Consider the following 72,089-nt stretch of genomic DNA (forward strand, 5'->3'; position numbering starts at 1 on the left):
TGGTATTATGAGCATGTTGGTTATTGGTATATTGTTGTTGTATATTTACTTATATGCAACTTACTAAGATCTTATGCTTACTCTCTTTCCTTTCCATTTTCGTACAGTGCCGTCTAATTAGCTCAAGGATTCCAGAAGTCAGAGATATCGATCGTACTATCAACCGAAGCATTCGGTATAGTTGGATTTATATTTTTGAATATGGCATGTATAGGACTTAGACAGCCTTGTTTGATGGCTAATATTCATTTTGAGTTTTATTAAAGAGGCATTTTTATAATTGGATGAATGTCTATTGTGACTGATTTGGTTGTACAGATTGTACATGTTTTGGTATTGGTTGGTATTTGCAAGGAACTAGGTATGTAAGGGTGGCAATGAGGCTTGGTAAATAGCCTTATATTGTCTACATGGGTAGACACACGGGCGTGTGTCTAGGCCGTGTATGACACACGGTCTACCCCATGGGCGTGTTGTCCGGTCGTGTGTCCCCAGTACGTAAAAATTTCAAGTCAGTATGCATGGTAATAAACACACGGGCAGAGACACGGCCTTGTGTCTCAGCCATGTGGAGGAAACGGGCAGAGACACGTCCGTGTGTCTCAGCCGTGTGGAGGACACGGCCCAGTACATAGACGTGTGCCTTGGCCGTGTGACATCTTGAGTATGCTGACGTCAGAAACAGAATGTCTATGTTTTTGCACATGGGCTAAGATATGGGCATGTCGCAGCAGTGTGAGGGACACGGGCCATTGACACGGGCGTGTGTCTGGCCGTGTGAAAACCCCTGTAGGTATGAATTAGAATTTAATTCTATACGGGTGTGGGTCACGGACGTATCCCAGGGTGCTTAGGCCATGTAAGCCACATGGGTCATTGGCACAACCATGTCAAAATGGTCACACGGGCGTGTTACTCTTCCACACGGGCGTGTGCCCTATTCTAAAGGCAAATTTCCTAGGGTTGGTTTGAGGACTCGAAATGGCTCCGAATGGTTTTCAACAATCGATTTGAGAATCGTAGGCCCATAATAAGAAGATTAAAGTAGAAATTGAAAAAAGTTTTAGTTTGGACCGAGTCTTGATAATTTGAGTTGGGTTATATGCATGAGATCAAGTTGGGTAATGCCTTGTACCCAGCCCCGACGTGGGTTACGGGTATAGGGTGTTACATGCAAAGCCTGCAGGCAACATATAATCAAATAATACGTCCCTCCACCACACTAGGGTCTCTGTAAATAAATATAACTCGGTAATCCGCCACAAATGCTAGATTCTGGTATAATTAATAATAACTCCATACCATCACATATATCCCATACCAGCGCGCTCTAATGACATGACAATTGTATCCTATCCTTTAATACGTTCACTTGGACATATTTAACATATATAATTGTTTCTTTACAATTTAGTCAATATCTCATCTATTTATACCAAATCGTAAACAATTCAAGTTACACGTAAACAATTCAAGTTACACTTACACAAAAAAAAAATCATAATTCAAACATATATACATTACAATTACATATGATTACACCATATAAACTTATCTAATTAAATCAAGAAACAAGTTAAATCGCCAGAACTAATCGACAATTTTGTCTTATCCCCGATTATTCTCAGTTCAGTTCAATTCTCGGTTTATACAATAATTCATTTCAATTTATTAATTCCAAATATCTTATATTATCTTATTATATGTATTTGTCAATTCAATTTCATCTTTCGAATGCCCCTAAAGTTTTGAATTCCATTCAATTTATTCCCTAAAATCAAAATTGTCATAACTTTCAAATTTGAGCTTTGATTTCGAAACCAATCTCAATTTCATCCTTTTACAACCCTCTATTATCTATATTTATGTAAATTTAACATCAATTTCTAAATTTACACACTTTAGTCCCTATATTCAAAAACCAACAATTATACTACAAACTAGTCATTTTTCACTTCTAAGCTTAAAATATAACAATTTAGTACCAATTTCATCAAGTATTCATCAATAGAAACTTTTGAAAACTTTAACAGTTTTACAAATTGGTGTACGAGTTAGCTAAATCAAGTTCCCAGGACCTCAAAAACATAAAAATTATAAGCAAGGGACTTAAAATTACCATAGAAATTTAAGGATCGAATGTTCAAACCCTTGAAAGCTTATCATCCATGGTGGTTCTGGTGGAGAAAGATGAAAAGAAGAAAAGAAAATGACTTTTGTTTCATTTAATTTATCTTTTATGCTTGGTTATTAATTAATTAATCAAAATTTAATTAAATTTTAATTAATAAAAATAAGCATGATTAACCAAAATTTAGTGGATTCTAGCTTATCCACCACCGTTTGTCATATTTGGAAAGGTCCAATTTCTCAATTGGTCATTCGATTAATTAAAAATCCATAGTGATTAACTTTTTTCACTTTTATAATTTAATCCATGTATCTTAATTAACTATCTAATTCAAAAAATTAATGGATCAAAATTTAATTAAACTTTACAATACCTCGTAAATATTAAATAATAATATTTACGAGTTTGATCATCTAAAATAGGGTTATGAAATCATAGTTTTGACAGCATTAAAAAATGGGTTGTTACATACATATTTTACCCTGGTAACTCTAGTTATTCTAGGCCACTAAGGCTTCAAATAGATGGGCTTCTCCATCGGTTCCATGAGTCGAGCCAGTTCAAATGGGTCAAATAAGTGTCATCTAATAAGTTGACCTCCGTGGGATGTTCTGTGCATAATGTTCACTGGTTTTGATCAGCGATCCATGCCATTATCCCCCACCCATTCTCAAGATGCATTCATCACGTCCTTGGAATGGCATTGGTTTGACTCGTCTCAAAACGATTTCAATGCCTCGACTAATTCCCAACTAGTCTATCTTATTGGGTAGTTTTGTTCCTCAGAACATTTGCCTTGGTTTATGTCTCTGTTGTCGTTTAACATGAATTACATTTCTCTCTTTTACATCTCGATTGTTAAAGGTTGTCGCTTTTATTTGCCCCATTGTAACTTGCCTCGATCAAAATCCATTTGATCCTCATAAATAGGTGTCACATACTCACATTGAACATTTGGTTTAACCTTGAATACTTTGAAAGGGCCCCTATGTCTTTGCCAAACCAATGGTAAGTTAAAATGCAAAACACTAGGAAAGTGTTTGAGATGTTTCTCATCCGTAGCATTTACTCGATCTAACTATCCATTTGCATTACTACTTCTTCCATAAAGTTTGATGCACAACCCACCTCTCTTATAGGTGGTAGTCCCTCTTATAACTCAACAGACTTCATATAAGTTTTCTGCACCTCTAGCATTTTGAAGGGGTTCTTTGTATCACTTTGATATACCAAGTCCATATTTCTATCACATGGAGCATCCTTGGCTAGTTGTATTACCGACAATACCTTAGTCCCACCTTTCGTGTCTCGACTCACCAATACAACGCCTTATTATTGTTAAGCATTTAATATACAAATACAGTCGGGAAAATGAATCAACAATTAATCTTATTAAGGAAATTCAAGCCAAGCACGGAGTCATAATCATCTAAGTGAATTACCTCAAAATCTTCATTGTCTTTCCATTGTCTGATTTACAGCTTAACTCCTTGTGCTACTCCTACAATCAAGACCTCTTTGGAATTTACAGTCTTGATTTTCCTGGTCAATTTGCTAACTTAAAGACTAAGTTTACCCATGGCTTTCCTTAATATCAATAGATCAGATGCTGCTGTATCAACAACAAAAGCACTTCTCCTTCGACTTGAAATGTTGATGTTCATATACATTAACCCTTTCTGCTTACGATTCTTTTTCGCTTTTGCAGAATTTAGTATCATCAACCTAAGCTTCAATACCTCATTCTTTGGCTCCAATACATCTGTCATGACTATGGACAACTTAGATCGCTCTAGAAAATCTATCATCCTATGCGAATCACAACATAAGAAGCACTTTACCGGCTTCTTCTCGTTCTCTTTGACCTTCTTGGCTTTGAAAAAATGTACAATCGAACCTAATCTCATTGTTGCTTTGTCTAGCTCATCACCCCATTCGATGGCATAAAACACAAACTTTTTCAGATAATCCCTCACCATATACAAACCATCACAAATGAAGCATTTCACCAGCCCTTCCAGTTTGTTATTGGGTTTCCATTTCTCATCAGGTGGTTTCCCATTACCCCCATTGCCATTTTTGTTCCATTTTCCCTTGCAGCCTCCCCCACCATTACCCATCTCTTTGGGCTTGGAAGGCTCAAACTTGTCTTTCCTCAGACTAAGCTCGACAAAGGATTTCACTTTGACCATGGCTACAATAAGGTCAGTATACCTTGTCGACGTAACTTTTGCTTTGCCCAAGGCTTTAATCCATTCTTAAATCAATAGCATGTTTTTTTTCTCACTCAGATCAGAGATTTGAAGCATCAACTCACTAAAATATTTACCATACTCTAGCATACTACCTTGTTGCATAAATCACTGCAACTTAGCTTGAGCCTCCTTCTCGACATACTGCAGGTAAAATTACTTTTTGAACTCCTTTCAGAACTCCTCCCAAGTTCCAATTGTGATCCTACCTCGTTTCTCATTAGTGAACCTATGACACCAACAATAAAAAAGTGACATCAGTAAAATAGACAGAAATAATATTTACCTTAGTGACATCATCTTGATGCCCTTTGCACGGAAGTATTGTTCCATCTCCCAGAAAAAATTATCTATATCTCCCATGGACCTCGTCCCCTTAAACTCCTTTGGTTTGGGAACATCTATTTTGTGTTGCTTAGAGATTGAGCTAGTATCCCTTTACCCGCAATAGCTTTGCACACATGAGTTGCCCCTCAAGTTCCTCAAATTTTGCCATCATGACCTTAGCTTCCTCCTTCAAAGTCATAATTGAAGCTTTGAAAAAGTCATTCCTCTTTGCCATCCTCTCAGTTTGGTCATCCATGGCGACATTGAAGGCCTCTCTCATCACATCTTGATTGGAACTAAGAGCCTCTGCCATATAGTCATTGAGTTGCACTCTCCTTTAGCCTAACTTGTAACATCAACAGTGGTTTTGAGACCATAAATTCGAGATAGAAATAATTATTATATGATTCTTATGAGTTCTATGATATGAATGCATGCTTATGTGAAAGTTTCGAGAAGAAATTACATGCATAAAATGTCTAATTGAACTTTAGGGATCAAACTGAATAATATGCAAATTTTGCATTTAGTCGGAACAGTAGTTTCGAGACAACAAATTTGAGATATAAATAATTATTATATGATTCTTATGAGGTCTATGATATGAATGCATGCTTATGTGAAAGTTTCGTGAAGAAATTATATGCATAAAATGTCTAATTGAACTTTAGGGACCAAACTGAATAAGATGAAAATTTTGCATTCTAGAAGCTTTAAGCATGAAATTACTTTAGATTATGAATTATAGGGTCCTAATTATCAATTTGCCCAATTTCTATACTTTTGGACAAAAATGGGTATGCATAGAAAAAAATTGAAAGAAAAACACTAAAAGAATTTTGGTCATTTGGTAATTAAAAGAATAAAAAGGGAAAATCAAAGAAAAAATGTGTCCATCTTCTCCATGTGCTAGCCGAATTTCTCAATAGCCATAGCTAGGGTTTCGTTCAACATTTCCAAGCTTGATTGTAAGTGCTCCTTAGCCCCGTTTTTAATGTTCTTTGTATTTTTGAAGTCTTTAAAGCATGATCTACCATTTCTAGCTATATTTTTAGCTAGGGTTCATGTATGAAATTTGACCCCTGTGTAACATGCATGTATTTTTTTGATTAATAGAGGAATATAAATGTTTGATGCATGATGAACATATTTTACTAGGTGATTTTTAGTGAAAACACCTAAAAATGGGACTTGTTTGTAAAAGTGTAAAAGTGAGTAGTAATAATGTGAAATAAAGGAAAATATGGGCTGATATGAGCATAGTAAAGGTTTGGCTAGGCTTGGGTAACCAAGAAAATACATGCATTTCATTTTACGAGCCTAGGAACTAAATCGTAAATAAGTGGAAAGATAGAGGTAAAAAGGTAATTTTACCAAAGCATGAATTATGGATCGATTTGAGTAATGTGATTAATAAACAAGCTAAATTTGGCATTATAGATCAAGAAAAATGTGAACCGAGTCTTGATCAAGGGAAGAATAAAGTATACGACGATTAGGCTCGATTATCATCATTTTTGTACCGAGGTAAGTACATGTGTAAATAATGTGACAATGTGGTACGTTATGTTGTGTTAACATTATGTGATAATTATTTTATTGCTTATTATGCATGCTATGCCTAATGGTAACTTTGTAAGTATGAATGATATTAGTCGTTATCCACAACATCACGAGCAAGTATGACAATGTATGCCTTGTGCAAGTGAGGAAAATCCCATTTGAACCTTAGGAATAGTCTAGAATACAAGTGATATGTCACTAAGAATTTAAAAATCCGAACTCGTTGAGTTGGTTCGGGTTCGTGATATGTATGAGGCATCCAAGCTCGTTGAGTTGGTCCGAGTTCATTATGGATGCGATACATGTAATTGGGTTCCAGGCAATGGTCTTGTGTGTCTTACCGGTGGCTAGGTAATCCTTGAGTGGGTCGGATACCTGACAGCTTGTGTGAGCAGCTCGTGTAGCTACACCTTGACCGATAACTTACATGAGCAAGCTCGTGAGTAGCTCCATTGCGAGCGTTACATGTTATGAGGTAGCTCTGGCTACGTATGTATATGTGACACTTCTGTGCAAGTTTTTACATATCCAATAGTATTCCAAGTGTTCAACGGGTAATGAAATGGATGTGATGAAAGTCCTGAGGAGGGCATGTTAAAGAAGGTATGGTTATGTGATATACTACAAGTGAGTACAGGTATGTACGCTAAACTCATGAGCAATGCCTTGATGAAGAATGACTTATGGTGAGAAAGTTTATGTATATGTATACATATGAACATATGATAAGTATGCAAAAGGCTTGAATGATGAATAATCTTTATGTATATGTTATTATGTCTTTACATGTTAATTGCTTACTATCATTGCATATTATTTGCATGTGGACTTACTAAGCTTTAATGCTTACCCCCTTTACTTTCCATCTTTTGCAATTCCGCCAAGCTAGCTCGGGGATCAGAAGTGGTCGGAGTATTCGATCTCACTATCAAAGCAATATTAGGTATAGTGAAATTGTTATTTTGAGTATGGCGTGTATAGGGGACTTGGTCATTTTGTGAAATGTGTCATGCTATTTGGCCAAATTGTGAAGGCCTATGATGTTGATGATTCATTTTGTAATAGCTATGTGATATGGCTCATGATTGATTTATGGGCTGTAATATCTAATTGTTCATGCATGCATGTGTTGAAGTCTTGATGATGTTCTATGTGGTTGTGTGATGGTTATATGATGAGATATTGTCTTTATGATGTGGATTATGATTGCTTGGGATGTATGAAGATGTATAGATTAAATACTAGGACATAAATAATGGTTTAATAACCTAAGATGACAATAGTTATAAGTGTGCAACTTGAAATTTTGATAATCAAGTTGATCTGCATGAAGTTTGTATAAAATGCTTCCAAATAGTGTTATTAAAGAAATGTGTAATAGGGTGAGATTATAAAGATGTGAAAGTGTTATGGTGTTGAATATTGGGTGTCTAAGTATGTTATGTTTCATGCTATGAAATATGCTTAAGTGCATGAGTGATTAAGGGTGGCAATTGGCTTGGAAAATAACCTTTAAATTGTCCACACGGGTAGACACACAGGTATATGTCTAGGCCGTGTGTGACACACGGTCTGCCCCACAGGAGTGTTGAATGGCCATGTGTCCCCTGCTGTGACAGCCCTAAATTGACCCTAGTCGGAAAGTGGTTTCGGGACCACGAAACCAAGTCATAAAAATAATTTACAGTCATGTTTGATGCTCATTATATATGAATATGCATGTGTGAAAAATTCATGCTTAAATTATGTGTATATGGTGCGAAATTTATTAAATAGGACTTATGTGAGAAAATTTAGAAATGTGCTAGGCAAATGTTAAAGTGGCCTGTTAATGCATGTTAGAAAATGCTTGTACTTGCATGTCAAATTAGCCAAATTCTAGATGGTGGCCGGCCATGTTATGGACTAAAACATATTATAATTATTTTATGTTAATATTTTATGTTAAAAATAAAAATATGGATAATAAAAAATGTTGAATTGTGGGAGGAGAAACCAAAGTTTCTCCATCTTTGCTCCTCACCGCCAGTAACTAGAAGAGAAAAAAAGCTTTGAGAAATTCGGCTATGGTGGTTAGCTAAATGAAGGTAAGTTCAATGATGATTCTTGGATTTTTAACATTTTTGAGTTAGTCATTAAGTTCTTTGCTCATCCCATGACCAATTTGGAATGGTGTGGTGTCTTGAGCATTCGGCCATGGTAGAGAATGGAAGAGATATATGGTTGTTTTCATGTTTAATGAATAAGTTACAAATGGTTGTTAATTGTGATAGTTTAAGGTAATTTTAAGTAGTTTGAATAAATGAACAATAATAATAATAAATCATCTAGTGAATTGGTGTAATTGCCGAATTTGAACTAGGAAGTTATTGATTAATGTTTGTACTTTAAGTGATAGAATAGAATGAATGCTTGGAATGTGATATGTATGAATTATAAGTTGGATTAAAGGTCGTTATATTGCCTTATCATTTTCGAAATGTGCTTTGTCAAAGAAATTGAGGGTTGATGTTTAAGTGATGTAAGTATAGGTATATTCGACTTGTAGTTTTATAGATGTAATATGAGTGTTAGGTCGGAATGATGTTTAAGTACGAATGTATTTGGATGGATGTGCTTATAAGTATAACTTGAGAAAAATGGTGTTTAGTTATTATAAATAACCATATTTGTAGAATGTGTTAAATTATATATATTCGCCTTAACATAGATATGCATATATCTATAAAGTTGTTAATGCCTAAGTAAGATGTTGGGTTGTGCACGACTAGAGAATATATATATATATACATATATATGCGTATGGTGTTTGATTGTTAACCATTAAGTCATATGTACCTCAACCTTATAATATACGTGTATTATATTAAATCGCCTATTTGATTTGAAATTAAATGAATTCAATTGTTTTAAATTAAGCTCAAGAGCAAAGAGGATCTAGATCTGATAAGGGAAAGAAAAAAGTAATCGAATAGCCGTTGAAGTCGTTCGACAACATCCGAGGTAAGTCTTTGAGTAATAGAACTTAGTTTATGATTTGATTAAGTCATGACATATAAGCATAACAAATAAACGGTGATATAATGATTCTACTTGAATTACATATCGAGGTAATTAGTTATACTTATGACTGGTAGCCGAATGTGTATAGAGATCATGTTACAAAGCCAATCAAAATCATGCTCTTTGTATGTGGCTATTGAGCCGAAAATGGTAAAGGTTGATAAGTGTCTTGTGTTTGAGTTCTAGTAATGAAAATGAAATATAAATGTGTTATGATTTATTGATATATGTGCATGATTATTTGGATGATAACCGGACTAAGATCCGAAGGCATTGGTGCTAGTGACTATATCCGGGCTAAGTCCCGAAGGCATTTGTGCTAGTTACTATATCCGGGCTAAGTCCCGAAGGCATTTGTGCTAGTGACTATATCCGGGCTAAGTCCCGAAGGCATTTGTGCTAGTGACTATATCCAGGCTAAGTCCCAAAGGCATTTGTGCTAGTGATTATATCCGGGCTAAGTCCCGAAGGCATTTGTGCTAGTGATTATATCCGGGCTAAGTCCCGAAGGCATTTGTGCGAGTTGCTATATCCGACTAAATCCCGAAAGTACTTGGGTTTGGAAATGAGCGATCTTGCTGTAATAACTTCAATTAATACGCTCATAAATCCAAACGATAAGGTATGTTTCATATATGCATTGGAAAGGTTGATTCCTTTTAAATAGTATTCGCTCAATTGATTAACAAGCTTCCGGCCTTTAGTCAGGTTTGATCCTGAGTGTATGAATATAATGGTTGAAGCGTGAAGTAAACATGATTTTGGGAATATGCGTATATGCAATTGTTCATTTAGTCATACGAACGCTATACCTTAGTTGTAAATAATTTCATTACTTAAAACTTACTAAGCATCAAAATGCTTATTCTGTTGCTTTAATTCTCTGTTTTATAGATTTTGTTCGTCAGCTATCGGACTCGGGAGTGTCAAAGTCGAAGTCGTCCACACTATCTAAGCCCCTTTGGTACTCTTTTAGTTGAATTTTGATAATGGCATGTATAGGGCTGACCTTTGTTGTTAATTAAGTATCTTTTGGTAATGTATATTTGTATAGCCATGCGAAAATGGCTTGTATATTTTGAGTATAACATTATGGTCATTTTGTATATATGGTCTTATGATATGGTTATTAAGTGATGTGGAAATGTTGGTAATGATTAGCCATTGGAATGGCCAATCATGGTCCAATTGGTGCTACGTACGACATGGCTAATCGTGATTATACTTGAAAATGAAGTATGTCAATTTACTAATTGATTCATGGAAAATTATGAAATAGGTAAAATTTACCTTAGAATAGATGCTGACAGCAGTAGTGATGTGAATTTGAAAAATCACTAAAAATAGTATGAATGGAATTAAATAGTGAATAAATTATTTAATCGAATCTTGATGAGTCTATTTTCATATGAAAGAAACGAAACAACCATATGAGCCGTATTTTATGAGATGTTTAAGTTTTCGTGAAACAGGGCCAGAGCATTTTCTGGATCCCCTGTTCTGATTTTGGAAATTCACCATAAATTAACCAGAGACAATTAGAAGTCATGCTTTACATGTACAGATTCCTTTTTGAGTCTAGTTTCATTAGAAACAAACGGCATAAGTATTGAAGCTCTTTACAGGGAGATATCTAAGTTGTAATGCATGAAGGTCAGAGTAGTCGAACCCTGAAACAGGGGAGACTTTAACTAATAAAATGTACTAATTGGCTTGACCAAAAATTATAGAAAAAAATTTGTAGATGGATATATGAGTCTAGTTTTAGGAAAAATTTACGGAATCAGTTTCCGAGTTTTGGACCTCGAGATATGATTTTTAAAGTGGCTGTGATGCAGTTAGCCAGCTTGCCTGGAAATTTCGAAATGAACTGTGTAAGTAAATGAATTAAGTTCGTTAACACCTCGTGTTCGACTCCGGTAATAGTCTCGGGTACGGGGCGTTACACCTGCACCTTAATATTGCAAGTCAGTATGCTCAGTAGTAAACGCACGGGCTAAGACACGAGCATGTGTCTTGGCTGTGTGAGAGACACAGCCTACTTACATGGGCGTGTACTCTGGCCGTGTGAAGTCTGCACTTTTTTATGAAAAATTCATTTAATTTTAATTGACTACACGGTCTGGACACACGGGCGTGTGATACGGCCGTGTGACCCTAAATTAGTGCTGACGTCATAGTCAGAGACTTACACAGCTGGAGGACACGAGCGTGTCTAGAGCACACGGGCATGTCCCCTGTCTTACACGGGCGTGTGGCTCTATATTAGGGAAAGTTTCACAAACATTTCTAAAGTTTCTGATTTAGTCCCGATCCTTTTTCAATGGTTGTTTTGGGCCTCGTAGGCCCATGTTAGGGACAAATTGTATATGTATGAATGAAGTTGTCTTAAAGAAAAATTTTATAGCCCGATTATTGCATGAATGTATGAGTACAAGTTTGGTAATGCCTCGTACCTTGTCCCGATGTCGGATACGGGTAAGGGATGTTATATAACTCGTCAGTGTGGCCATTGACTATCTCAAACGTCACTCTCATATCCCCCATAGAGCCTTCAAGTTTGGCAACCCTATCTACCAAAATTGACGGCATATCTCTCGAGTTACTAGCTTTCTTGCTCCTACCACGAGACTTCATCAACTCAACTTGTTCTTCTACTCCTTTTGACATCTCAATCAACGCCTTCGAACAGTAGCTCGAATACCAACTGTCACGGGGCCTAGAACTTCAGTTTGGCAAACCGCATGGCCTGAAGCGATTTTTTGGATTCAAATCCGCCCAAGTTAGCCTAACACTCGAGAAATGAGAATTCTTGCTGAAATTCTCTGAGGCACTGAAGTAATATAGAAGCAAACTCGAAACGAAAGAGCAATGAATGTACAGAAAAGCCACAGAAAAATAAAGTGTTTGAGTAAATGCTTTGAATAGTATTAAATTACTATGAATGATTACAATTGAATGATTACAAATGAAGGGGAGGCTTCTATTTATAATTGAGCTTCCCCCCTCCCCCCAAAACAATAGTACAGATCGAATTACATCAAGGGTTGAAATTTGTGTCGATTTATAATATGAGAGCCCTAAGGGATTTAAACTCTATATATCTTTATCCCTTAGGATTTACATAAATTACATTAGTAACTCTAATTTTAATAGAGTATTTCATTGGGTCCACCAAAGTTTCAAGTAGATAAGATTTTCTATGAGTTCCATGTGTTGAGGTAGTTTAAATGGGTCAAATAAACTTTATTTAATAAGTGAACTTCCATAAAATGTTTTGTGTGCAATAATTACAAATTTTGATCTTCCACCGTAGAAAAATTAATTTGAATGAAAGAACATAAGTGACTTTGTACTAACTTTGTGATTAATATTGAATAGTTATGCTAAGGGGTGGATATTAATTGTTAAGCCTAGTTTAAACCTCTTTATTAATTATATTATTGGTAGTATCATCCTCCATTAATGATTTAGTACTTACACGTAAACCAAACTTGACGTTAAATGCCCCACCGTCCATCTAATTGCTGCCATTAAAACTCGACCTCTTGCACTCACTTCTCAAAACACACGCCATTAATCACTATCATCATCCATAGTTAAAAAGTGAAACCCTTCCATGCCGACTGCGCTTTCCCACCAATGTTTCATTTATTTCCCAAAAGAAAAACAAGACGAAAGGACGACCACCTCTCCCCTGTCCCTTATAAAAGTACTGGGAAAATAAAAGAAACTTGTCCCAAAACTTCCCATTATTACGTTTTAAGTAAGAGCATGCAATGAGAAATGTGCAACATTGACAGCATGGGACCACATCCCCTGGTTTAGCTGACTGACTTCTGCTATATTAAATAATTGAATTATTCATCAGATTAATGATTTGTTATTTGCAGTTATTATTAAATTTTCAAATATTAAAATAGAAATACAAAAAATTTGATAAAATGATGGCTTACCTATTCAACATTTTATTGAATATTGTCCATTTATCATTTTCAAATATTTTACTAAAAATTCTATATAAAAGGGCTAATAACACTATCGAGTAAATATAATTCTGTATAATATTTGTTATAAGCATATGTTAAAGGGCAAACAACAATGAGATGTTTCAGAGTTGGAATAGATTTTCGCAGTTTCCTTCACTCTTCACAACGGACAAATCACTGCTTTTCCTCTTCTTCTCTCTTTGGTTGCATTAATTGTACAACCTTAATACCATAATTTCTTAGTCCAAATAAAATTAGAAAGATAAAAATCAAAATGGAAAATATAATTCTGTTCTTATAGGTGTATTTTATAGAAAAGATAGGAAAATTAAAAAATTGTAATTTTTAAATTAAAATAAGATAAGAAAATAAAATGTTTAAAAAATCATAATTTTAAATTAAAATACACATTCTTATCATCATGTCAATTTAGAATTATTGATTTTATACATTAAAATAGAAAATGATCATCTCTCTTAATTTCTTTCATCTCACTTTTCGTTTGTATCAAATAAACTCAAAACCGATTGATGATCAAACCGATAAGTTTATTATCAAATTAATTTGATTGATCCATATAATTTGATTAAATAAAAATTAAAAATAACTAAAATCAATTTTTAGTACATTTCGTATTTGTTCGCAAGTCAATTAATTTAATTTTTTTAAATTTATATTCTAATCAATTCTACGGAGTCGAGCTTAAAAAAAAAGTCAAGAAGCCGTACAATGGCAAAAAAAATGATATAAATATTGTAATTAAATTTACCGTAATTTATTTAATTAATAAAAATTCAAAACTTGAATGTGCGAAACTTTGAAGCCGTACAATGTCAAAAAATTCAAAGCTCCAAATCTTTTAACACGTAACCTCCACATTAACAACAATGTCAAAAAATTCAAAGCTCCAAATCTTTTAACACGTAACCTCCACATTAACAACATCGTTAAAAGATAATAGTTTAATCAACATTTTCTTTAAAAGTATGAATATTCTTTTTTTTTCATACAACTTTGAGAAACTATCATGTAATCTGGGTTTCTTTTGTTTATATGTTTGGTCTCTGAGAAAACCAAGAACAACAACCCAGCAACTTGGATTTTAAAAGGAAAGTTATGAGAACCGTCAATTCAGCTTCCTTTTCTTATTTTTCCTCCTTAGCTCTCCATTTCTGGGTTCCCAAAGTTGGCTTCATATAAATATATGAGTAAGCGAGTTTGTTGATGCTGATGGCTGTTGCCAAGAGTCGTGAGGGGATATTTTAGCTCTTAAAAGAAAAGAAATGGTTTAAGCAAGTAAATTGCTTCTGGCGTGACGTCGTTTTCTATAATTTTGGCGTGTTGGGACCCTGAATGACTTAAAAAAATGACCGAGTCAACCAAAGTAAGGTTGGTTTTGTGTCCAAAGTGCGAAAACCTTCTTCCAGAACTTGCAGAATATTCTGTTTACAAGTGTGGTGGCTGCGGTGCTGTTCTTCGAGGTACTTTTCTCTCTTTATGTTTTTCTTTATTTTACTACTTTTTTTGTTTGGCTGATGAGAAAGTTGTTGAACCCAAGAGACACAAATCTGTCTCTACCCTCATCCTGTCATGTATCTGTGTTAACTTGAAATTTTGCTTATTAGAGTAGTTTGAAATAATTTAAGGCTTTGGATTCCAGTTTCCTGTTTTAGTTCGGTCCTTTTGCAATCAAATGAGCATAATTTCTTGCATGAAATTGATAGTGGAATGTTGTTTGATTAACAGCAAAAACTGAGAATTGTGAACCAGAAACTTCCTCTGAGAAGTTGGAAGAAGACAGGCTCGGCCAAGTTCCTACCAAGTTCCGTATTTTTTCGGAGAAGGATATAGTAGACTCATGTGATGCGGGTGGTAAATCAACCGCTGGCTCTTTCAGGTGTGATACAACTAGGAATGAACCTAAACTTGCTGCTGATAAGTGCTGTGTTGACAAAGGTAATGATATTAGTGCAAATAAGGATGAGGTGGTAAATTTAACTGGAACAGAAAACCAGAGTTTCGATTCCAAATTTGGGCATACTGGTGGATCACAAATACTGGGAGACGTTCCTGATTGGGAAGCTGGGAAGCAAGAAGAGATGGAGGGTTTTCCGAGAATTCCAAGAGATGTTACCGAAGACCATCCGGATGAAGGCCCATCAAACCGCCAGTTAGATGCTTCTTATGGGTTGCAGGCTCAAACTGACCAGGATGGTTCTGGTAGAATTCTCCTCGAAGAAGATCGAGCTATGCTTCTGAGGAAGCTAGATGAGATAAAGGCGCAACTTAGTAGGTCCTGTAATGTGGTAGATAAACCAAAAGATAAGGTTCCACTTGATGGGAGGGTTGCTCCTCCAGAGTCATTTGGTGGTGTTGGTTCCTGGTTTCCAAATGGTTCTTCCGCATCACAAAACCCTTCATTACCTTTCTATGGACCTGATGAAGATGGTTCTAGGGCAGGAACCTCTTACTTTGCTCAGTTTCCAGAATCGGATGCTTATCCTGTTGCGAATGCAATGACTCCACATGGACGGCATCCTCGAATGCTTGATCCAAATCATGTTCCTGCATATTTTGGACCCCGAGTGCTTGGAAGAACCTCGCATCAGTTGCCAGGGGAATACCAACAGCTGCCGCCACATCCATACTTAACTAGACAGTACAATGGAAGTGATCATCACCAATTCATGCCATACCCGCAAAGTTCAGTGTTGCATCATGCTTCTTGTTCTTGTTTTCACTGTTACGAGAAACATCAGCAAGTTCCAGCTCCTGTTCCGACCTCTGCATTTGGCAATAGAAGATTCCCTGATATGCCTAGTAATCCAATGTACCATATTGAGAACCCTGGGACTTTAGGTTCTAGGACTGCAATGCCTCCTCCATTGAATGTACATGGTACGCAAGCACATGCTAGATTGCCAAGAGACGCTAACTCAGAAACAGGTGGTGGTGTTCAGGGCTGTCCACAGAGGATGGTGTTGGCCGGTGGTGGACGCCGTTTATGTCCTATGGCTGGTGGTGCTCCATTTACAACATGCTATAATTGCTTTGAACTACTACAAATGCCCAGGAAACTTCAGCTCATGGTAAAAAATGAACAGCAAGTGCGGTGTGGAGCCTGTTCTACCGTGATAAACTTTCTCATCACCAACAAGAAACTTGTTCTTCGTGATCATGCAAAAGCGATGGAAATTTCTGTGGAGACTGGTGATATCTCTAATGAAGTTGCAAAGGATTGCTCCTCACATTTCCGTGGCCATGCGAACCAAATATCTGCTAACTTTTCGTCTGATGACTATGATCTTTCTGGTTATGAGTTTCAGTCAATGGATAGAGAACCTAATGCATTGTCAATGGGTAAGGCTTTGAACTCAGTCAAAGCTCAGGATATGCGAAGCATTTGTTCTTCATCTCCAAGCATCTCTCAGGATGAAAACAGTCCAAACAGAGAGAAGGTGAATTCTATTGATCAACCGATCAAATCCATTTTGGCTCCCCCACCTGCAGGCTCACCTCTTCAAGAGCACTTTGATTACTCTAATAACAATCGTGCAGTCAACATATTTGGGAAGGGAAATCATAGTAATCACTCTGATCTGGAGATCGTTGTGTCAAACAATGGTACCACACGACAAAGTTCTTTTAAAGAAGCATCATTGCCTACTGAGATGGAGGTGGCGTTCAATGAGTACTCTAATACCGGGACTTCTCAAGATTCAAGGGATGGAATCGAAGAAGATGATCAACCGAAAATGACAAGAGGAGGTGAATCGTTTTTTGCAAATATTATCAAGAATAATTTCAAGGATTCCTCAAAATATAATCAAATAGAGGAACGTGGGAAAAGAAACGTTTCAGTTAATGGGCATCCTCTACCTGAACGAGTGGTTAAAAAAGCTGAAAAAACGGCTGGACGAATTCAATCCGGCCAGTATTGGTAAGCATGCATTGGTTTTTCTTTCTGATCTGCTGTTTTATTACTTTTGCGAGTTCTTACTGGAATGTCTATCATGATGAATGCGTACATGGTTAATCAGGTATGATTTCCGAGCTGGATTCTGGGGTGTTCTGGGCGGACCTTGTCTTGGCATAATTCCCGTAAGATTAAACAGATAAGCATTTTGTTGTTGTTTGGCCGGCCTACTATTTTTCTCAACTAAATTTCATTTCTGTTGCAGCCGCATATAGAAGAATTTAACTATCCGATGCCGGAAAATTGTGCTGGTGGGAGTAGTGGTGTGTTCGTAAATGGGAGAGAACTCCATCAAAAAGACTTGGAATTGCTTGCTAATAGAGGGCTTCCAACTGATAGAGATAGATATTACATCATTGAGATATCAGGCAGGGTGTTGGATGAGGATACTGGAGAAGAGCTATGTAAGCTTGGCAAACTTGCCCCAACGTATGACCTCATTCTCTCTCTTCTTTCTCTTCTTTCTAATTTTTGCTTCATCTCCTGAGCTTTGTTCATATGATTTTGAACAGTGTCTTGAAAGTGAAGCATGGTTTCGGCATGAAAGTTCGAAGAGCAGCCGTATGATGAATTCCTAAGAATTACAGGGTTCCAATAGTATTGATGTCTGTAAGCAGCATTTGTATATGTTATGTAAATCTCCCTTCATTCTACCATTTCGTTTACTGAATGGTATTTGTGTTTCTTTGTCTGCCATATTGAAAATTGAAAATTGAAAATCTTAGTAGTTTCCTTGCCTTAATTTCAGGAGGAACAAACAAATCCCCAGCATTTATAGGAGACATTCAATTTCCTGTCTTGTAGCTAAATCAAATTGTTCCTTTGCTTTCATTCAAGCTTTTACTAAGCTAAGCAAATAATATTATACAACAACCAGATTTGGTATTATTCAACAAACCTATGCATTTGCCAAAACCAACAAAGCAACTGTCAACTTCTGTCTACTCTGTCGGTAGTCTTCTTCTTGGGTTTAAGATATCGATCCTGCAACTATTCAACATGTTTTTCAAAAAGAAAAAATGTCAAGACAGTGCACCACCCCTTTGCAGACAAGTTATAATGTTTCGTATATAATCCACAGGAAAATACCTAGACAAACAATGAGGAAATGGAACGCATTGTCCTCAATTGCATATAAACAATGTGTTTTTAAAAAAAAAAAATCATTTTGTAATGCCTATTTCTTTCTCCAACCCTCTTCATTTTAATTCATCCTTCAATTCAATTATCATAGAAAGCTCAAACACAAAAGAAACTTCGAACTTCAAATTTTGAACTCCCAACACATATTTATTGAAATATTTGAAGAACACTTTAAATAAAAAAAATCAAGTACACTTAATGATCTGCCTAATTGTAATGGCATATTCAGAAGTTATTAATCCAGAATCAATTTTGAAATTTTATGTTAAGCAACCTAATCAAGTTCCTAATGGCTGATATTTATTGAAATAAAGAAAAAGAGAGAAACATAATACCAAATCAACAAATCACATGCGAAACTAGGGTTTAGAAATAGAAGGAAAAAGGGCAAAAGAAATTACGTCAAGGAAGATTAGGTGGGCAACAACAGTGGCTCCAACGATTCCGCCAAGGATGGAGACTGGTCCTGTCAGCAAACTCCATTTTCGGTAAATCATCCTTTTCCCCTTTTCTCCCCCTCCGACGAGTTTCAGCTTGTCATCGTTGGACCCTCAAAATCCCAACTTGGTTGCCTTTGACGAGATGATGTCTATGTTGGGGCAACAGGGGTTAATTTGGGGTCAAATCTGGGCCTAATTTATAGGTCTTCTCCCATCGTTTCCTCTGATAGGCCCAATCTCTTCCTTTAACCAAATGTCCTCACTATCTCAAGTTTGGTGAGCATATCTCAAAAAATTCTTCTTTTATTACATTTAGGTTGATATATCAAAAAAGTCCTTAAGAAAATACAAAAAGAATCAATTAAGTCCCTATATTAAATTTGTACCCAATGGAGCTCTTGTCATTAATTAAAATAATCAATTAAGTCCCTTCGTTGACGGAATTCGTATTTGACCAAGTTGACTATTAAAATATATTGGCGAACCAATCAAATAGTGACACGTCGTAGCTTCTAGTTTAATCTAATATCTTTCATAAAAGATGATTAAAAATCATAAAAAATCAAATAAATTATGAAAAATTAGAAATATGTACAAAACTATTAAATATTATTTTTATAAAAAAATCTAATAATATATTAAATTATAAAATTATTATAAAAATTAATAAAACATATTGAAAATTTTATACAAACGCATAAAAATCTTAAAAACTTTGGAAAATCATAAAGATATTATAAAATATTGAAAATATTAAAATTATATAAAGAAGAATCATAAAAACTTGAAAATTATTATAACTTTTTATAATTTTATAAGTCTATATTACATCTAATCATAAGTCAAGTTGTGAAGTTCCGCTCGAAAAGTGAGAGGGTTGGGGCAAAAATATAAGTTCGAAAATTGGGATATAAAGGCTATTTTAGAGGCATTTGCTTGCTAAGTTGCAACTATCTTTGTATTATTTAAGTATAAAGACCTTTTTTTATGTATTTTCAATTTGTTGGGAAACATTTATTTTAATGTTTTTATTATATTTGATGTATTATATTTTTTTAAAATTTATTTTATATAAAAATAATAATATAAAAAAATTTAATACTGGCGACCAAGCTCGGGTTTAGCATTTTTATCTAGGTCAATATTGGGCAAAACTTTAGGCCCTTTTTCAAGCAAATCCCAGGCCTAAAAATGGGCCTAAAATTTTGCATGGTCCAACCCGAACCCATCTCAGCTCGACCTATGATCAGGCCTAGTCTATATCAATTTTATTATTTAAAAAAATATTTTTAATATTTAATAATTTTTTATGTTTTTAATCCTTTTTTATGAATCATATTATATTAAACCCAAAGCTACCATGTGACACTATTTGATTAGTCCATCAATTTATTTTAATGGTCAACCGTGAATTCTATTATCAAATGGGGCTTAATTGATTATTTTAACTAATGTTAGGGGCTCAATTTGGTGCAAATTTAGCGCAGTAGCTTAATTATTTATTTTTATTTTTTTGCATTTTCTTAAGGGCTTTTTTTGGTCATATAAACTTTACATCTATAATTAGCATGTTTAACATTTTTTTTAACATAAAGGAAATGGGGATTAAAAATGAAAATGATAAAAAAAAATTAATTTGAGGATAGATAATTTGTAATTATTTATTTTCGTTTTGTCACCTCCATGTATCTCCTAAATGTATTTTTAATGAGCGAACTACATACTATACACATGCTTCCACTAGGTGGATTTCATATCGAGCGAACTTTAGGCATTGGTCAACACCATGGTGATCTATTGAAAGACAACTTTCACAGATGGGATCTTATATTTATTGATTTCTTAGTTGTCCAAAAATTTCACACCCTTAATTTAGGATGCCATATTATCGCTATTGCAAGAAAACAAAGAATAACTCTATTAGCAAGCCAAAACGTTGGACTTCCTCACAATACCTGAAACGAGAGAGACCAAGACACTTAGAATTTTCTTCTTCCTCCAATCTCAACCGATCACCTAAATACCCTTTCATTACCTCTAACCTAGGTGAACCGTTATCTTCACAACCTTCTTTTCTTTCTTCTTTAGGGTGGGTTTGGATGGGCGGTGGGGTGCAATGCGTTTAGTTTACTTTTTTGTCTCACATTATAGTATTGTTATAATATCTAATCTCACCACTACTGCTATTTTTACACTAACTTTAGATAAACGCACCACCCATCCAAAACCAATTCTATTTGTCAAAATGTCAACAATTTTCTGTACAAATTAAGGCTTTCAGCATGTTGGTTGCCTTCATGCTTTGGGTCAACTTTTATTTTTAAAGAGGCATATATTCCTGTTGTTTTTCACGTTTGACAATTTTTTTTAAAAAAAAAAATCATTCTAGAGAGATCAAATGATGTGAACTAAATGTGTTCAAACACGGTCAGTTATCTTTAATACTTTTTCAAAATCCCATCTATCAAATTTAGAAGATTCGATTTTTTTAATTATTAAGAAGTTTTTCTAAAATATATGTTAAGATGACAATTAAATTAATTATTAATTCTTTTAGTTAGAAAATTTATAATTTTATGCATTAATAATGAAATAAAAAATTTCACATTATAATGTTATGTCTTATTTTTACTTAAATTAAAAATAAATAAATACTGAGAAAAATAACAAAAATATAATTTTACTTGTGAAAATATTTCAATATTCGTGTATATATAGTAATTAGAAATTTGTATCATAACTCTATTGGGTAATTAATAGATATACCATTTTTTCAACTAATTGATATACCACTATTTTGGTAAAAAAATCATATCCATTATTGGCTTGGGGATTTCATTACAACTTAAGTAATAAAATTAAGGGTAAATTCACCCCATTATAGATATTATTATTTTAGTCATTCAATTATGGTTTTTAAATTAGTTAATTAATTATAGAATTTTTCATTCAACTATGATTTATTTTAAACTGATCACCCAACTACTTGAGATTATATATTTTAATTCATTTCATTAATTGCACTAATGGGAGGGAGACATGACAGTTGAAAAATTGGTATAATAATAAATCTAACTCTCAAAATTTACAAATAATCTCAATTTTATCCTAATTCTAAAAATTTGAAAGAAATATATAAAATAAATATTTTAAAAATGGTGATGAATTTAAAATTTAAATTAATATTTGTATTAATATTTAATAAAAATTTAAAAATCCCTCTCCTCTCTTCTAACATCATTATGATTAATGGATTAAATATATATGGATGAAATCTACAAGTTTCATAGGTCATTTGACGAAGTAACGAGTAAATGACTTGAAACTTCCTGGACTGTGCAAGCTTGTGAAGGATGGTTCCATAGGTAGCACTGTTATGAGTAAAGCCTTTCCGCCGTAACGCCTTGTTAAATTTTTGTAAGGCCCGTTGCGTATCTTTCTCACGTTTGATATCGTGAGAGAGAAATTTGGGGAGAGAGAGGGAGTGGGTGGGTTTTTTTATTTAATTTTTATTATGTTTTTGAAATATTTATGTGGTTTTATTTTTTTGAATTTTTAGAATTAGGATTAAATTGAGATTATGTGTAAATTTTGAGGGTTAATTTTTTAAATATTTATTGTTATTAAATTTTAATAAGATTATTATTAAATATAATTTAATATAAATAATAAATAATTTAATCATATTTTAAAATAATTATTATTAAATATAATTTATAATAGTATTTTATTATTCAATTATTATTAAATGTTTATATAAATTTAATTTAATTTAATTAATATAATTCATAAAAATAATAAAAATAATATATCTAGAAAATTTTAATATTATAATTTAGTAACAGATATTATAAATATATTTAATAGCATAATTAATATATTATTTATAAAAATATGTTTTATTTCTTAATAACTTTGTAAATATTTTGTCAAAAATTATATTTGAAAATAAATAATTTAACATTTTATATTTAAAATAAAACATTATTTAACAATAAATTTAATTTTTAAATTTAAAAATAAATCTAAAAGTCATATTTAGAATTTTTATTATATTTAAATATTTAGAAATACTATTAAAAACCTACCTATAAAAGTATAAAATTTTATTTTTAATATCATTTTCTCTTTCTTTTCCTTGAACTTCTATCTGATTCTCTCCTCTCTTTTTTCCTTTAGTCCCCTCTTTCTCAGGTATCTTCCTTTCCAAAGCTTCATCTCCGCCTCCTGTTTAATGTGATCATTGGAATGACGAAAATGTGCAAATGTACACAATCATATCAAGTAATAAAGTGATAAGAATGTTGAGTTATCGCACCTATAGGGACTATGTAAGAAAATATTTATGAAATGTAAAAATTAAACAAATTGGTGAGGAAAAATATGTTTGATTGAAAAGAAGTGATATAAAAACTAGAAATTAACTAAATGATTAACTAAGAAATTAAAATTAAAAATTTCAATGCACAATTTCTAAGAAAATAAAGTTTAATCAATATGACATAAATGTGTTAGATTAATTTTATTCTTTAACTTAGAATTATTAAAATCTTGTTTATGTTGTTACGAATAATTTCACCGCAATTCGGTAACTTGCTAACTAATGCATATACTTACCTACTAAAATTCAATAATCTCTTAACCATATCTCTATCAATTCAAACGATTAATCAAATTTTAATAAGCAAATAAAATATTAAGTGAGGTAACAATATATCTCTATATTGAAACAATTTAACCACAATAATCATGCAAGTTATGTAAGACTAATGTATTGTTTAATACATCACTAATTTAACCCTCAACTACCTTAGAAGATTAAACATACACCAATTAAATATTGTGTCTATTAATAACAATTTCAATCTATTTAAATAATTAATTCAATTGTTACCTTATAATTAAAATGCAAGTATAACATTTTGATGTTATTTTAGAGAATAAAAGAAAAAGGCAGTCTTTTTCTTTTAGTTGAAGTGTGCTACATAAAAATATATAAAAAATGAATAACCAAATTATCGTTTACGTTCATTTTGACAGAGTCATTTTAGAAAGAGCAGTTAGTTGTGTATTTGAATCTTGTTAGAAGGTTGGAATGGGGTTCGATAAGAATGTAGGGGTGCAAGAAATGAAAGAAAGCATTGGTACCACAATAACTCGACGTTATGAGAGGAAAATGTCTAAGCTATTCTATAAATTTCCAATTTCCTTCAATCCGTTGAAATTTCAACTGATGGAACTTATAGACGAAGAACACATGGGCACAATAGTGGGAGTTTATTGCTCAAATAGGGAGAACAACACTGAACTAATTCAATTGTTTGCCAAGTTAGTCGACCCTAAGCTCAATGAAATGCCATTCCATTAAGTCAACAACACGGTTTTGATTTTGATCTCAATGTCAAATGGACAGAACAATCATGTTATGAAGGGCCACCAACAGGGGCTGAAAATACGCAACATGGGACGACAATGTATAATAACTCAATTCTGACTCATCGTTTAGAGATACATCTTAAGGTGAGGGGCATCGATGCAAACGATGAAGAAAGGTCCAATAATAATATTCATTCTCACCACGATGATGAAGAATATAATGACCCCAATCAAGATGAAGTCCTGTATGATATCAATGATGAAGGCATAGAGGAAGGTAAAAATTTACAACCCCCTTCAGTCGGACACTTGAGATATGGGATTATTACACGAAATAACCCTAGGGCAAACATGTTGAGTGTTGACCCTGATACGGCACATGCACCTAAGTTCCTCGAGTACGATGATATACTACCTACTCACCAGTTGATAGCATCTTTGGAAACGAAAGATTTGTTCGTAGGGCAACGATTCCCAAGTAAGTAGGACTACTTACATGCCACCAAGCGGTACAATATGAAGGTGTCGGTAGACTACAAAGTTATCAACTCTATACCAACATTATATGTTGAACAATGTTGGAGGTCTGGGGAGGGTTACCAATGGCAGATTTGAGTCGCATTGGGGCAGAAGACTCAACAATAGTGCATTTGGAAACTTGAAGAGCCCCATACATGCATGTCCGCACGTATGACACAAAACCATTGCAAACTAGATATGAAAACAATCTGCAATTGTATCATGTCGATGGTGAAGGACATGCCCACCATTTTTGTATCAGTCATCATTGCTGACATGCAAGCTTGGTTCTAGTACCGGGTGTCGTACAACAAAGCATAGTGGGCGAAACAGACGGCAATGGAATAGTTGTACGGTGATTAGATGCATTGATGCACCACATGATTGAGTGTGCGTGAGTCCACTATTGAATAACAACTGTAACAACCTGTTTTCAGTGGAATCGAAACTGTGGTTTCAGGACCACAAATCCGAGTCTGAAAGAAAACTTATTTTAATATTATTTTATGGTATGAATTATGATAGGAATATCACATAAAATTTTGTTAAGAAAATTTTACCGATTTCATGATTAATTGAGAAAAGGACCAAATTGCATAAAATGAAAAAGTTGAATTCTAGTAGCTAAAAGGATCAAATAGTTATGGAATTCAAATTTTGAGGTCCTTATATGACAAATAGATCATAAAAGGAGTTAGTAGATAAGTTTGATGACTCAACCATGGAAAATTAGAAAAAGAAAAGGATAAAATTGGAAAGATGAAAAATAAAGATGATAAATAATAAAATAAAGAAAATATCATCATTTTCTCATCATCCTTCCCAAATAAAATATGGAAACCCTAGCCATAGAGAATTGAAGAAAGAGAACACTTATTTGGCCAAATTAGGTGAGTATTCAAGTCTCGTTTTTAGTAATTTTTATATTTCTGATATCGTAATAGCGTAATTTAGCTATCTCGAGGATTAATTTGTAAAGTTATTAAAGTAATATGGTTTTTACATGGATAAATATGCATGAATTATGAAATTTATGATAGAAAATGAAAGGTTGTTGATAGATAAACAACTTTTGTAAAGTGAATTTTCATGAAATTGTGATTTAGGGACTAAATTGTAAAGATGTAAAATTCATGGAAAAAATTTGAATTTTATGAATTACATGGGCTTCAAATGTTATATGTAAAAATTGGTTAGGCTTGGAATAATAATTAAATTGCATGGATTTCATTTTCCGAGCTTAGGGACGGAATCGTCATTAATTAAAAGTATAGGGGCAAAATGATAATTTTTTCTAGGATGTAAATTGAATTGAATTGAATATGAATTGTATTAAATTAAGCTAAATTTACTTGTATAGATCTGGATAGATCAAATACGAGCTAGATCGAGGTAAAAAAAAAGTATCAGATTAGTACCATACAAACATGAACATTATCTAGGTAAGTTCGTGCAACTAAATTGTATATTTATGTGATATGCTTGATTGATATGTATGTGATTTGTATAATTGTTAAGTGTGAAAATAGATCACATATTCGACAATGTTTGACAAGAAATAAATCTCGTTTGAACAAATGAAATTCAATGGATACAGGGTTCCTGGAGTGGTTGTGGTTCTACATATGTTGCGAACACACCATAGCTCGCAAGAGCGTCCCGTTATAGCTGACAAAAGCATCCCTATATAAGCTCTCCTGAGCTTTCTAATATATGGCTCTCCCAAGCTTTCAGTTTATATACTCTTATGAGCATTCTGATCGGTAATGATCTTGCATGTGTTGAGGACACATCGTAACTCTTATGAGCGTCCTAATATATGGCTATCCAGAGCTTCCCGATTAAAAGCTATTTCATGAGCTTCCTGATAATAACTCTTCGGAGTTACCCGTTAAGCTCGCATGAACTTTCTGATTTAAGCTTTTATAAGCTTCCTGTTATTAAGCCCGAATAAGCTTCCTGTTACAAGCTCACATGAGCTTTCTGTTATTTGGCTTGGAAGAGCTTCCCGTTTAAATGCTCAATGAGCATTCCTAAATATGAATTGACGGAATATAAAATGTACACTTTGTATGTGCTAACCATGTATCCATCGATATAATAAGTGGTTTAATGGGTAAAGTTATGACAAATGACAATATGAGTTTGCGATGAAATATTGTGGACATATATTTGACTACATAAACTTGAATTGTATATGAAGTTTGAATACATGATATGGAAAGTACATGAATAAGGAAACTTGATTAATGATAAGTTCATACTTGTTTATTGATATTCAAGTGAAATAAATGACTAACATTTTTATGAAGATACGTGTATAGGCTATTGGTCAACTTGCTTTGAATATATTATGTATATTTATCTTAAATGCAATCAAATGGTAAATATATTTCCATTATACGAACTTATTAAGCATTAAATGCTTACTATGTTTTATTTCCTCTGTTTTATAGTAATTTGGAAGCTCGTTAGGTTGGAGGCTTAGCGGAGATATTATCACACTATCCATTAGCTTATTTCGGTATATATAGTAAATACATTTTGGTTATAATGGCATGTATAGGCTAAAGTGGTCATGGATGGTATGTATGTGTTTGGTTAGAATTAACCATTGATATGACTTATAAATGGTATTTTTTGATATGTAAAATGGTTTTAAGATTGAAAAGGATAATTGACGAAAATCATATAGGCATATTGGTTTATGATGGTAAAATTAATAGAACATGCCTATTTGTACATATGGTATTTTGGTAAGTATAGATACTTGAACATATGTGTTGATATGTCTTGCATAAAACTTGATTTTGGATTGAATTGAATAATTTATACTAGCTTAGGATTGTGTTTAAATGTTAATGTAAGTGGAAGACAAGTTTGGGTGAGAAATAATGCTTGAAAATGACCTTATTTTATCCACACGGGTAGAGACAGGAGCGTGTGTCTCAACTGTGTGTGACACATGGCCATGCGTACGGGCGTGTGGATCGGCTGTGTGTCCTCTGCATCTTTAAAATTGCAAAAACAGAATGCTTAGGTATTTTCACATTGGTAGAGAAACGGGCGTGTGTCTCAACAGTATGAGGCACACGGTCTGGTACACGGGCGTGTGACTTGGCCGTGTAGCCCCTGCTCCTAATTAATGTAAATTAAAATGTTCACATGGCCTAACACACGAGCATGTGGCTTGGCCGTGTGACCCAAGTCAGTAACCACCTTAATTTGGACATGGGTCGGGACACGACCGTGTGTCCCTATTTCGAATGTCCACATGGCCTAGGACAAGAGCATGTCTCTCAACCGTGTGAGACACACAATCTAGCCACACGGGTGTGTGTCTCTTGCACCTTAGGAAAATTTTTGAAATTTTGCAAAAAATTCTTTGAGTTTCCGGTTTAGTCCCGACTTATTTTAAATGCATATTTTGGGCTTCGAGGGCTTACATAAGGGACGATGTGATTGAATTTTGATATGATTGATAAATTATATGAAATGTCAGTTATACATTTTGTAAATTCTGGTAATGCTCTGTAACCCTATTCCGGCGATAGATACGGGTTAGAAGTGTTACAACAACGACAATGTCTGACGCGGAATACTACATCCATACGAACTGTAGAATATTTAACATAGTTATACTACCATGACGAAATAGTGTAATCAATTAAAAAATATGAGACGATTTTTCTTGACATTTTTATAAAAAAATTCACCTCCTTCCCAAAATAAGCTTTGATCATTTGACAGTACACCTCAAACTATGCGGACCTCCCTATAGCGGGGCACATAAACCATCTGCCAACAAAGGAAAATTGTTAACAAATAAATTTCTGCCAAAAAATTTTAATTGTTGATTGGGTTATTCATAATATTTAGTAACCTATTTACAATCGGTCACACTGGTGGTTGGTAACCCACTGATGCCAAAAACGACATCTTATACAACGCTTATGATTGCATCAGTATTAGACAACCATCTATTTCTTGCGTATCTTGCTTTGTAGCTTGACATAGCTCACGATACAGTGTTGCCAATATTGTCGACCCCCAACTATACTCCCGAACGGCACGTAAATCTAACAATAGGGGAAAGCACATAATGTGGTTACTGTTCATGTTCAACATCGATACCCTCTATCAGTTGCATAAATGCTCAAGCAATGCATATAAGCTTCGACTATGTGGCATTGCTCGATATATTTTTGAAATTTTGTTTTAACCAGCCAAATTTCAAACTGGTAAATTTATTCTCCCCATCACTTGGCGATCGACCAAGCAAACAGTCACACAAAACCGCAAGTTCGGGCATTTTACTAAAACCAGTAACCACATAACCATTCACGGGTAGTTCGAGTTGTAGTGCGATGTCCTCGAGCGTGATAGTGCACTCCCTACACGGTAAATGGAATGTGTAGGTCTCTTGCTGCCCCCACTCAACCAATGCAGATATTAAGTTAGGTCGCAACTCAAACATCTCAATTAAACCAGCTGATCCAAATCCAACCATTTCTAAGTATGACATTATACGGTTGTCAGGACAGTAGCCCGGTCCATGGGTATGCGCCCTCAAAACACGATACTCATCTTGTCAATAAAAAAAAATCAACTAAAGAATAATTCCACAAATTTAGCATTTCAACTTCTCGGTAAGACATAATTACTTTTTTTTATGGCAAGACATAATTACTTTTTTTTTATCTTCTCATAAATCTTTTGTGCCGTGTGATCGCCAGATCTGATAAGTGAACTCATCTTGATTTCTATCACAATTATTATTTAAAATATTGTTAATCATTATTTTAAAATAATAAATAAATTAATATAACATATTAATTATATTAGTAAACACAATTCTCCAAACATTAAATAAACTCAAATAACCAAATTATAAAAATATGCTTATACATTAAATACGAAAAATCGATATAAGATTCTTAAAAAGATTAATAAAATAAATTAATCAAACCTTAGTACAAACTTAAACCTAATAAAACATAACAATTTTTTTCCTTAAATACGAAAAACAAATATAAGATACCACAAAAATATTAATAAAACAAATTAATCATACATTTAATACAAATCTAAAACTAATAAAACACAACAACAAAATATCCTTCCCTTAAATACAAAAAAGCTAATATAAGATACAATAAAAACATTAATAAAATAAACTAATCATACATTTAATACAAACTTAAATCTTATAAAACATAACTAAAAAAATTCTTTCTTCTAAATACAAAAAACTATTATAAGATATCATAAAAACAATAATAAAATAAACAAATCATACTTTTAAAATAAACTTAAACTTAATAAAATACACCACAAAAAATTTACTCTCGAATGTGGTGGCTGTGGGGGCAAACACTTTTTCTCTTCTAGCAACAGGCAAAATGTGGGAGACCTTTTCCATTTAAATAGGGAGGAAGAAGTGTCAGTCACAAGCCCATCAGTTTTTTCTTTTTCATTTTTTTCAATTTTCCCTACACCGGCAACTTTTTCCAGTCACTAATATCTTCTTTTTAATTCATTTTTAATTTTTTTTATTAATACATTAAATTTTTTCAATTAAAATTTCATATTTTAGCATCTTCAAATATTATTTTTTCCACATTTCTTTTATCATTTTCAAATTTCTTTATTTCACTTGGATTTATTTTATTAAACTCCCATCATATATAGTATATTTTTTCCTTTTATTATATGTCATCCGATTATATGAAACCTTACATTTTGTAAAGCAAAAAATAATTGTAAAAGCAATCATACTTTTATTTAGGTATTAGATTATATGGAGCAATATATTTATTTTTCTCATCATCTAAACAAATTTTCCTTCCACTGATCATATTTTATATACATAATTAACTAATTAAATATTGCTTAACACAATAATATTTTAAACATTACAATAATAATAAAAATTCAATTAAAATTATCATATTATAGAGTTGATAATCTAGTAAAATCAATATTTTGCCCAATTCTATTAACTTTTGCTTGAATCAAGTCGATTAGGTTCCCCACAATATTCACCTTTGGTTGCTCTTGGAGTACAACATTCCGCTGAAAATTCCCCCGCCTGAAAGCACTTTTTATGCCAACGCTTCTCCCTTGACAGCATAACCAATTTGCTGTCATGACCGCGTAATCACTATCAACAAGAACTCTTGATTGCATAACCTACCAATTAGAAGCCCCATCTCTCTTAGTGTTAAATGGGGTATTTCGATTGGGGATGGACTATTAGCCGCGTAACCATTGTCAATAAAAACTCTTAATGGTGTAACAACTACCCTAAAAATGACATTATATTTTTCGAGTTGTTTATATATAAGGGTGATAGCGTAATAATTTTTCCCTAAAACAATACCATAATAATAAATATCCCACCTTCCTTCAACATAATACATTTATTTCTTTTTTTTTTTCTTTCAACATAACAAAAAAAATTTAATACCTTTACTTTTAAAGTTGGCACTGGGGGTATATGTAGTTGGTGATGCTGCCACATCTGGAGTAAGCATCAGAGAAAAAAAAAATTAATGGTATTGGTGGCTCCATTGAAGGAGGCAACACCAATAAATATTTTTTTATATCCAATTTAGTGCCACCACATAAAAGCATGTAACAAAAAATATATATTGGCAACAAAAATTAATAATATATATATTTTTCCATTTACCTTTGGAAATACCAATAAAAATACGGTGCAAGAGAAAATTTATATGAGTGCCGCTTTGGGAAGTGACGGAAAAAAAGTTGATGTTTTTTTCATTCAATGATTTTTGTAATTATGAGACAATGATTGTGTCACATTTTGGAGTGATATTACATTGGAAAATGGTGGCACCCATTGACAGTGTAGAAAGTGACCATTATACTAAACAATGCCCATTTCCTACTTTACTTACGGATACGGGTCACTTTAAATTTTATTTATCAAAATGCCTCAAAAAACTCAAAACGCGCCTACGTGGAAGCATTTTAAGGGAAAATTTCATAAAAGTGCTCTGATAGGGACACGCTTTATCCCATGTCAACAAAAACACACTGACACGGACGCGCTTTTGCCCGTTCTCAGACTAAATTTTCAAAAAAAATATAATTTTTTAAAATATTATAAAAATAGACCACTTTTTTGAAAATTTACAAAAATAAACCTTTATAAAGACCCAAAGTGACAACACCATTTTTTTATTTTATTTTAAAGTGTCACCAATTAATATGAAAATAAAACTTGCAAAATAGATCTTTATATAGACCTAAAGTCTCATTTCCCTTATTTTCTTAAGCAATATGAGATGTGAGATATGTGTATATAGAGAATCATGAATAGGTTTGCAATTTGTGCTTAGACAATGTGAGATTCCTTCCTCTTTTAACTAACAACATAAAATTAAAGGCTACACTATATTTTATAATTTTTTACAAAATAATTTCTATTTTTTATATTTTGTTAACATTTTCTCATATTATAAAATTATCTTTTGAGATCTTTAATCTTGTTGCATTTTAAAATTGTTTGTTTATACAAAAGAATTATTAAAATAAAAGAATAAATTGCACGTATGAAACTTGTACATGCAATAATCTTTTATTCAATTTTAAATGTTTGAAGTTAATATCCATGCAATTCTAATTTTTAAAATAATTTTCCATTATTTAAATTTAGAAGTTATACTGTTAAATTTTTTATTATTTATTTTATTTTAGATTATGAGTGTTTGATTAATAAATAAATGGTGAGTATTTGGTACTCAAATAATATTTTTTGTAATTTTAAAAATTGATTTTTTAAATATTTATTTATTTTAATATTTTACTATACTCATTAATTTTTAATCCTAATTTTAATTTAATTTTCATCACCTAATGAATGCTGATAAATTTATTTCGCATTTATTTTGACTAGATAGATAATCTATTTAACATAGTATATAATTATGTTAAATAAGTTTTTTTATAGAAATATATAATATACATAAAATATAATAATTAGTTTTCATATTTTTATATCTAGATTAAATTACATTAGTAGTCACTTAACTATTAATTTTGGCTATTGAATTATAAAACTTACAAAATGATCACTCAAATAGTAGTAATTTTTAAAATATTTATTTTTAATATTTTACCATATTCATTTTATAGTTTATATTTTTACTTATAGAGTTTAAAAGTTTTATTTACAATGTAACAAATCTTAACTTTTATAAAAAATATAAAATATAGTGTAGCCTTTAGTCTTATGTTATTAGTTAAAGAGGAAAGAATCCCACATTGTTTAGAAACAAGCTGCAAACCTATTCATGAGTCTATATATGCATCTCACATTGCTTAAGAAAATAAGAAAAATGATCTTTTTGAAAATTTAATCTGAGAATGGGCAAAAGAGCACCCACGGCAGCGTGATTTTGTTGACACGGGATAAAATGCGTCCTCATCAGTGCGCTTTTTTGAAAATTCCCCTTAAAATGTTTTCACGTAGGCGCGTTTTGAGTTTTTTTGGCCTATCTGATAGAAACTAAATCATTTTTTTGTAAATAATATGATCCTAGGATAATTTTTATAATTTTTTAATATTTTTTAGATTATTTATTAAAAAGCCGAGGACAAAGGAGACGCGGCAAAAAGGAGAGCATGATGGACATTACTCCAAATTTAGACATAACAGTTGTCTAAAATGTAAAAGAAAAAACAACGGAGGCAACAAAAACAAAATTGAACCATTTCTATAAAAGAAAAAAAAGTGAAAAGAGGGTGACAGAATGAGAGCATGGTTGACATTACTTTTATATACTATACAGTGTATAGATTATATGGATATTAAAGCGTTACAGAATGAATAAGTTGGAGAGACAGGGAGGCGTTCTTATTAATATATTAGAAAATTAGAAATTAAGCGTTGAAAAACATAATTTAAACTGCCAATTGCAACACTTATAACATTTTCATAATAATAATAATTAAATTTATTTGTTATAAAATTGAATTTTTGTGTTTTGTTTTAATTTCTATTATAAACCTTGCCACATGTGAATGCCTATAAAAATAAAAACTTTAGAATATAAATGTGTATTTAAAATAATATATAATAAATAACAAAAAGTATGGTTTAAAATTAATTGATCGTAATAACACATAAACTATATACGATACTAAAATAAAAGTTTAGATTAAATTATGAGTAAAACAAAATTTAAACACATAAATACATCAAATAAATAAACCATATACATATTTTTCATTGTTTTTGTTAAAATAAAAGGACTGAAATACTCTCAAATAATTTGACTTATTTTAATCATGGAAGGACATTTCCATAATTTATTAACCAAGTTGGAATAAATTAAATAAATTATTGGAATAAATTATATTAAGATCATCTTAAAAGTATAGTTTTAGGCACCAATAAGATAGTGCCACGTCATTAAATTTTAAAAATAAAAAAAATTATTATTATACACTTATTTATATCTAATATCTTCTCCAACTTAATTTAAATTTAATTAAATTACTTAAATAATTAACTTTTAAATTATAAACAATTTTTTCTTCTTTTAAAAATTTTAATTATTTCATTTTTTTCCATAAATTAATATTTTTATTTTTGTGCAACAAATTTTAAAAAATTCTGATTAACACATAATTTTAGTAATTATTTCACCTTGAACCCTGAGGTTTAGGGTTTGGAATTGAAGGTTTAAGGTTCGAGGTTCAAGTTTAGGTTTAGGGTTCAAGTTTAAAGTTTAGGGGTTTGAGTTCAAGGTTTAAGGGTTTTGGGATAATAGGTTCAAGGTTTAGTTCTATATTTTGGGTTTAGGGTACGAGATTATCAAAATCATGTGTTAATGATATGAAAAAAATTGTCTAAATGTAATAAATAATTAGAAAGGGACCATGAATAATGTGGTGAGAAAAGTCCATAAAATAATTTCTCTATGAATGGGTGTATTATAATGATTTTTATGTCTTCAAAATTTGATAATATGACAAAATTTCATCCTTTTCTCTATTCAATTAGGCCTATCTTTCTTTTTCTTGTCTTTTGAATTTTAATAAATTTCATAGTTTGCTTGATGAAGATGAGAAATTTTGAAATGCTTATGAGAGTATATGTGAAAGAAAGATGATTAATTTTGTAGTTTTTCTTAATTTTCACATTTTTTTAGTTTTTTATTTATAACATCTTTTACAATTTTTAACGAGTTATATATATATTTTATATTTTCTATATAATTTTGTTATCCATTATAAAATTTGATTTTGGCATCTATTAAAATTTATGTATTTATTAGGAATTTTAGTATTTAGTTAGAAATTTTGGTATCCATTTGAAATATTTGTATTTGATTAAAATTTTAGTATCCGTAAAAATATTGGTATTTGATTAGAGTAGTTAGAAATTTTGATATTTATTAGAGATTCGATATCTGTTAGAAATTTTAGTATTTAGTTTGAAATTTACATATATTGTTATAAATATAGGTATAACATTACAAATTTTGGTATAGGGTATTGGTCTGTAAACACGGATAAAAAATTTTGGTATACCAAAATATCTAACAATTTTCGTTACAAATAGTGGTACTACATTAGAAATCTTAGAATTTAATTATAAATTTTAATATTTAATTCCAAATTTTGATACATGTTAGAAATATTAGTATCCATTAAAAATTGGATATAAACGGTTAAAAAAATAAACTTTTAATTATACCAAAATATCTAATATATTAAAAATATTAATATAATGTTAGAAATTTTCGTATTAACTTATAGCCGATTATTTTGATAAAATAGCATACAGCAGAATGTGTAAATACAAATGTATAGAAGTTTTATTACTAACCTAATCCATACATGCATACACGTATATAGTATCATATAAAATATCATTGAAATCTCGTCCTAGTATTTATACAATGAATCCCACCACCAACAACAAACAGACAAACATCATCTTTATTATAAAATAGAATTTGTTATACTTTGATTATTTTAAATTTTTATTTTTAATTTAATCGTTTTAAATGAATTAATTGTGTAAATTAATTATTGTCATTATCATTTTCGTTTTCTTTTAATAAATTATTGACATGACATATTATTTAATAAATGATTGACATGTGATTTTTTTGTTGACTTTTAATTAAAGTTAGGAGAAATTTTTTATTAATTATAGAAAAATCTTTAAACTTTAGTCAAATGTTAAAAAAAATTATGTATAGTTTATTATTCAACTTGCTAATGTGTCATATTATCATTTTGTTAAAAGAACAGTAAATTTTAATAATAATTATTAATTTACATAATTATCTTATTTAGAGTAATTAACATAAAAAAAAACCAAAAGTGAAGTGAAAAAAATAAGAAACTACCTATTTTAGAGTCAACATAGTTTACCCAAACAAAATAACTCTCAATATTCTATATAAACCTCAGCTTTCTTCTTTCGCCTTCGTGCCCAAAATTACGCCCTATAAACAGTAGAGAAAGGAAGGCAAGAAAGAGTAGTTTCGTTTTAGTTTTCATTTTCATGGCAAAGTTGCAAACACCCCATATAGCCATTCTGCCGAGTCCTGGAATGGGTCACCTCATTCCACTCGTTGAGTTCGCCAGGTCACTTGTTCACCAACACAACTTCACTGTCACCTTTGTTATCCCCACCAATGATTCTCCTTCTAAAGCTCAAAAATCAGTTCTTGACTCTCTTCCCACCTCCATTACTCATATCTTTCTTCATCCTGCTGACTTGTCTGACCTTCCTCTGGATTCAAAGATTGAAACTGTCATTTCTTTAACCCTGGCTCGCTCCCTTTCTTTCCTTCGGGATGCTTTCAAGTCTATGGTTGATAAAACTAACCTTGTTGCTTTGGTGTTTGATCTTTTCGGGACTGACGCATTCGATGTTGCGAGAGAATTCAACGTCTCCCCCTATATATTTTTCCCTGCCACGGCCATGACTTTGTCTCTGATGCTTTACTTACCAAAGCTCGACCAAATGGTTCCATGCGAATACAGGGACCGACCGGAACTGGTGAGGATTCCAGGGTGCATACCCATTCACGGTAAAGAATTGTTGGACCCGACTCAAGACAGGAGAAACGATGCTTACAAGTGGCTTCTTCATCATACAAAGCGGTATAGATTGGCTGAAGGAATTATGGTCAACAGTTTCGTGGACTTGGAAGCAGGTGCAATAAAGGCTTTAGAGGAGAAAGAACCGGGTAAGCCTCCAGTTTATCCGGTTGGGCCACTCGTTAACATTGGCCCTAGTAAATTGGATGATGGTTCGGATTGTCTGAAGTGGCTAGATGATCAGCCACATGGGTCGGTTTTGTATGTCTCATTTGGGAGCGGGGGGACCCTTTCTTATAACCAGATACATGAGTTGGCTTTGGGGTTGGAAATGAGTGAGCAACGATTTCTATGGGTGGTGAGAAGTCCAAATGATGCGGCTGCAAACGCCACATATTTAAGCGTAGAGAGTGAGAAGGACCCTTTTGATTTTCTACCCAAGGGATTTCTCGAGAGAACCAAAGGACGGGGACTAGTGGTGGCATCGTGGGCACCACAGGCTCAAGTGCTGAGCCACGGCTCTACAGGTGGGTTTTTGACCCATTGCGGATGGAACTCGACTCTTGAAAGTGTTGTGAACGGGGTGCCGCTAATCGCATGGCCACTCTACGCGGAACAAAAGATGAATGCCCTGATGCTAATTGAGGATATTAAAGTTGCATTGAGACCAAAACCCAATGAAAACGGTTTAGTTGGCAAAGACGAGATCGCAAAGGCTGTTAAGGTTCTAATGGAAGGTGAAGAGGGTAAAGGTGTTCGAAACAGAATGAAACACCTCAAGGAAGCAGCTTCGAAGGTACTGGGTGAAAATGGGTGTTCCACCAAGGCACTCTCTCAGGTGGCTAGTAAGTGGAGGAATCAGACTGCCATCTAGAATCCGAAGCCGCACCCATTTCCATTTACCATAAAGTTATTGTCAATTTAACGAAAAAAATAAAAGTACAAAATATTTGTTGGGATGGAATATGTTTGCTCTTCCAAACACTTTAAACTCGACTTTTCCCCTTATCTTTTAACAGCTAGTCATTATTTGATCCCACGAACGAGAGCATGTACGACTTGTGATTAAAGATTCTGTACAAAAATATTGCCATAGCGGCTGCTGGAGGTCAAACAAGTAGGTGAGAGAGGGAAGACACAGGTTTCATTATTGCATATAATTCCACGCTTTTTTTTTATACAATATTTAAAATATTTATAATCTCTCTTTTATTTTGTAAATAAAAGGATAATATATTTTAAAATACTTAAAATTATATTTTTTATAATAATAATATTCATATTAATTAAATTAAAATTAAATCGATTAATTACAATAAATTATTTATTATTTAATTCATCAATAATTATGATGGGTGGTGATGGATAATGATTAATGATGATAATGAAGGTAATCTAATATCAATGCACACGTATTAGATAAGACCTTTGACTTCCAATTTTATTTTTCAAAGGGCAAGAAGCAGGGGAAGGAAAATAATTAACTACTCACATCACCTATCTATAATCTATATATACAAATATTATTCAAAATTAATCTTAAGAAGACAATGTCTACTCTTATGCAAGTGGCATGACGACTTTGCTCCCCATTAATCTTTGAAGCCAATTGTGGAACACAAAACATAAATTTCTCCAATTTTTTTTAAGTATAAAGAGATGCAGTTTAAGAGTAAAAAGAGAATATTTTAATTATTATTAAAATTTCAATTTAACATATTTGGATTTGATTTTCCAAAATTAAAAATTAAACTAAAATATAAAACAAACTTTTAAATGTATGCGTTCATATATATATTTGTGTACAAAATTGTTGTCATTAGAATTTCATGCTATCAAATGAAATGTATTTGAGAATTCGAAATATGGTGATGAATAAGAGGTGTTTATTGGTTAGGTCGGGTTGGATTTGGGTTAGGCTCATGTAAGATATTTAAATTAAAATTTTAAATTTAGGTTTGGTTTGGTTCAAAAAATAGATTTTTTTTTACCCAAGTTCAACTCAATTTAAGAAAAGTAAACTCGGGCCCAATTTGGTTCGCCCATATTTGAGTTTTTTAGATTAGTTTTTATTAAAAAATATTTTTTTTAAATATAATACACTAAATACACTAAAACGCTAAAATAAAAGTTTTCTATCACATTAAAAATACAATAAAAATATTTATATTAAAAACACTACTCTAAATATAATAAAAGTTTTATTATATTAAAAAACACAAATAAATATAATAAATATTTTATTGTATTAAATATAAATTTAAAATTTTATATTTTGGGTTGGGTTATGTAGTTGGGTAAATTTATTTTTTTTTTAGATTTTGGGTAATGGTCTTAATTGATATTAGGTTATTGATTTAATATATATAATTATTATTTAACATATATAATTATATAATATTTTTTATAGCACAATATATTCAAGCCAGGCTCGGGCCAAAAAAACTTGCTCAAGGCCTGACCATATAAAAAATAGGCCTTAAATTTTACCCAAACTCATTTTTCTAGCCTCGTATTTTGTCCAAAATCTCACATTTTTCAGGCAGGCCTTTGAGCCTAGGCGGGTCACAGCAAATTACATGAGTCTTAAAAATTGATCAATTCAAACAACCATCCTCTGGTTAGCTTAAAAAAAGTGATCAGGGACTTACTTGAATTTAAGGACCAAAAGCTTCAAAACTTAAAAATTGCATCAAACTTTTTATCTAAAAACCGGTTGGAGAAGATGTATTTATCTTTCCTTCCATCAAAATTTCACTTTTATAATTGGATTAAAACTTAATTAACTTTAATTAATCATGTTTTAATTATAATAAATCTTAATTAATTTATTTAATCAATAATAATCATTACCATCCACTAGAGAATGTTTAAGAATGATTTATTAACCATTTTAGCCCTTTGGATAATTATTATATAAGTCCTTAAACCTTTGGCTAATTACAAATTTATAGCGATTGAACTTTTACAATTTAGTCATTGGGCCTAAATTAACCACAATTTCGGTTAAATTACTTAACTGAATTTCAATTCATCGATATACTAACTTTGAAAATATCCCTATAATATTTACGGACTCGGTTTACAAAAATGGGATATCGAAACTGTATTTTTGGACACCACTGGAAATTGAATCATTACAATCTCATCTATGTCTCTATCTTATAGGAGTCATCCGTTTTGATACCCAAGACAAGTTATCTCCCATTTGGACTTGATAGACGTCATAATAGTCTTTTAATTGACTTGCTCAATTTAGATTAGACTACGAACTATTTAGATTATTTAATAATATAAGTTGTCTTCTTGTATTATTATCCAATCACATAATGCAACTTAATATTTGTTAAATGTTAGATAATCAATGAGCTAATATTTGATTACATTTGCTTTGCATGCAAAAACTATTGAGGACATACAAAAGATATTAAGGAGAACAATGAAATTTTATTATATTAATCTGTTCGAAAAATTTCAAGTACATATAACGATATCACTAAATTAAAGCCACTAGATCCCAATAGTTTATACATAGCCAATACATAAACAAGGGTCTTGGTTGCTCAAATGACTTAAAAATACAAGCCTTAAGGCTGTAGAGGAGTAAGTCTTGAGACTTGAATGGCAAGTTTCGATACTTCGCCGATAGGCCTTGAGACTTAGCTTACAAGTCTCAAGAGTTAGCCTATCTATTGCAGCTTTTAGCTATTGACTTGCAAGTTTCGATATATGGGAGCAGAGGACTTGAAAATTAGCTTAAAAACACTTCAAATTGATCCCAAACAATATGTAACATACCAATAGGTTCCTAATAATTTTAAATCATTATAAAAAAAAACTCATTTAAACTCAATTTCATCTTATAAACACACCCACATTTGTAACAGCTCGTTTTTGGGTCAAATCAAAACAGTGGCTTTGGGACCACAAATCCGAAGAAAAAATATTTATTTTATTATTTTAATAAGTTTAAAGCATGATAGATTAATTATGTGAAAGTTTCGTAAATAAATTTTACCATTTAAAAGCTTAATTCAGTAAAAAGGACTAAATCGCGTAAAGTGCAAAAGTAGTGTTCTATTATCTAAAGGTATTAAATAGCTATAGAACCTTAAAGTTAAGGTCCTTATGTGGTTATTAACCCATTTATAATATAGTGGAAGTTAGTGGCATGACATTTGGAGTAGTTATTAATGTTCATTAAGGTTAATGTTGTAAATTGTAAATAAAAGATATTAAATTAAAGAAAACAAAAGAAAAACCTTTGTCTTCATTTTTTTCAACCGAATGAAGAAATAAAAGAAGTCATGGGTGAGCTTCAATGTTCAACCACCTATTATCAAAGCATGTAAGTATGTTTTTGCTTATTTTTAATAATTTCTACGTTTTTGAGATTGTTGCAGCTTAATTTAGCTAGCCCGTATCTCCGATTTCAAAACTGTTAAAGTATTTGAATGTTGTCATTGTTGAATGCATGAGTATTTTGTTAGTTAATTATGGAAAATAAATCATTTTTGTTAGATGTACATATTTTGTAAAGTGAATTTTGGTAAAAAAATGTCAATTTTGGATTAAATTGTGAAATATAAAAATTTAGTGGTTGAATTTTAAAATAAATGAAAAATATGGGCTGATATGAGAATGGGTAATATTCGACTAGCATGAATTTGTATTAAATTGAATGAATTGTAATTTTACGTGATAAGGACTAAATTGCAAAAATGTGAAATAATAGGGGCAAAAATGTAATTTTGTCAAAATGTGTAAATTGTGCTAAATTGAATGAAATGATGATTAAATAAGTAAAATTTGATATTATATAGATTGAGATAAACGAGATTTGGATATAGAACGAGGGAAAACAAGGTATCGAATTAGTCGACCTAATTCGTCGTTACAGCGAACGAGATAAGTTCGTATGTTTAATAAGCATTGTTACAATTATGCTTTTAATGCTTTAATATTGTATAAATTGTGTTTATGAGATTGTAGTCATGTTTGACGATGATTTGGATATATATGGCACTTAGTGTGCGAGACCGAGATAGCTTTGGCTATATATGGCTAGTGCGCGAGATTATAATACATGTAACACCATATCTGGGATATGGCATCGATATGAGACTTCGTGTAAGACCATAGCTAGGCTATTGGCATCGATACGAGATTACATGTAAGACCATATCTGGGATATGGCATTGGTACGGTACTATGTGTACGAGATTCTCGAGTATCCTTTAGTATTCCAAATGGTTCAACGGGAAATGTTGATGAAATGTGGTTACAAGTAATGGTATGACTCAGTCGAGGTATTCGTGACAGAAATTGACAAGTAAGTGTTAAAAGTGAATTTCATATGATGAGTAAGTGAATAATTATGAGAATTCATATGGTTTAATTGATTATATATATAAAGGTGATGGCTATTGAATTGAATATAGTTTATTTCTATTTGCTTATGTTTATATAAATGTGAATGAATGGATAAGAAGTATTCAAATTATATAAGCATTAAAATGAATAAATTTGTGAAATTGTTGGTTAACTATATGAATGGATACATGATATAAAGGTAGAATTATACAAGTTATATTTTAGTATTGATAATGACTTAAAATATGTTTATTTGATGAGATGAGTTATTATCATACGATCTTTCTTTGTTATCTTTTTTATGTTTTTAGTGATTCTCGGGTCAAAAGTCATCGGAGATCATATCACACTATCTAGCTATGGTTTGGTACTTATAAGCTTTGTGATATTGGTTATATGACATGTATAGGTTTTGTGGTTATTTGTTGAGTATAAATAATTTTGGTGATTGATGCATATGTGCTTGATATGTATTTAGCCATGAGATTTGGCTTGATAATGATGTAAGGTTTGATAAGTATAGGCTATGGTTACTTGGGATTAGTTTTTGGAAGTGTTTTTGGCTATTTGAAATGGCGTGAATAAGTTATATGGTTTAAAGTATATATATTTTCATGTGATATGGGTTATTTTGGTAAGCTTAATGATGGTTTAAGATAGTCCAATGGCCATTTGGTATGTGTTGTGTAATAGCTTGAGATGTGCTTGGTTTTGGTTTAGTATTTGAATGCCAAATTGGTTAATAAAATATGTTGATTTAGTATATGATATATATGTGAATTTTTGGCTTATGAATCTTGTTATTTTGTAACAGCCCGGTTTAGACCTTAGTCGGAACAGTGGTTTTGAAACCACAAATTCAAGGTCAGAAGATTATTTTAATATTATTTTATGTGTTTATAGCATGTGATTATATATGTGTGAAAGTTTCGTATGCTAATTTTATAATTTGGATGCTTAATTTGACAAAAGGACTTAATCGCGTAAAATGTAAAAGTGGCATTTCATATGTTAAAAGTGCTTAAGTGCTATGGTTTATTAAATGAAAGGTCCTTATGTTGATATTATACCATTTACTGTGATAATGGACATTTATGGACATCCATTTTAAGTTTTTAATGTTTATTAATTAAGGGCATAACAGTAAACTATGTATTAATGATATATTAAATAAAAGAAAAGCCAAAATCATTTTATTTATTTTATCCATGATCGAATATTAAGAGAAAAAAGAAGAAGAAAATATTGTTCTAGGGTTCGACTATTGATATTCTTGATTAAGGTATGTTCTTTGCTCGATTTTTGATGATTTCTACGTTTTTGTGATCGTTGCTTCGTGTTCTAGCTAGCCCATGCTTGAACTTTTGAATTGGTTATGGATTTTGTGATTTTCCATTGTTGATAGCTTGAGTTTTTGAATGTTTGATGATGGAAAATGAGTATTTGTTGATAGATTATCATGTTTTGTAAAGTGATTTTTAGTGAAATTACATAAAAAGGACTAATTTGTGTAATATGCAAAATGTGGGGTTAAAATGTGAAATAAATGAAAGTTATGGGCTAATAGAGGCTATATGAAAATTTGACTAAGCTTTGATCTTGAGGGATTTTGTAAATTTGATGTATTTGTGAAAATGGACTAAATTGAATAAATGCGAAAATTTAGGGGCTAAATTGTAAAAATGCTCAAATTGTGTTTTTTGATAAAATTTTTTGATTTGGTGATTAAATATATTAATTTTTGAATACATATAGATCCTGAAAGAAAGAAAACAGATCTAGACTGAGGGAAATCGAAAGTTGATGAATAGTCAATCCAGTCCCTCTATTCTGATTACGAGGTAAGCTCATATGCAAATAATGTATTTGAATTGATTTATTAATGCTTTTATGATATTGAAATGTAATGAATGGCTATGGAAGATGAATATATGAAATTGAGAAAACATCGATCGAATTATGGCATCTGAAAGCCCCGTACGAACCATAAAAAAAGTTAGGATACATATGTCATGACATAGGATTCCGGTATGTGATTTTGTGTAAGACCACATCTGGGACGTTGGCATCGATTTGAGATATACGTGTAAGACCATGTCCGGGATATTGGCATCGTATATGATTTCGTGTAAGACCCTGTCTGGGACAGTGGTATCGATATTTGATAACATGTAAGACCACGTCTGGGACATTGGCATTGTACGAGTTTACAAGCTATTCGAGTAACCTCATCAATTTTGAACATTTTAATGGGAAATATCAAGAATGGAATGAAAATGTGAATGAGTATCCGATTCAGGTATGTATGAAATGTATATGTTATTCAAGAATGAAAGGTGAGTATGTGTATAAATGATGACATGTGAATTTCATAAGAATGAATGGTGGTTAAATGCAAGTGCATTAAGAACAAGTGAGTTAGATGTGAATTATGAAACATGTGTATGAAATTTGCTATGGTTTCCATGGATAAATTGACTTATATTTATCTTATGTGTTAAGTTTATTTGTATATGGCTTACTAAGCTTTTGAAAGCTTACTTTGTGTGTGTTTTTTATTGTTTTATAGATTATCAAAGCTATCGTGAGCTCGGGAATCGTCAAGGATCGTCATCCCACTATCGAACATTATTTTGGTACTTTTGAAGTTCTAAATGTTAATATATGGCATGTATAGGCTAGTGATGTTATGATATGTGTTTGTGAATTTCTTGCCATGTGATATGGTATGAATATGATTAAGACTATGGAATTGGTTTTGGTAAAGATTATGTGATGGAAAAAAGTTATAATTGATATATATATGGTCATGTGTAAATAACCATCTTGGTATGATTTGGTAGTTAAAATGGTAAGGTTTTGATATGATTTTGAGTTTGGTTATATGTTGTTTGAGACAAATGGATTGGTATGATTGTATTTCATGAAATTGGTATGCTTTGATATGAAATTGAGTATGAAATTGATTGGTGATATTATGGATTGAATTATGCATGTTTATGTATGGTTTTGGTTGCTATTTGGTTATGAATTGTGACAGCCTTAAAACGACCCTAGTCGAAATGTGGTTTCGGGACCACAAAACTGAGGCATAAAAATAATTTAATATTTATTTTATTGCCTATAATGTGTGTTAACCCATGTGTGACATTTTTTTATGCTTTGATTTAGAGTTATAAATGTGAATTTCACTAGAAAGGACCTAGTAGTAAACTTTGAAAGTATGATGGGGAAATGTGTGATGACTAATTAAAGCATGCATGCAAAACAATGGACTTGCATGTCAAATTCCCCCCCCAATAGCTAGTGGCCGGCCATGACAAGGAATTATGGGCAAAAATCATGTCATGAAACATGTTTGGTAAGTGGGTTATGTTGGAATAAATAAAATAAGGAGTATGGAATAAAAAAATGTGTGTGTGTGAAGGCTTCTCCTCCCCATTGCCGTGTAGGTAGGAAAGAAAACAAAAATTTTGTTCATCCATTTTCACTCTCTTTTGGCCGAAAATACTAAGGATAAGGAGGAGTTTTGCTTCATACTTGGTTTGGAAGAGGATTAGGAAGAGGTTGGCTATACTTGCATCAAGATTAAGGTATGTTTGAGGTTGTGCCATGAGATTCATGCATGTTTTTAGTTGCTAGCTTGATGTTCTTGTTAGCCCATGGTTCAAATCTTTGTTATGTCATGGGAATGAAATTCGGCCAAAGTGAATATGGTGTTAATGCCATTGCATGCTAAATATCAAGCTTGATAATGATACATGTGATGGAGGATTGAGGATTCTTAGATTTTCTTTTAGCATTTTTTTTGAATGAGATACTAAGTTCTTTGTTTTACCATGACCAAATTGAAATGGTATGGTGTTGTGGTATTCGGCCATGTTATATCCATAAGTATGATTCATGCATGTTGCATGGTAAGTAAGATTTAAGCTTTGGATATGTGTATATATTTGGATATAAGCCACTTGAGAATTCGGCTCTAGCATATATATATGTATATATGTTCGCACACGATGTATTGGTATGACATATACGCTATTTCAAGGTGTATATTTGCTTGTGATGATGTCTCGATTATGAAGTAAATGAGAGATGTGCAATGAGTTACGATATGTAATGCGTTAGTAGTAAAATGTATGCTGTTTTTGTGTGGTATTAAGTGTATAATTGGCCTCAAATTGGACATGTATATTCGGCCACATGAGGGGAAATTGGTGTGCATGCATTCGGTTAGAGGCAAGCATATTGATGCCTATTCTTGGCTTAGAAAATTTGGCTAAGAGGAATATTAACTAATGTGTTGAGTTCGATTCATGATTTCGTACATATGCGACTTTGATGCCTAATGAGTATATATATTGGCTAAGTATCTTGAATTCCTCTTTCGATGCTCACATGATAAAACCAATTTATTTGTTAAATTAAGCTCAAGAGCAAAGGGAGCTAAATCCGATAAGGGAAGGAAAAGTCGTGGAATAGCCGTCGAAATCGTTCGACCACGTCCGAGGTAAGTTCTTGAGCAATAGAGCTTAAATTGAATTGATTAGATCATGTTTTAAGCAAATTAAAATCATGCTCTTTGTGTGTGGCTATTGAGCCGAAATTACAAATGTGATAAGTGACTTGTGTCTGAATTTTGCTAATGAAAATGAAATGTGAATGTGTTATGGTTTATTGATAAATGTACATGGTTATTCGAATGATATCCGGCTAAGTCCCAAGGCTTTGTGCTAAGTGACTAAATCCGGACTAAGATCCGACGGCATACGTGCGAGTTACTAAATCCGGACTAAGATCCGAAGGCTTTCAAGCAAGCTACTAAATCCGGGTTGAGTCCCGAAGGCATTCGTGCGAAGTTCATGTAATCGGCTATGTCCCGAAGGCATTTGAATGTGTAGCCATATCCGGTTAAACTCAAGATACGTGATTCAAGAATGAATGAACTCGCTGTAAAATTTCAGCTAATACGCTTGAAAATTCCAGCAACGAGGTATGTTCGTATGTGCTTTGGAATAGTTGATTCCCTTCGAATAATATTCGCTCAATCGAGAAATGAGCTTTCGGCATTTGGCTAAGATGAACCCTTATGTATAAATATAGGGGTTGGAATGTGAAATAAGTATGATATTGAGAATTTGTGCATATGAAATTATCCGTTAGCTATATGAATGTTATGCTTTTGTTGTGCTGGAATCCTTGCTCTAACTTACTAAGCATAAATTGCTTACTCCGTTTCTCTGCTTCTCTGTCTATAGATTTTGGCTCGTCACCATCGGACTCGGGATTTCGGAAGTCAAGTCTCCCACACTATCAAAGTCCCTTTCGGTATATATTTTGGTTGGATTTTGAAATGGCATGTATAGGACTACCCTTTTGTTGCGTTTTAAGTACTTTTGTGATGTATGTGTATGCGACCATGCGAAAATGGCTCGTAAAAGTGGAGTATGGCATTAGACCATTTGTGCTTATGTATATATGTATGGTTTTATGATGTTACTACGGACTGAATGGAAGTGTGAGCAAATGATCAGCCATTGGAATGGCTAAAATGATTATATGTGGACCTATGTATGACAAAACTTTAGTTGGTCCATAGAAACCACGAAATAGGTAAGGTTTACTGAAAAGCAGATCTTGACAAAGAAGTGGTGTGGATTTGAAAATCACTAAAAATTTTAGGAATGGAATTAAATAGTGAATAAATTATGTAAATTAACCTTGATGAATCTACTTTCATATGGAAGAAACTAAACGGTCATATGAATTATATGTTAAGAGATATTAAAGTTCTCGTGAAACAGGACCAGAACGGTTTCTGGATCCCCTGTTCCGACTTTATAAATTCATTGTAAATTAACCAGAGATAATTAGGAGTCATGCCATATATGTATAGATTCCTCTCTGAGTCTAGTTTCTAGAGAAATAAACGGTATCAGCATTTAAGCCCTGTACAGGGAGATATCCTATTCGTAACACAACGAAGGTCAGTGTAGTCGATCCCTGCAACAGGGGAGACTTTAACTAATAAACTGTACTAATTGGCCCGACCAAAAATTCTAGAAAAAATATGTTGATGGACTTATGAGTATAGTTTCAGGGAAAAATTACGAAACTGATTTTCGAGCTTTAAAACTCAAGATATGATTTTTGAAGCGGCAAAGGATGATAACCCGCTAGTCTGGAAAATTTTTATGGATTTGTGAAAACAATTTAGCTGAGTTTGTGTGCACCTTGTGTTCGACTCGAGAACGGGCTCTGCACGGGTGTTACAGTTTTATTGGTATCGAGCTACGGTTTAGTCGATTCTAGGACTACCGTAATGTGTTGGGTCTAGCTATACATGCCATTTTATGTGATTATTTGATAGTGTGGTGATTTCGACAATTGAAATGTGTTTATTTATAGTAATGGATCCCGATCCCGACCGAAGCGGTGGTGATGATCTTGAGAGTGTAGCGCTGCTCAAGACAAGGGACAGCTCGGCGGACTCTCAACCTAATGCTAGTAATCCTAATGATGAAGCTAGGCAAGCTTTCTATAGCGTGATGAATGATTGGTTTAACCAATACATTCGAACAAATACGGCTGTTCCACAACCTCCATTCCCAACAAATACAACCCCCGCACCTACAATGCCTCCGGTAACTGACCAAATAAGGTCAAGTAAGCCCCCAGTTGATAGAATCCTAAACACGGGCTCTGAATTTAAGGCTACGGATAGCGGCGACGCCGAGCAAGCTGAATTTTGGTTGGACAACACTCTCCGGGTACTCGATGAGCTATCTTGTACACCTGATGAATGCCTAAAGTGTACTATCTCCTTGCTACGCGATTCTGCCTACTATTGGTGGAGTACTCTGACTTCTGTTGTGTCCCGAGAGCAAGTAACTTGAGAGTTTTTCCAAACCGAGTTTGGAAGAAGTATATCGATCGAGATTTGTTGATCAAAACGGAAGGAATTTCTTGAGCTTAAGCAAGGTTCTATGTCGATTCATCGACTACGAGCGAAAATTTGTTAGACTTAGTAGATACGCACGAGAATGTGTTTCGTCCGAGGCTATCATGTGTAAACGCTTCGAGGATGGGCTGAATGAAGATATAAAAATGTTTGTTGCCATTCTTGAAATACGAGAGTTCGTAGTACTTGTCGAGCGAGCTTGTAAAGCCGAGGAGCTTAGAAAAGAAAAACAAAAAGTTGATGTGGGAACTGGAGAGTTTCGTAAAAGATCCTCGGGAAAGTCTCTTCAACAGGCATCGAAGAAATTTTGAGATGATGTGGGCGGTCTAGAGGCATTTCGGCCTTTTAGACGAGATCGTGATCGACCCCACAATGGTACACGAGGCACTTCGGTTGCCGTGTTGGGAATGAACGTCGAGATAGAACGGAGTGTCGACATTGTGGCAAATGGCATTCGGAAGTTGTAGATTCCGTGACCGCCTCGTTAAAAGTGCGAATCGGTTGACCACTTCATTAAAGATTGCCCGAGGTTGTCCGAATGAATGTAGATCGAGTGGGAAACCGGCGCTACCATCGCTCGAGGTAGACCATCTAGAAATATGGGCAATGCTAGTGGTGGTCGAGAGGATCTAGAGATGCTACGACCAGATCCGAGGCTCGCGCTCCTGCTAGAGCTTATGCTATATGTGCCCGCGAGGATGCTTCATCGCCAGATGTTATTACGGTACTTTCACTCTCTTTGATACTAATGTGATTGTTTTGATTGACCTGGTTCCACTCATTCTTATATATGCGAAACCTTAGCATCCAAGAAGACTTTACCTATTGAGTCTCTCGAGTTCGTAATTCGGTGTCAAATCCTTTGGGTCGTTACGTCTTTGGTCGACAAAGTGTGTAAGAAATGCCCCTAGTAATTCGAGGTTCTGTTTCCGGTGGACTTGATGCTTTTGCCGTTCGATGAATTTGATGTTATTCTTGGGTTGGATTGGTTGATCGTGCATGATGCGGTTGTGAATTGCAAAAGCAAGACTATTGATTTGAGATGCGCAAATAACGAGATGATCCGAGTTGAGTCTACGGACTTGAAGGGTTGCCACCGTAATATCATCAATGTTGGCCCGAAATATGTAAGAAAAGGGTGCGAAGCATACCTTGCGTATGTACTTGATGATAAGGAGTTAGAAATAAAACCGAATCTGTCTTGGGTGGTTTGTGAATACCGGATGTTTTTCCAAGAATTGCCGGGTTTGCCACTGTTCGGGAGATAGAGTTTGGTATTGAGCTTGTACAGGACCACACCGATTTCGATAGCTCCGTGATCGTATGGCACCAACGGAATTAAAGGAGTTGAAAGCTCGGTTGCAAGAGTTGGTGGATAGAGGTTTTGCTCGCCGAGTTTTTCACCTTGGGGTGCACCGGTGTTGTTTGTGAAAAGAAAGACGGAACCATGAGGTTGTGCATCGACTATCGTCGACTTAATAAAGTGACAATAAAGAACAAATATCCGTTCAGCGTATCGATGATTTGTTCGATCAAGCTGAAGGAGCCTCGGTGTTCTCAAAAATAGATTTGAGATCGGGCTATTATCGATTCATGAATCCGAGATTCGGACATACCCAAAACTACCTTCGAATGAGATATGGTCACTACGAGTTCTTAGTGATGCCGTTTGGGCTCACTAATGCCCTATGTATTTATGGATTTGATGAATCGATCTTTAGATCATATTTGGATCGGTTCGTAGTTGTGTTCATTGACGACATCTTGGTCTATTCAAGAGATGAGACCAAACATGCGAGCACACGAGATTAGTGTTGCAAATTTTACGGGATAAGCGGTTATATGCTAAGTTCAAGAAGTGTGAGTTACGGTTAAGAGAGGTTAGCTTCTTAGGTCATGTGGTATTTGCATCGGTATTCGAGTCGACCGAGCAAAATTTCAGCCATACTTAATGGAAACCTCCAAGAAATATTACTGAGGTTCGAGCTTTTTGGGACTTGCGGTTATTACCGACGGTTTGTAAAAGGATTCTCGATGATAGCCACACCCATGACGAAACCGCTTGAAAGATGTCAAGTTTGAATGGACGGAAAAGTGTCGAAAAGTTTTGACCAATTGAAAACTCATTTGACGGAAGCTCCAAGACTAGTACTGCCTGAATCGGCAAAGAGTTTGTCATCTATAGTGACGCCTCCTACTTGGGTTAGGTTGCGTATTGATGCAAGAAGGTCGAGTTGTGGCCTATCGTCGAGACAATTAAAGCCACATGAGAAAAATTATCCGCCCATGATCTCGAATTGGTCGCCATCGTATTCGCCTTAAAGATATGGCGACATTACTTATTTGGTGAGAAGTGCCATGTGTTCGGATCACAAAAGTCTCAAATATTTGATGACTCAAAGAGACTTAAATCTGCGACAAAGACATTGGCTCGAGTTGTTAAAAGATTATGAGCTTGTCATTGATTATCACCCGGAAAGGCTAATGTGGTTGCGGACGCCTTAAGCCGAAAATCACTTTGCTTGCTTTACGAGCTATGAATGTATACTTGTCCATTCTGCCCGACAATGTGTTAGTAGCGAATTAAAGGCCAAACCATTGTTGACTCATCAAATTCGTGAAGCTCGAAAGTTGATGAGGAGTTGCTTGCAAAACGGGTGAGTGTGTTCGAACAAGGAATCGGAGTTTCAAATTGATGATGACGATTGTTTGAGGTTCAGAAGTCGTTTGTGTGTTCCAAAGAATTCGGAACTTATTTCGATAATTCTGAATGAAGCCCATTGTAGCCGAATGGCAATCCACCCGGGGAGTACGAAGATGTACAACGATTTGAAACGTCGGTTTTGGTGGCATGGTATGAAACGAGACATCTTCGACTTTGTTTCGAGATGTTTAATATGTCAACAAGTGAAAGCGGAACATCAAGTGCCTTCAGGGTTACTTTAGCCGATCACGATACCCGAGTGGAAATGGGATCGAGTCACAATGGACTTTGTGTCCGGACTGCCATTGTCAGCAAGTAAGAAGGATGCGATTTGGGTTGTCGTTGATAGATTGACTAAGTCGGCTCACTTTATCCACAATGCTTACGGATTTTCATTGGATAAACTAGCTGAATTGTACGTTTCTCGATTGTGAGATTACACGGGTACCGATTTACATTGTGTCGAATAGAGATCCGAGGTTTACCTCGCGATTTTGGAAGAAATTGCAAGAAGCTTTGGGTACCAAGTTGCATTTCAAAGACCGCCTTTCACCCCCAAACCGATGGTCAATCCGAAGCGGATAATTCGGATACTTGAGGATATGTTGAGATGTTGCATCCTCGAGTTCGATGGTTCATGGGAACGGTACCTACCTTTGATTGAATTCGCTACAACAATAGTTTTCAATCAAGTATTAAGATGGCGCCTTACGAGGCTTTGTACGGGCGTAAATGCCGTACACCATTGTTTTGGACCGAGCTCGGTGAAAACAAAGTTTTCGGAGTGGATTTGATTAAAGATGCTGAATAGAAGGTAAAGGTAATCCGTGAAAGTCTAAAGGCGGCCACAGATCGTCAGAAATCGTACGCGGATTTGAAACGAAAGGACATTGAGTATCAGGTGGGAGATAAAGTGCTTCTTAAAGTTTCGCCGTGGAAAAAGATACTCAGATTCGGCCATAAGGGCAAGTTGAGCTCGAGATTCATTGGGCCGTACGAAATCTCCGAACGAGTTGGCCCAGTTGCGTATCGTTTGATTTTGCCCCCTGAACTCGAAAAGATTCACAACGTCTTCCATGTTTCAATGCTTCGACGCTATAGATCGATCCGTCGCATGCGTAATTAGTCCATCAGAGGTTGAAATTCAAGCCGATATGAGTTATGAAGAAGAACCGATTCGTATCCTAGCTCGTGAAGTGAAAGAGTTGCGAAACAAAAGGGTTCCGCTAGTGAAAGTGTTATGGCTCAAACACGGGATAGAAGAAGCTACTTGGGAACCCGAGAACTCTATGAAAGAGCGATATCCAAACCTATTTACCGGTAAGATTTTCGGGGACGAAAATTTCTAAAGTGGGGAGAGTTGTGACACCTTAAAACGACCCTAGTCGAAATGTGGTTTCGGGACCACAAAACCGAGGCATAAAAATAATTTAATATTTATTTTATTGCCTATAATGTGTGTTAACCCATGTGTGACATTTTTTATGCTTTGATTTAGAGTTATAAATGTGAATTTCACTAGAAAGGACCTAGTAGTAAACTTTGAAAGTATGATGGGAAATGTGTGATGACTAATTAAAGCATGCATGCAAAACAATGGACTTGCATGTCAAATTCCCCCAATAGCTAGTGGCCGCCATGACAAGGAATTATGGGCAAAAATCATGTCATGAAACATGTTTGGTAAGTGGGTTATGTTGGAATAAATAAAATAAGGAGTATGGAATAAAGAAAAATGTGTGTGTGTGAAGGCTTCTCCTCCCCATTGCCGTGTAGGTAGGAAAGAAAACAAAAATTTTGTTCATCCATTTTCACTCTCTTTTGGCCGAAAATACTAAGGATAAGGAGGAGTTTTGCTTCATACTTGGTTTGGAAGAGGATTAGGAAGAGGTTGGCTATACTTGCATCAAGATTAAGGTATGTTTGAGGTTGTGCCATGAGATTCATGCATGTTTTTAGTTGCTAGCTTGATGTTCTTGTTAGCCCATGGTTCAAATCTTTGTTATGTCATGGGAATGAAATTCGGCCAAAGTGAATATGGTGTTAATGCCATTGCATGCTAAATATCAAGCTTGATAATGATACATGTGATGGAGGATTGAGGATTCTTAGATTTTCTTTTAGCATTTTTTTGAATGAGATACTAAGTTCTTTGTTTTACCATGACCAAATTGAAATGGTATGGTGTTGTGGTATTCACCATGTTATATCCATAAGTATGATTCATGCATGTTGCATGGTAAGTAAGATTTAAGCTTTGGATATGTGTATATATTTGGATATAAGCCACTTGAGAATTGGCTCTAGCATATATATATGTATATATGTTCTCACACGATGTATTGGTATGACATATATGCTATTTCAAGGTGTATATTTGCTTGTGATGATGTCTCGATTATGAAGTAAATGAGAGATGTGCAATGAGTTACGATATGTAATGCGTTAGTAGTAAAATGTATGCTGTTTTGTGTGGTATTAAGTGTATAATTGGCCTCAAATTGGACATGTATATTCGGCCACATGAGGGGAAATTGGTGTGCATGCATTCGGTTAGAGGCAAGCATATTGATGCCTATTCTTGGCTTAGAAAATTCGCTAAGAGGAATATTAACTAATGTGTTGAGTTCGATTCATGATTTCGTACATATGCGACTTTGATGCCTAATGAGTATATATATTGGCTAAGTATCTTGAATTCCTCTTCGATGCTCACATGATAAAACCAATTTATTTGTTAAATTAAGCTCAAGAGCAAAGGGAGCTAAATCCGATAAGGGAAGGAAAAAGTCGTGGAATAGCCGTCAAAATCGTTCGACCACGTCCGAGGTAAGTTCTTGAGCAATAGAGCTTAAATTACGAATTGATTAGATCATGTTTTAAGCAAATTAAAATCATGCTCTTTGTGTGTGGCTATTGAGCCGAAATTACAAATGTGATAAGTGACTTGTGTCTGAATTTTGCTAATGAAAATGAAATGTGAATGTGTTATGGTTTATTGATAAATGTACATGGTTATTCGAATGATATCCGGCTAAGTCCCAAGGCTTTGTGCTAAGTGACTAAATCCGGACTAAGATCCGACGGCATACGTGCGAAGTTACTAAATCCGGACTAAGATCCGAAGGCTTTCAAGCAAGCTACTAAATCCGGGTTGAGTCCCAAGGCATTCGTGCGAAGTCTTCAGAACGAGCTATGTCCCGAAGGCATTTGAATGTGTAGCCATATCCGGTTAAACTCAAGATACGTGATTCAAGAATGAATGAACTCGCTGTAAAATTTCAGCTAATACGCTTGAAAATTCCAGCAACGAGGTATGTTCGTATGTGCTTTGGAATAGTTGATTCCTTGAATAATATTCGCTCAATCGAGAAATGAGCTTTGGCATTTGGCTAAGATGAACCCTTATGTATAAATATAGGGTTGGAATGTGAAATAAGTATGATATTGAGAATTTGTGCATATGAAATTATCCGTTAGCTATATGAATGTTATGCTTTTGTTATGCTGGAATCCTTGCTCTAACTTACTAAGCATAAATTGCTTACTCTGCTTTCTGCTTTCTCTGTCTATAGATTTTGGCTCGTCACCATCGGACTCGGGATTTCTGGAATTCAAGTCTCCCACACTATCAAAGTCCCTTTCGTATATATTTTGGTTGGATTTTGAAATGGCATGTATAGGACTACCCTTTTGTTGCGTTTTAAGTAATTTTGTGATGTATGTGTGTACGGCCATGCGAAAATGGCTCGTAAAAGTGGAGTATGGCATTAGACCATTTGTGCTTATGTATATATGTATGGTTTTATGATGTTACTACGGACTGAATGGAAGTGTGAGCAAATGATCAGCCATTGGAATGGCTAAAAATGATTATATGTGGACCTATGTATGACAAAACTTTAGTTGGTCCATAGAAACCACGAAATAGGTAAGGTTTACCTGAAAAACAGATGCTGACAGCAGCAGTGGTGTGGATTTGAAAAATCACTAAAAATTTTAGGAATTGAATTAAATAGTGAATAAATTATGTAAATGAACCTTGATGAATCTACTTTCATATGGAAGAAACGAAACGGTCATATGAATTATATGTTAAGAGATATTAAAGTTCTCGTGAAACAGGGCCAGAACGGTTTCTGGATCCCCTATTCCGACTTTAGAAATTCATTGTAAATTAACCAGAGATAATTAGGAGTCATGCCATATATGTATAGATTCCTCTCTGAGTCTAGTTTCTATAGAAATAAACGGAATCAGCATTTAAGCCCTGTACAGGGAGATATCCAATTCGTAACGTACAAAGGTCAGTGTAGTCGATCCCTGCAACAGGGGAGACTTTAACTAATAAACTGTACTAATTGGCCCAACTAAAAATTCTAGAAAAAAATATGTTGATGGACTTATGAGTCTAGTTTCAGGGAAAAATTACGAAACTGATTTTCGAGCTTTAAAACTCAAGATATGATTTTTGAAGCGACAGTGACGCAGTAACCCTCTAGTCTGGAAAATTTTTTATGGACTGTGAAAACAATTTAGCTGAGTTTGTGTGCACCTTGTGTTCGACTCCGGTAACGGGCTCGGGTACGGGGTGTTACATGAATTATGCTTTGGTTGATGCTTATAAGGATGACCCTTTTTGGGTGGCATGTTGGCCTTATAAATGGCCTATTTTTGTCCACATGGGCAGAGACATGGTCGTGTGTCTCAGCCGTGTGCGACACACGGTCATGTTACACGGCCGCATGTCCCTTGGGGTACCCTTTCGAATTAAAACAGTATACCCTACAGTTTTGACATGGCCTAGACACACGAGTGTGTCTATTGGCCGTGTGAGTGGTACAAGGGCTGGCACATGAGCGTGTGGTCGGCCATACGACCAAGTCAGTAACCTTCCTAATTTTCACACAGCTTGACACACGGGCGTGTCATGTGGCCATGTGGATAAGTCGGTATGTATGCCCTGCTTTGCCACGGCCTGTCTACACGGGTGTGTGACCTCTGTAACTTTGAAAATTTTGTTAAGTTTCAGAAAAATTTTGTATGTGCTCGGTTTAGTCCCGACCCCTTCCTAAAGCATGTTTAAGGTCTCGTTGACCTAAGAAAAGGACTTTGTGATGATGTTGGACTATGATATTATGTGTGGATGATGTTTGTGAACTGATCATAAAATGTTCCGATAGGTCCGATAATACCTCTTAACCTTAATCGTGTATAGAATTGGTATCATTTGAGCTTGTATAGGTATGTGCAAAATGGGTGGCAAAATGGCTTGGTAAATAGCCTCTTTTTGTCCACACGGACAGAGACACGAGCATATGTCTCAGCCTTGTGTGACACACGGTCATGTTACACGGCCGTGTATTCTATGGTGTTAAAATTGAAATCAAGTCAGTATGTTTCATGCGGTCTCACACACGGGCATGTGACTTGGCCTTGTTGCATAAGTCAATATACCTTACAGGATTGGCACAGCCTAGTGTCATTTGTTGCGAATGGAAACATGCAACCATGACAAACTTGTGTGATCCATTGTATTTGAAGGAGGTCATTTGGCCCAATCAGACTGGTCCAATGCTTGAAGAGATTGAAAGCCTATCTTCGGAACTTGGCAAACATAGAAAGTGATCTTCAAAGATATGCTTGGAAAATATGGAAGGAGATCTTCAAAGATACGTGATCCTAGACATTAATGTAATCTTTAGAAGATAAGATTATGTAATCTTAGAGATTTGATATCTTGATAGCTTTAAATATTAGCCATTGATGTATTTCGATCTGTACCGTTGATATTGGGAAAGCTCAACTAAAAATAGAGGCCTTTCCCCCTTATTGTAATTCATTCAGTGATTAATAGAAATTTGAGAGTATTCACTCAAACTTTTCTCTAAAGTGTTCTTATTTTTCTGTGGCTTTTGTTCATCTTTCAAGTTCGTTCTTACTTTGTTCTTCTACTATTTTTCGTAGGTTCTTTATAGGAGTTCTGTTGAATCCTCAATTGTTGTGAGATAGGCTGACTTAGGCATTCTTGAGTGAAGAAACACTTAAAGCCGTACGGATTGCTTGTGAAAACTCTAAGTCTGTGACAGTTGGTATCCGAGCCAGCGTTCGAAGGCGCCGTTGAAAGATGTCGAAAAAATTTGTTGAGAATGTTGATAGAATTGAGACTCGTGGGAAGGCTAGGAAAGCTAGCCGTTTAAGGGACATACTGTCAGCTTTAGAGGATCGAGTCGTCACTCTCGAGGAATCCATGAGGGATACCAAGGAGAGGATTGATGATGTTGATTATAGGCTTAATGATGGGTTGTAGTCTATGCAAGAGCAACTCAAAGAGTATGTGTTGTATAATGTTGAAAAGCTGACGGATAGGGATGATGCCATCGAGGCTATGATGGCTGGTAAGACTGATGCCATTGAGGCTATGATGACGGCCTTGAAAGAGGAGATTACGGAGCTCAAGGGTGAACTCACAATCTACAAGGCTGCTTTAGGTAATGGAGGGTTAGCTGCTGTCGCACCCAAGCCCAGTGTGGATGTTCTCAAGCCAAAGGAGTTCAAGGGAACAAGGTCCGCAAGAGATGTGGATAATTTCCTATGGGGAGTCGAGCAATACTTCTGTGCCAAAGGCATTACAGACGATGCCATTAAGGTAATTACCGTTGCTATGTATCTTACTGACGTTGCCTTGTTGTGGTGGCGTCGTAGGTCCACCGATGTAAGACGTGGTGGGACAGAAATTGGAACTTGGAGGGAGTTTCAATACGAGTTCAAAGCACAGTTTTATCCAGAGTATGCTGAGGATAAAGCTAGGGCAAAGTTGCTTCGGCTTTCGCAACAAGGTACTGTGAGGGAGTATGTGTAGGAGTTTAGCGAACACAGGCTTCAAATTTTAAATATGGGTGAGAAAAGACATTCTTTTCCTTCATGGATAAGTTGAAACCATAGGCGAAGCAAGAGTTGCAACGCCGAAGAGTCCAAGAACTTACCAAGGCCATGTCTGTAGTAGAATTGTTGGTTGAATTTGGTGGGAAGAAAGATAGGCCTGAGTCTTCTAAGCCCAAATTCAATCAAAAGGGAAATAGTGGGGGAGACAAAGAAAGCCCCCTAAAAATAACAACGGTAGGAAGCCTTGGGACAAAAGAAAGGGTGGGCCTATAAGATGTTTCCATTGTGATGGCTAACATATGATTAAGGACTATCCAAAGAAGGCCGCGCTCTCCGCTATGGAAGCAAAAGTGGAGTCGGATGTGGAGGATAACAATCTTGGTTCGATATTAGGAGGTGTCAAAGACAAGATGGGTCATGGGCTGATGTTTGCGGATTTCATAGTGGCTGGAAAAAAGTTGAATGCACTTGTTGACACAGGGGCCCCTAATTTGTTTATGTCCGAAGAGGATGCTCACAAACTTGGCCTCAAGATTGAAAATGAGCCGGGTCGAATCAAGACGGTGAATTCGAAAAGTGTTCCAATCAATGGGTTGCAAAGGGAGTAAATCTCCAACTTGGCGATTGGACCGGTAGGGCATCCATCAAGGTAATACCACTTGATGACTATGATTTCGTAATTGGATTAACTTTCCTTGATCAGGTTAATGCGTCCATTTGTCCTTTCGGTAATTACATGGTGATTTCGGATTTGAACCATCAATACATGGTGAGATTGACAAGAGAGGGGAGCCTGGAAGGAAAAACATTATCCGTAATCAAATTTGCTAAGGGAGTACGTAGAGATGAAATCTCCTACTTAGCCATTTAGAAAATAGAGGAAAATGTTAAGACTATGGGTGAGATACCTAAAGAAGTGGGCCAAATATTACAATCTTTTCGAGATGTGATGACTGCAAAGTTTCCAAAGAGTTTGCGACCTAAGAGAGAGGTGGATCATAGTATCGAATTGGTGTCCAACATGGTGCCGCCAGCTAGGGCCCCATATCGTATGTCCCCGTTGGAATTGGAAGAACTACAAAAACAACCGAAGGAGCTTTTAGATATGAGATTCATTAGGCCATCTAAATCTTCATATGGTGTGCCAGTGTTATTTCAAAAGAAACATGATGGGTCGTTATGGATGTGCATTGATTATCGGGCCCTAAACAAGATCACCATGAGGAATAGGTACAATATTCCCCTTATTGCAGACTTGTTTGATTAGCTTGGTAGCGCGAAATGGTTTACTAATGTAACACCCCTAGCTAGAGTCCGATCGCCGGTTTAGGCTATAAGGTATTACCGAGCTAAACATTTAATTTTTCATTCACAAAATTTAGCAATAAAAGTAGAAATCGAGCTGAACATATACCGAACCTTGAGTTATATATATGCCATTTTCATATGGCCGAAATATTTACAATTACAAAACATATTTTGTCAACAGCCTAACCTATACATGCCATATCGAGTCCAAAATATAACTATACCAAAAAGATTGATAGTATGAAGAACTGCTGACGATCCCCGAGACGGTGGCCAAAAATCAACAATCTATAAAACAGAGAAATAAGAAACAAAGTGAGCTTTCGAGGCTTAGTAAGTTTTAGGCAATTCGTACTATTAAAACTTGTCATTTAAAATTGAACATTGAGTATCACAAAACTCGTATTCTAATTGTAATTCACTTGGCCAAATATACACCAGTACAGTAGTTATAAAACCTATTGGCCGATTATGTATGTATGTATACACAAGAAAACTTCTAGCACATATTTCACTATCTACATAGCTTATACTATACTTTTAGTCACATACTTTCATATGATGACTTACATTGACCAATTATATCCTTGTCTTATCCTCAAACACCAAATTCATTCACACACACACACACACACACACACACACACACACACACACACACACACACACATATATATATATCGTTCTTTGATACTAATAAATCACTTAGAAATCAATTCAAATATGAGCACATAACACGAACCTTAACATGTAAAATATATAATACTTACACAACGATGTTTACCACGGACATTTGAAGTCGCAATTTTACTTAACTTACTGGCATCGGTTCTGTCAAATCTTAGAGCTCAGAATACATTACTAGTGTAAGCCTGCGGGTCTTTAACCCGGATATTTTTCCAGCACGTAACCTGCGGACCTCAAGTCTGGATATATTTCCAGCATATAGCCTGCGGACCTCATGTCCGGATATATTTCCAATCTCATATATATTTGGTCATATTTTAACACATCTCAGTCATCTTATCACTTAATAGTCATATATTACATTCGAATATAAACTCAATATGCACATCATCATTCACATTTTAGCTCAGGAGTTATATCTCATATCACTCATTCTTTTACCATTTAATCTTAAACTCAAAGTGATCATCAGATTATAAGTCATATACATGCATTATCTAATATACAACTTTATTCAAGTGCAAGCCAAAGATCGTAATTCACCTACTATACTCTTATAAATGCATCATCAATTATAAACTAAAGGAAACTACTTAAAACTTACCTCAGATGTTGTCGATCGATTTCAATGGCTATTCGGTTACTTTCTCCTTTCCCCTATCCGACTTTGTTCCTTTAAGCTCTTGAGCTAAATCAAATAAATTTATTCTCAATCAAACACATACATACGACAACCATATACATTTCAAAAACCAATTTATTTGTATCATTTGTCCACTTTAAGTCTATCACCATTTCATTTTCAAATTTATGGACTTTGTAAGTTACATTCAAACACATTCGGCACTATGCATCTTTTTAAATTTTTCTTTTAACATTAGCTCAACTTATAACCTTCTTCTAATTAAAAACATTCAACAACCAACTAGTCATGGTTACCATAATCACAATTTAACTATATATAATATATATATATATATATAACCGAATGTCTCTATGTCACAAGGTACTTACATAAGGCATATATATATATACCTATATGTGATTAACACAATTTAATCGATTACTCATTTTATGCACAACCGCGTAAACACACATATTTATTTATAGCATGCCTTAATATATTATATGCCACATTCGACCCTAAACACTCAAACTTAGCTTTCATATACAATTTCATTTCATGATCAATTGTAGCAAATTGCACATAGGTTTCAGTTTTGCCAAACAATGACCGAATATGCATATCAAATAAATAGCTTACTTAACACATAACTCACATAACCAAAGTACATGTAACCCTAATGTCCAAATATAAATATCACCCAAAATTCTTATGACTTAACCTTTAACTCCTTTTTAGCCGAATATCCATTAAACATCTAGTTCACATACACAAATACAATCTCATAAGGCTTATCATATTTTCATGTACACATCAAATCTATATATATATATATATATAGCCGAATATATATATACATATTTATATTTATATATCTCATCAACCCGATATTTATTCCTATTTCCCTAACATAATTGGATCAATTAAACCAAATTCATGTACATCTTTTAAGTATTCATACAACCTTTATAATTCACAAAATTTGTGCACACACACCATTAATTTACTAATTAACTAAACACTTTAGAATTTTTTCCTTAACTAAACATGTATTCGGCAAGGACCACAAAAATTTCAATGAATCTTATAAACAACCACAACATTTTAAATTCTTCTAATTACCCCCAATGACCGAATGCACATATATAAAAGTATTCAAATAACACAAAATTTTCTTTCTAAATTGCATATATCTATATACATATGGCAACTTCAATTCACACCTCCCAACCATGAATTCAGCTTATTCATTTAAGCTACTTTAACATATAAACCACATCTTTTAAAAAAAACTTATCAAATTAACAAAAATTTATCTACTTGCTGAATAGCTATATGATCAAGGATTCATGAATTCAAACCATGGGTTAACTATACTAAGCCCTTATCAATTTAATCTCATAATCAATTAAAATAAAAATCACTATACATACCTTTAAATTAGGATAGCCATGGCCGAATGCCTTGGTGGTTTCTCCTTCAAAATTTTCTTTCTCAATTTCGGCAATGAAGAAAGAAAGATGAGTCTCCCTTATTTTTATTATCTTTACCTTATTTTACTAATTATTTTTATTGCAAAATAATGCCATATCATATTATAATACTTAAATAAACATATATTTTCCCAACACCATCATTATGGCCGATAACCATAAACAAAAAAATGGGTATTTGACATGCAAATTCAATTTTTTATGACATGCATTAATAGGCCACTTTTAATTTTACCTATCATCTTTCCCAATTGTCTCACCTAAGTCCTATTTAATAATTCACATACAAATGACAAAATTAAAGCATGAAACTTTCACACATGCATGTACACATACAATAAGCATGGAATACAACAGTCAATTATTTTTATGATTCGGTTCAGTGGTCCCGAAACCACTTTTCGACTAGGGTCAAATTAGGGCTGTCACAACTAAGTTGGACTTAAGATCGGGGTACCATCAAGTTCGGATAGCCGAAGGGGACGAGCCAAAGATAGCTTGTGTAACGCGGTACGATTTGTATGAGTTCTTGGTAATACCCTTCGGACTCATGAACGCTCTAGCTACATTCTGCACCCTGATGAATAAGGTACTTCAACCTTTCCTTGATCGTTTCGTGGTTGTTTACCTTGACGATATTGTGGTGTATAGTAAGTCACTCGACGAGCATGTGGAACATTTGAGGGAAGTGTTCCAAACGTTGAGGGAAAATAAGTTGTTTGTCAAAGAGGAGAAATACTCATTTGCACAACAAGAGGTGCCATTTTTAGGCCACATTGTGGGAGGTGGCAAGATCCGGATGGATGAAAGTAAGGTTCGGGCCATTGCTGAGTGGGAGGTCCCAACTAAGGTGACAGAGTTGAGATCTTTCCTTGGGTTGGCAAACAATTATCGATGCTTTATCGAGGGCTATTCTAGAATTACCGCACCCTTGACGGACATGTTGAAAAAGGGTAAGGTATGAGATTGGAACCCCCAGTCTGAGAAGGTCTTTAATCAATTGAAGCAAGTAATAACAAGTGATCCTGTACTTGCATTGCTGAATTACTTGAAGCCTTATGGGGTACGCACGAATGCATCAAATTATGCTATTGAGGGAGTACTGATGCAAGATGGGCATCCAATTGCTTTCGAGAGTCGAAAGCTTAATGAGACAGAACAGATATATACGGTCCAAGAAAAGGAGATAACCGCCGTGGTGCATTGCTTGCACACATGGAGGCATTATTTGTTGGGTTCCAGGTTCGTGGTCCTTACTGATAACATTGCCAACAGTTATTTTCTAACCCAAAAAAAGTTGTCTCTCAAACAGGTTTGTTGGCAGGTTTTTCTAGCGGAGTTCGATTTCACAATAGAATATAAGCCATGGAGTGCCAACATTGTGGCTGATGCACTTAGTAGAAATATGGAATTTGCGACAATCAGTCAGCCTGATGGGTCCTTATTGTAGCGCATTCGAGAGGGATTGTCCAATGACCCCACCGTTAAAAGCTTGACTGAGCTTGCCAAGGAGGGGAAAACGAGAAGATTTTGGCTTGATGGGGAATTGCTATACATTCATGGGCATCGCCTCTATGTGCCCTATTATAGGAAATTGCGCAAAGAAGTCATGAAGGAATGTCTTGACTCAAAATAGGTAGGCCATCTATGAATGCACCGTACACTGGCCCTTTTAGAGGATCGCTATTATTGGCCTCACATGGGTGAAGATGTGGAGACCTATTTGAAGACTTGTCTAGTATGCCAACAAGACAAGGTCGAGTTAAAGAGTCATGTCAGCTTGTTACAACCCTTTTCTATTCCGAAAAGACCATGATAGAGTGTTTCCATGGATTTTATTGTTGGTTTGCCTAAGTTTGATGGGTTTGCAAATATTCTTGTTGTGGTAGATAGGTTTTCAAAGTATGCGACGTTTATTCCAGCTACCAAGGAGTGCCCCGCTGAGGAGGCAGCCTGTTTATTTCTTAGACACGTGGTGAAATATTGGAGAGTGCCATTATCTACTATCAGTGATCGAGATGGGCGATTTACGGGTTGGTTCTGGATAGAATTGTTCAAGTTAATGGGCTTGAACTTGAAATTTTCCACAAGCATGCATCCACAAACAGATGGGCAAACTGAACGAGTGAATGCATTGTTGGAGACATATCTTCGGTAATATGTAAATGCCACACAAAGGGATTGGCCAAAGTTGTTGGATGTGGCCCAATTTTCGTACAACTTGCAGCGAAATAGGGCTACGAATCAAAGTCTGTTCGAGATAGTGACGGGCCAATAGCCACTCACACCCAAAGCTGTTACGATCCGTTATACAGGACCAAATCCTACGGCGTACCGATTTGCGAAGGATTGGTAAGAGAAGAATGACTTGGCTAGAGCTTGTTTACACAAAGCAAGCAAGCGCAACCAGAAGTGGGCCGATCAGAATTGAAGGGATGTGCAGTTTCAGGTGGGTGACTCAGTCCTTGCCAAACTACACTTGATGTTACGATATATGGGCTTGCACAAGAGGCTTGTGCGAAGGTATGAGGGCCCGTTTAAAGTTGTGAAGAGAGTAGGCAAGGTGGCCTACAAACTTGAGTTGCCAGCCAAGCTCAAGGTCCACCTAGTGTTCTATGTAAGTATGCTTAAGCCATATCATAGGGATCAAGAGGATTCGAATCGAGGCAAGTCTAAACGAGCACTAATGGGGGTAAAGGTCTCTTACGACTGTGAAGTTGAAAACATTGAGGTAGATCGAGTGGTTAGACGAAGGTATTATCAGCCGCAACATGAATACTTGGTTCGATGGAAGGGACTTCCCGACAGCGAAGCAAGTTGGGAACCGACTGAGGCATTGTGGCAGTTCCAAGTGAAGATAGATCAGTTCCATGAGGGGGATGCGATGAGGGCGTCACTAGAACAAGTGGAGGAGAATGCCATGGGTTGCGAATGGAAACCTATAACCATGAAAAACTTGTGCGATCCATTGCATTCGAGGGAGGTCATTTGGCCTAATAGACTGGTCCAATACTTGGAGAGATTGAAGCCCATCTCCAGAACTTGGAAAATATAGAAAGTGATCTTCAAAGATATACTTGACAAATATGGAAGGAGATCTTTAAAGATATGTGATCCTAGACATTAATGTAATCTTTAGAAGATACAATTATGTAATCTTAGAGATTTGATATCTTGATAGCTTTAAATCTTAGCCATTGATGTATTTCGATTTGTATCGTTGATATTGGGAAGGCTCAACTATAAATAGAGGTCTCTCCCCCTTATTGTAATTCATTCAGTGATTAATAGAAATTTGAGAGTATTCACTCAAACTTTTCTCTCAAGTGTTCTTATTTTTCTATGGCTTTTGTTCATCTTTCAAGTTTGTTCTTACTTCGTTCTTCTGTTGTTCTTTGTGGGTTCTTTAGAGGAGTTCTGTTGAATCATCAATAGTTGCGAGATAGGCTGACTTAGGCGTTCTTGAGTGAAGAAACGCTTAAGGCCGTATGGATTACTTGTGAAAACTCTAAGTCATGACACTAGTACACGGCCTGGCACACGGACGTGTGTGGCCATTTCGAAAGGCACACGGGCTAGACACACGGGTTTGTGGTTGGCCGTGTGACCCAAGTCAGTATGCATGCCCTATTTTCACATGGCCTAAGACACGAGCGTATTTGGAGCCGTGTAAGGCACAAAGCCTATTCACACGGGCGTGTGACCCTTATATGTTTGAAATTTTTTTAAGTTTCCAAAATTTTTGTAAGTTATTGGTTTAGTCCCGAACCACTTCTAATGTATTTTAAGGCCTTATAGGCCCTTATAAGGGACAATGTGATTGTGTTGAGTGGTATTTGAATATAAATGCTTAAATGTATTGGATATGTTGGATAAATGATGTGTATTGATCGGTAATACCTCGTAACCCTGTTCTGATAGTGAATACGGGTGAGGGGTGTTACAAAATCAATTTAGAACCAAAACTTTATTTGAAAGCATTAAAAGTACCATTAAAACACCATCACACTTATAAGCTTAGTATAGAATAAAACTTAACCTATATATATGTCATATTAAGCCACTCTAATACAAGACAAGTGAAAATAAACTTGTATACCCTTAAGATGTGATGTGATCTGTAGGCATAGAAAAACGAGCATGTTCTTCCTCTTGGAACCAACCTACACATTCTGTACATTTTTAATCAAAATTTAATACGTGCGTCTTTTCTTACTCTATACTTACAATACCATTACACTAATTCTCTTTTCTCGTTATACTTGTAATAGTTAAATGTGAAGTCCACCTTATTGTAATTATATTATTCAATCATTTAAAATCAATCCACTTTTAGGGAATGGATAGACCCATCGATGGAGCCCCCTGTTTCAATACTAGGGTTTTAGCCAAACCATAATTGCTCAATCTTGTTGAGAGTGCATAAATATTTAATTGTATTGATTCTTGTCACAATTTCATACCTACGAGACAGGCTATTATTGCTTCCAATCATTATCGGCTCGTTTGCTTGTATCCAATTTTAACATAATATTTGTCATAAGGTTGTCTACATAGGAGTACGAGGACCTTGTAAACAAAGTTAGACATAGAGGACCTAAATTAACATAGAGTTGCCACTAACCATATAGGGTTAGGTTGGTTGGCCACCTATCGTCTAAAAGTTTAGAATTAATACTATGAAAAATCCTAGAAGTCTAGACTCGATTTCATCACCAAATTTCGGGTTTGGGTGTACGGTTACGTGTGGGTAAGGTTATAGCACCCCTACAACGCCTATCCGCGGATAGTCCTACGGGGTCTTGGGAGCTATTTTTTAAAAAAATTTTTATTTAAGCATATTAATGTCTTAATCTAGGCTAAAACCTATATATGGAAATCTTAAATAAAAAAACTCTAAAGAAAATGCCTTCGGTTTACTTGTAACTCGATTAAGATGTGTTCACCAAACTTATCTAATTTGAAATTTAAATTAGAGATTTTTATTTTTAATGGGAACCCTAAAAGATACCTAAGTAATTCTAGTAAAATACATTCAATTCTTAAAATTAGTTCTATCTTAGAATTCTAAAAAACTTAAAATTACCAATGAAGTAAGAGAAATATTAAAATCCTTCTACAACTTATTCGAGCTTTTATTATTATTATTTTTAAAAGATTTAATTAATAACGTTGAACCTATCAAGATCTTACGAAAGTGTCTTATACCGAGTTTATGATTTATCTTACTTTAAAATTCTTGATCTAAGGATTAAATTAGTCAAAATCCTAAAATAATACATCTTAAATAACATTTATTAGCTTTCTTAAAAAGTTTCTAGAATAAAATACTTAGAAAGACCTACTAATGATTTACAATTCACCTACAAAAATCTTTAGTTTTAATCTTGAACAAAGCACTAAAAAATATTTACACATTAATTTAAGATTCTAAAGATGAATTCTATACGATATTTAAAATTAGTTTAAAACCCTAAAAAATATCCTACATATTATTTATAATTTTTATAGGGTAAATGGTAGATAAGATCTTAAAGACTAACCTAAACTCAAATGTAAAAACCTTATGGTTGCATTAAAATGTAACACCTACTTAACTAACTTCATGTCAACATTTATAGGATGAAAAATGACATAAACTTTCCTCTTTTAAAATGAATAGTAATAAAATAGGAAAATTAATTAAATTGGCTAAAGTTAATGAAAAATTAAAACTCTTTCAAAAATGACAATAATAAAAAGAAAACTTAAATAAATGAAATAAATAAGACATTGACATGATGATGATAATAATAACGATAACACTCCTTACTCATAATACAATAAAATAATCAAAATAACATAAAAAAATAATATTAAAATGTATGGAAGGGGAACGTGCAAAAAAAACATAAATATAAATAGACATTGTAGTAGCCCAAACTTGACCGGGCTTGAATAAAGCAAAAGAAAATAGATAAATAAATAAATATTTATTTATTTAACAGTCCACAGTCCATTTACAGCCAAGGCCCGTTAAGCCCAAATACCTTAGACCTATTACCCTATACCAGTTACAACCTTAACCCAAATAACTTACAAACCCAAACTTAACCTACAGCAGACCCAAACCCGAAGGCCCAAATAGTAGGGGCCCAAATGACTTTCAGATAGGGTTAGAAACCCTAGCTCTCCTTCTCCTCGAGCCGCCACTGATTCTAGAAGGTTCAGGGAGCGTCCAGCTCCCGAATCGAGGCCACCATTCAAGGCTCTGCCTCCGTAATCAGTGCCTCACCGTCACCACGAATCCTCACCACCAGACTTCAGGCCTCCATCAACGCCAGCAGCCCTTGAATCATAGAGATTCTCGCGGTTACCTGCGAGAAAAGAAAAGAAATCAAAGCAAGATTGCAGTAAATAGATTAGAACAGAGTTTGGAAAGAAATCTTTCGATTTCTTTCCAAAATAGGCAGTAAATCAAGGCTATAAAGCCTTTTCTCAAATCTGTAAAGGACACGCTAATACAGAGAAATAGAGAAAACACACCACAAAAGCATTGTACACCAAACATTTGCAATAATATTTCAGAAGGTGATTATTTTCCATACTTTATTTTCTTTTCTCTTTTACGAATTTATGAATCGTTCTTGTTTTAAAAAAAAACAGTAACGTTTAAAAGAAAAGAGGTTACTTGTGGAAGGACGAAGGTTTTGAACCTTCAGACACCGCGTACGGCGGCACGTGAGGCGCGTGTGCAAGCACTGCACTGTAGCCGGAGGCCAGAGCGGGGGACCTCTCTCTTCTCCTCTGCAGAGCGTTTTAGGCCTTTTTTTTAAAGACCGGTGTAAAAATGATTTTTAAGCTTAAAGTTTGGCTTACATAGCCCTTTCAAAACGGTCCCGTTTTAGCTTAAAACGACGACGTTTTAAGGCCCCAGGATCCGCGCATTGACTCGATTACCCGGGGAGGATCCGCGTGTTTTTGAGAATTGGGTTAATTACACAATTAGTCCCTCCACCTTTTTTATGTTTACAATGTTGTTTTGTTTTACTTATGATTTAGCCCTGATATTTTGTTTCAGTTTTAATTTAGTCCTTGTAGTAACTGTTTTAAGTCCTGGATTTAAAACGATGCCGTTTAGGGACAAGGGAAAATTTCTTGATGAGTCCCTAGGGTTTTAATGGTCGTTTCAATTAGGTCTTATTTCAGTTATTTTCTTATTAAATTAGCCACTGACTTTTATTTATGTTCAATTTAGTCCATTTTATCCCTTTTAATCTATTTATAATCTATTTATTTTTAACTTTATACATATACTATTATATTCTTATAATTATTTACTTATATTTTATTATATTATATTACTTCATATCTTTCTATTATTATATTAATATATATTTTAACATATATCATTACTTATTATTTATTATAGTATATTTTTATCACATAATGTTTATATATCTTTATACTATTATATTATTTTACATTTTAACAATATATTATTTCATATTATTATTATTTATTATATATTATTTTTACATATATACACTTTCATATTATAAATTATAATTTTTTATATTTTATACCTTTATATATTTTTATCTATATATTATTATCATTAAAGGTTTTAACTTGTATTATATACGTATCTTTATTTATATGTTAATAATTACTTTACTCATATTCTATTATTACGCATTTTGAAGATATTATAATATTATAATTTGTATAATACGTATATTTCATCATTAATTACTTACTTCATATTATTCTAAACTTATACTTATATATATATTATAGTTATTTTATTATAAATATAAATTCTTTTACACATTTGATATTTTATATACCAATTTTATATTTTTATATAATTATTATTCTTATAAATATATATTTTATTATATATTATATTTTAAATCATTATTAAATATCACATTTTTTATATAGGCTCATTCTATTTATCAATTGTTTATATTATACATATATTTTTAAAACTTATGTTTTATTATTATACAATATTTGCTTTTACTTTAGAATTAATATATTATTGCTATGTTAGGTATTTTATATGTTATGTAATATCTTAGACTTTTATAATTTATTTTCAAATAATGCATATTTTTTCTATATATATATGTGTCAAAATTGTATATCATGCATCATTTATATGTTTAAATATATGTTGAATTACATATAGGTTTTACCTATTCTTCTTAAATATATATCGCGTTTTATGTGTATTTTTCTTTTTAAAATTTGTCATGTTTTATTTCTTATATGTTAATTAGTGTATGATATTTATGCTGTGCTTTTATTTACCTATTATTATAACATGTTATCTCGTATGTTATGTTAATATGCTCCTTTATGCATCGGTTTTAAAAACGAGACTTCAAAGTTTTCAAAAATAAAAAGGCAATGCTTGGTGTTTGGAAGCTTCGAGAAAAGTAGTGCCCTAACTTATTGGGTTGCAATTTTTCTCGTTGAGTTCGAATGGTCAAGTACCCTTCTAAGTTTTTAAGATTTTTAAAATACGAGCAACTGTCTTGGAATTTCAAAGCATTGTGTCCTAACTTACTGGATGTGGCATTTTGTCGTTTCGAGATAGGGATTTCCAAAAAAGGCTAACCTAGTGTCAATATTTTGATACAAGTGAACCCCAATTTTCAAAATCAAAATATTTTAAAGAGGATTGCATCTTAAAATTTTTAATTTTCCGACCTTAAAGACATTTGATAATTAATTAGGTACCAATTTTTGGGCGTTACGAGGGTGCTTCCTCGTACGTAACCGACTCCCGAACTCGTTCTTTTTATTTCGTAGACCAAAACTAATGATTTTAAAACAAAATGTTTTAAAGGTGATCCAATCACACCTAAAAAGATTGGTGGCGACTCCCGTTTTCGTTTTTCTCAAAGTCGATTCCCATTTTCCAAAACTCGATTTAAAAACGGTTTCGACAGACATGAAAATAAATAAAGACGAAATAAGAATAAATAAAAATTATACTAGTGTGAATAAATATAAAACATTAAAATAAAGTGCATAATTGACATTAAATATATAAAGTATAAATGCAAATGAAATGGAAGATATAAGTGTAAATAATTTATTAAAGATGGAAATAAAATGACATAACTTGATTTTGAGACTAAAAGATAAAAAATGTGGAAGACAGATGATTAATGTAGCAATTAATTTG

General features: G+C 33.9%; 2 protein-coding genes and 1 long non-coding RNA gene across 4 annotated transcripts; 2 read left to right on the plus strand and 1 right to left on the minus strand.

Annotated features, from left to right (window-relative positions):
• The first annotated feature begins 14,200 nt into the window (after positions 1 to 14,200).
• LOC108458025 (uncharacterized) lies at positions 14,201 to 18,115 on the plus strand. Of its 2 annotated transcripts, XM_017757257.2 has the most exons (5): positions 14,219 to 14,806; positions 15,072 to 17,265; positions 17,366 to 17,426; positions 17,507 to 17,730; positions 17,814 to 18,115. In XM_017757257.2, exons 1-5 carry the CDS (start codon positions 14,692 to 14,694, stop codon positions 17,866 to 17,868), a joined length of 2,649 nt encoding a protein of 882 aa, XP_017612746.1. In that variant the 5' UTR covers positions 14,219 to 14,691; the 3' UTR covers positions 17,869 to 18,115. The 2 variants fall into 2 exon arrangements, with proteins under 2 accessions (XP_052886718.1, XP_017612746.1); XM_053030758.1 differs by lacking the exons at positions 17,366 to 17,426; positions 17,814 to 18,115 and having other exon boundaries at positions 14,201 to 14,806.
• Positions 18,014 to 19,156, minus strand: LOC128295360 (uncharacterized). The gene is made up of 2 exons (XR_008285757.1): positions 18,846 to 19,156; positions 18,014 to 18,291 (listed from the first exon to the last, which is right to left on the minus strand). It is a non-coding gene; the product is annotated as an uncharacterized LOC128295360 (long non-coding RNA).
• Positions 19,157 to 36,224: 17,068 nt separating this feature from the next.
• Positions 36,225 to 37,836, plus strand: LOC108459919 (hydroquinone glucosyltransferase-like). The gene has a single exon (XM_017759319.2). It carries the CDS (start codon positions 36,331 to 36,333, stop codon positions 37,744 to 37,746), a length of 1,416 nt encoding a protein of 471 aa, XP_017614808.1. The 5' UTR covers positions 36,225 to 36,330; the 3' UTR covers positions 37,747 to 37,836.
• The last annotated feature ends 34,253 nt before the right edge of the window (positions 37,837 to 72,089 follow it).

Source organism: Gossypium arboreum, chromosome 7 (genome assembly GCF_025698485.1).
Source record: "Gossypium arboreum isolate Shixiya-1 chromosome 7, ASM2569848v2, whole genome shotgun sequence".
NCBI lineage: Eukaryota > Viridiplantae > Streptophyta > Magnoliopsida > Malvales > Malvaceae > Gossypium > Gossypium arboreum.

Bases quoted from the DNA above. Each gene is read 5' to 3' on its own strand.
- LOC108458025 (XM_017757257.2), top strand. From the start codon at position 14,692: ATGACCGAGTCAACCAAAGTAAGGTTGGTTTTGTGTCCAAAGTGCGAA. The intron at 17,427-17,506 runs GTAAGATTAAAC...TTTCTGTTGCAG, and splicing joins CTTGTCTTGGCATAATTCCC to CCGCATATAGAAGAATTTAA. The intron at 17,731-17,813 runs GTATGACCTCAT...GATTTTGAACAG, and splicing joins CTTGGCAAACTTGCCCCAAC to TGTCTTGAAAGTGAAGCATG.
- LOC108459919 (XM_017759319.2), top strand. From the start codon at position 36,331: ATGGCAAAGTTGCAAACACCCCATATAGCCATTCTGCCGAGTCCTGGA.